This window comes from Podarcis gaigeae (assembly GCF_964106915.1).
Source record: "Podarcis gaigeae genome assembly, chromosome: 5".
In the NCBI taxonomy this organism is placed as follows: Eukaryota; Metazoa; Chordata; class Lepidosauria; order Squamata; family Lacertidae; genus Podarcis; species Podarcis gaigeae.
The window spans coordinates 4,799,424-4,869,133 of NC_139681.1; the positions used below are offsets into that span (position 1 = coordinate 4,799,424).

The 69,710-nt window shown below is 45.2% G+C and overlaps 5 protein-coding genes and 1 long non-coding RNA gene across 11 annotated transcripts in view; 3 read left to right on the forward strand and 3 right to left on the reverse strand.

Moving 5' to 3' along the window:
• Window positions 1-5,916, forward strand: part of TTLL12 (tubulin tyrosine ligase like 12) — a 20,576-nt gene extending 14,660 nt beyond the window's left edge. For both annotated transcript variants that reach the window (XM_083738763.1, XM_083738764.1), the window contains exons 9-14: window positions 1,094-1,205; window positions 2,538-2,689; window positions 2,793-2,874; window positions 3,943-4,011; window positions 4,512-4,650; window positions 5,229-5,916. In XM_083738763.1, the coding sequence (XP_083594889.1) occupies window positions 1,094-1,205; window positions 2,538-2,689; window positions 2,793-2,874; window positions 3,943-4,011; window positions 4,512-4,650; window positions 5,229-5,380 (706 nt within the window). In that variant the 3' untranslated portion in view covers window positions 5,381-5,916. The remainder of the gene's footprint in view (window positions 1-1,093; window positions 1,206-2,537; window positions 2,690-2,792; window positions 2,875-3,942; window positions 4,012-4,511; window positions 4,651-5,228) is intronic.
• Window positions 5,917-7,303: 1,387 nt separating this feature from the next.
• Window positions 7,304-11,390, reverse strand: TSPO (translocator protein). Its single transcript, XM_083738989.1, has 3 exons — window positions 11,175-11,390; window positions 8,253-8,391; window positions 7,304-7,614 (listed from the first exon to the last, which is right to left on the reverse strand). The coding sequence occupies exons 1-3, from the start codon at window positions 11,360-11,362 to the stop codon at window positions 7,441-7,443; spliced, it is 501 nt and encodes a 166-aa protein (XP_083595115.1). The 5' UTR covers window positions 11,363-11,390; the 3' UTR covers window positions 7,304-7,440.
• A 6,882-nt stretch (window positions 11,391-18,272) lies between these two features.
• Window positions 18,273-24,684, forward strand: MCAT (malonyl-CoA-acyl carrier protein transacylase). 2 transcript variants are annotated; one of them, XM_083738898.1, is made up of 4 exons: window positions 18,273-18,755; window positions 19,483-19,570; window positions 22,543-22,760; window positions 23,895-24,684. In XM_083738898.1, exons 1-4 carry the CDS (start codon window positions 18,288-18,290, stop codon window positions 24,306-24,308), a joined length of 1,188 nt encoding a protein of 395 aa, XP_083595024.1. In that variant the 5' UTR covers window positions 18,273-18,287; the 3' UTR covers window positions 24,309-24,684. The 2 variants fall into 2 exon arrangements, with proteins under 2 accessions (XP_083595024.1, XP_083595025.1); XM_083738899.1 differs by having other exon boundaries at window positions 18,273-18,590.
• A 3,364-nt stretch (window positions 24,685-28,048) lies between these two features.
• On the reverse strand, window positions 28,049-53,654 carry LOC310844655 (uncharacterized protein). The gene is made up of 6 exons (XM_083738994.1): window positions 53,414-53,654; window positions 53,270-53,317; window positions 38,841-38,983; window positions 34,522-34,623; window positions 30,292-30,406; window positions 28,049-28,563 (listed from the first exon to the last, which is right to left on the reverse strand). Exons 3-6 carry the CDS (start codon window positions 38,960-38,962, stop codon window positions 28,462-28,464), a joined length of 441 nt encoding a protein of 146 aa, XP_083595120.1. The 5' UTR covers window positions 38,963-38,983; window positions 53,270-53,317; window positions 53,414-53,654; the 3' UTR covers window positions 28,049-28,461.
• On the reverse strand, window positions 43,262-44,003 carry LOC310844683. Its single transcript, XR_014564248.1, has 2 exons — window positions 43,944-44,003; window positions 43,262-43,805 (listed from the first exon to the last, which is right to left on the reverse strand). It is a non-coding gene; the product is annotated as an uncharacterized lncRNA (long non-coding RNA).
• Window positions 53,655-62,396: 8,742 nt separating the features above from the next.
• Window positions 62,397-69,710, forward strand: part of TTLL1 (TTL family tubulin polyglutamylase complex subunit L1) — a 19,153-nt gene continuing 11,839 nt past the window's right edge. The window contains exons 1-4 of one of the 4 annotated variants that reach the window (XM_083738830.1): window positions 64,360-64,412; window positions 66,964-67,023; window positions 67,834-67,950; window positions 68,769-68,977. In XM_083738830.1, the coding sequence (XP_083594956.1) occupies window positions 67,838-67,950; window positions 68,769-68,977 (322 nt within the window). In that variant the 5' untranslated portion in view covers window positions 64,360-64,412; window positions 66,964-67,023; window positions 67,834-67,837. Of the gene's footprint in view, window positions 62,596-64,359; window positions 64,413-66,699; window positions 66,812-66,963; window positions 67,024-67,833; window positions 67,951-68,768; window positions 68,978-69,710 lie in introns of those variants that run through there. The other 3 variants (XM_083738829.1, XM_083738828.1, XM_083738831.1) reach the window with 3 other exon arrangements.

The window sequence follows — 69,710 nt, forward strand, 5'->3', positions numbered from 1 at the left end:
TGGCACCAGAAAGGGAAAAGTGACCTTCCCTTCGTACTCCTGAACGAAAGCTTTTAGTACTTAGTTACTTGAGAGGGCCAGTTTTAATTAGGGAGAACAACTTTTAATTGCTGGCTCTAAGAGTAGAGGAGTGTCCTGTAATGGAAAGGTGGATCCCTTTTCCTAACCATGAGTGGCAGCCTTTATGTGTTGCATTGTGATTAATACTTCTTCGGTATCTCTAAAAACAAAACAAAAAAACCTAAGCTGAGAAACACATAAATTTTGGCAATGTGTAGATGTATCTCAGTTCAGCTTGCTTGTTAAAAGGCTGAAAACTTCTAATTGATTTGATCAGTTTTGTTTTTATAGTTACTTACTTTAATGGCCTCACATTCTCTGTATGATGTATAGTAAAAAGCAAGAGGAGTAGGTGGCGCTGTGGTCTAAATCACTGAGCCTCTTGGCTTGCCGATCAGAAGGTTGGCAGTTTGAATCCACGCAACAGGGTGAGCTCCCGTTGCTCTGTCTCAGCTTCTGCCGACCTAGCAGTTCAAAAGCAAACCAGTGCGAGTAGGTAGTGCTGTGGTGGGAAGGTAAAGGGCGTTTCTGTGCGCTCTGGCACTCGTCATGGTCCTCCGTGCGCCAGAAGTGGTTTAGTCATGCTGACCACATGACCCGGAAAGCTGTCTGTGGACCAACAGTAAGAAGTTGAACAGCACTGTTACTTTATTTATTTCTGTGCTCAAATTCACATAACACAGGGAGAACTAAATCAGATGATAGTCTCAGTTTAAACCAATATAATATAATCATTGGGTGTAAAGAGGGCTGCCTAACTTGTGGTCCACACAGCCCACCTGCTATGCCTGTTGCATAGCTTGATGAACCCATTTCTGTTGGGCATCTTTCATCCATTTGTGCTCTGTGCCTCTTCCGTTGGGCATCTCTTGATCAAAGAGGAAATGAGGAGGACTAAGCAGAACATGCATTTGTCTTGGTGAATCACTAGTTGTGCAGCCCAGGGGAGAGTATTCTTGTCTGGGAATGTTTGCATTCAAATATGCAATGGACAAACGCCTGCTCTTTCCTTCCTTCCTTGGGCCCATTGCAGGGAAGAGGACAACCACTGGATATGCAAACCGTGGAACTTGGCCAGGAGCCTGGACACCCACATCACAAAGAGCCTTAACAACATCATCAGGCAGAGAGAGAGCATCCCTAAGGTCAGAGCAAAATGGGTCTTTGTAGCATAGCTTCTTATTCCCTGGAGCATCTCACTGTCGTTTTCCTTTTACATTTAAAAAGGTTCTCGATGTCTTTGCTGTGACGTGATCTTCGTTGTTCATGTTAAACTTGCATACAATGTTTAGCAGTGGTCATTGCATTACAACATTTGAAGTGTTTTTCCAGTGGCTTCTTTCAGCCCATATGTCTGTACATTTTTGACGGTAATAAACATTGGATAATTGCCACTTCATCCCTTAGCTACCACACTGTTTGCTGAGAAGTAAGATACCACTTAGGTATAAACATCAAGAAGTGTTTTGCTCCTTCTTCCTAGACTGGTTATTCAGTTTACAGCATTAAATTTTTAATGCACACCTTTTTCAACTCAAGTATCTAAGTACCCTTTTGCAGCCCAAGGCAACCAGGTAATCTTACATCAAATTGTTTTCATAATTTCTGGTGATACTTGGTGATATGTTCAGTTTGTTCCTTAGAATCGTAAGTTCTTTTTAAGTGCAGTGAGGAAATCACTTTTGAGTCAAAACTACATGAAATTCTAGCATAGAATCATAGAATTGTATAGTTGGAAGGGCCCCCAGGACCATACAATCTCACCCCCTGCAAGGCAGGAATCGTAAGAATCCATGGCAGATGGCCATCCAACCTCTGATTGAAAACCTCCAAGGAAGGAGAGTCTCCCACCTCCTGAGGGAGACTGTTCCACTGTTGAACAGCTCTTGCTGTCAGAAAGTTCTTCCTGATCTTTAGTCAGAATCTCCTTTCTTGTAACTTGAAGCCCTTGGTTCGAGTCCTACCCTCCGGAGCAGGAGAATACAAGTTTTCTCCATCTTCCATTTGACAGCCCTTTGGATATTTGAAGATGGCTATTATATCTCATCTCAGTCTCCTCTCTTCCAGGCTAAACAGACCCATTTCCCTCAACTGTTCCTCATAAGGCTTGGTTTCCAGATGCTTTGCTTGCTTTGATAAAAAGCAGAACAGCAGCTTAAAGGAAAACAAAACTGAATAAAGGAAAGCACATTCTTTTTTTATTTATAAGCCGTCTATGCCTGAAAAGAGGCAGGTCTACATTTGGCAGGTCCATTGTGGGGTGAGGAGATTGGATACTCTCACTGTTGTGTGTGCAGCACCTTCACTTTGCTTTTAGTGGTTGATCTCACAATTATTCTTAATCGTGTTGCAGTTTTTTACACGGCTTGTAATTGCAAGCTGCTTTGAGGGCCCAACATTGGCCAGAAGGATAGGTACAAATATAAGTACAAAGTTGAAATTGTCTGACCTGGGGTTTCTTATTCTTCTGTCTTCAGGTGGTATCCAAGTACATTGAGAACCCAGTCTTGTTCTTTCTTGAAGATGTGGGATTAGTTAAATTTGACATCCGTTACATTGTGTTGTTGCGATCAGTTAAGCCACTCCGACTGTATGTTTATGATGTGTTTTGGCTACGGTTCTCAAATAGGTAAGAAGGCAGCTTCTACCATGCATTGAGAAGGGTTGGACTTGTGGCATTGCTGAATTTCATGAAGAATGAATGTTGTATTTCATCCATTTTTCCTTTTCAGAGCATTTTCACTTGATGACTTGGATGATTATGAGAAGCACTTTACGGTCATGAATTATGCTTCTGGAGTCTCGTTAAAACAGGTGAGTAAATTATACAGGAAAAGGAGAGCTTGGTGGACCAGATGGTGTGATGGGTTGGACTGTGGCCCACCAGCCCCTGACTCCCGTTAGCCCAGTGGCTTGGCTTTGCTGCATGGTTGTTTGGCACCGTGGGCTTCTTGGGGAATTAAGGGTGGGATAGAATTGTAATAAACAACAAATTACAGTCGTACCTTGGATCCAGAACGCCTTAGTACTCATCCGTTTTGGCTTCCGAACGCCGTAACCCCGGAAGTGAGTGTTCCAGTTTGCGAATGTTCTTTGGAAGCTGAACATCTGATGCAGCTTCCGATTCCGTGCAGGAAGCACCTGCAGCCAATCAGAAGCCGCGCCTTGGTTGTCAAACATTTTCGGAAGTTGAATGGACTTCCGGAACGGATTCCATTCAACAACCAAAGTATGACTGTAATGATAAATCTGAGGCCACCTTCTGCAACAACCTTACCAAAGCTAACTAAACGCATATGAATTATTTGGGGGGGGGGGCACCTGGAAACGCCCATAGGCTGCCTGGAGCAAACGCAGGATTATAAATGCAATACCCGGCCACTGCAACTGCACCCATGAGGCAGCAGCGAGGGCTCAGGTGAAGCTGTGGCAAGGCCGGTAGTGGCACAATGACAGGGCGGATCTGGCACCTGGGGCTAATCACTTCGCCCTCCTTCATGCAAGCACCAGCCTTGCTTTTCACCTATTTAATGGAGCCTTATGTGAGCCTCCATATTTCCAGGGAAGGGATTTCCAAATCCCATCAGCCCCAGTTGACAAGAGTGATGGGCCTATATTGTTGGAGTGCAGGTTCCCCATCTCTGGAGTTCACCCTCTGCCTTCTGAGGCTGACAGTTTCCCTTGGAGACTTAAGTTTTATTGGCTCTTACGACAAGAGTATTCAGAATGGGGTGTGGGATAGAAAGCAGCCTTCAAATATGGACGTAAAATTGCAAGAACTGGAGCCTAACCTGTAGAGGTGTTGACAGGAGGACAGAGGTGAAGTTTCGTGATCATGCTTAAAAGAATACCTTGCTAACCAAATGGTCTCTTCTTTTTCAGATCCACTATGATGAATTTATCCCTCTCTTTGAGAAACAGTATCCTGAGTATTCTTGGAAATCTGTGCAAGTAAGGCACCTGTGATTCAGTAATTTATTTATTTTTCTTCTAGTGGTAAAAAATTACCAGAGTTTAATTTTTCTGCCATAGATTACGTTATTATGATGATTATGTCTCTCACACAAAGGTCATTACTCCATAAAATGGGCCACAGGTGGTTCTAATTATATGTACTGAGATTATTTCCCCCCTATGGCTTCAGTAGTGGTTCAAGATTTCACATGGTTGCATCCTGTGTCTAGTGCTAATTTGGCAGGAATAGTCATCAGTAAGGTCGCTTAGACTCAATCACTGCCTCCCTTTCAAATGCTTCTGTTATTATTTGACAAATGTTTGAGTTGAGCAATAGCAAGGAGTCTCAGCTTAGTCCGAGAGCCTAATGCTTTGTGTGAAACGGGTCTGGGTTTCATTCCCCGCCATCTCCAGTCAAATTACCTCAGGAAATAATGTTAAAGTTTGTTGCTCTTACACCTGCATTTATTGTAAATGTGACTTTTTGTTGTTGCCAGGACGATATTTTCAAGGCATTTGCTGAACTCTTCCAAGCTGCTTGTGCAAAGCCTGCACCGTTTGGCATCTGTGATTATCCATCCTCAAGAGCCGTTTATGCCATTGACCTGATGCTTAAGTGGGATACATCCAGCAACGGTAATTTCTTCTTCTGACTTGTCCTTTTTGTCCTCCATATTTTTAGGGCTCTTCTGAAATTTGGGAAACCAGAAAAGAGATTTAATTGCTTTTATTAGTGGCCATTATAGCTTTGGTGGGATTGCCTTTAAAGGGGTCGCTTTTTGGACAAAGGCCTTTTCACTTATAAATGGAAAGATACTGCAGCATTTCAGAGCAGGGAGTCTTCAAACTTTGTGTGCAAAGGGGTGCATACTGAAAAAGTTCTTCACTCCCCGCTGAAAGGGTCTCCTGGAGTGCAAGTGAATAAATTGGGATGTGCAGCAGGTGGGAAGCTTTCCTTCTCTGCCTGGCCCTCCTCTCTGGGCAACCACCCACCACCCCTGCCACTTGGAGAAGTTCCCATCTCTCGGTGCCTTTGGGCCTCCTCCTCTCCCTCCAGCAGGAGGGCTCCTCTTAAGGGTCCTCTGAGAGCTGTCCAAGGTGCTATGCCAAGTGCTAAGGGTAAGAGGAGAAAGTGTGTTCCGTGTTGGGGAAGCCTCTTTGTGTTTTAACATGTGTATCTCAATAAAACTACGTGATCGCTGTCTGTCTTCTAGGCAAACGGTTTATGCAGCCTCAGATTCTGGAGGTGAATTTTAACCCTGACTGCGACAGAGCCTGCAGGTATCACCCGACTTTCTTCAACGATGTCTTCAGTGCCCTCTTCCTGGATGAAGCCAAGGATTGCCATGTGACTGCCATTGTCTAGGGCTTGTCTTGGCTATTTTGCGCTTCCCAGTGAGATGCTTATAATTTCAGTTCTATGAGCTGCTTATGCAAGAATCTTTCCTGTACTAGCAATCAAGACAGAAATCTACTCAATCAGGTGGAACATGCATATAATGTGCTTGTAAGCAGTTGTCTGGGTTGCCTTAAAAAAAACCCTTTTTTTTACTTTCTTGCCTGTCTCAATTACTTTATCGCTAGTTCACTTTCACAAAGTGTATGTTTTTATTGCATTCTGATGCTCACAGAAGTGCAGTATCAATTTATTATTTTTTTCTCAGTAGTTGGTATATTTTGTTGGTTACAAAGAAGTATCCGTACAGCTTTTCCCTATGTCCTTTGTGTTTTTATAACCTGCTGCAGATTTACTGAGGCCATTGTTTTTCTTAAGACCATTGTGCTCCCGCATCTTTAAAGGCTTTGTTTTACAAATGAACATGAAGCAAATTATTTGAAAGCCATAGCTGGCTCCTATGCCTGCAGAATTTCAATAAACTATGTCCCCACAAATACCAGAAACTGCCTTTGAAATAACACAAGAGCATCTGTAATTTTTGTTTCTTGGTGTATCAGGTCTTCACCTTGAGAAGTCACTTCAGCTTCCTGGTTTTGCAACATAAACCTTGCTTGCCTCCAATATTTCCATTCTTTATTCTAGCAAATAAAATGGTTCAGACACTGGCCTTCCCCTCCTGTCTCCTCCTACACCTTAAAAAAAGAAGCAAGCATCATCTTTACATTTTCATTCTTTGCCTGACTGCTGCCCTCCCTTTTAATGAGCTCTTAATGTATTTGAGTTGCAGCACTGCTTTCACCAACAGGGATGGTGGTTCAAAAATAATTGTTAAGAATTCACCTTGTGACAGGAGTACATGTGTTTTAAAGCAGCAAACCAACTTCCATCACTTGCTTAGCACAGCCCATCTTCTGCCAGCTGAACAACTCCAGCCAGATAAAAAGTGTTTCTTCCCTACAGTGGGGTCTCCAGTATGGCAGCAAAGTAAAAAAGTTTTGCTTTGAAACTGAGTCTTGTCTCGCTGGTTTTACATACGGCCAGAATCAGGTTGCCTGTCAGCTCAGCACCTTGACAAATTGCTATGCTCTGGTCTTGCTTGTCCATCTCTAAAAATGAGCAAAATGCCACATCTGGCATGAACGCTTACTGTGGGAACATAAGGGATTGGTTGTTACTGAGCTGCAGGTTTTAAAATGCTGATTTCTGCCAGCACTCTTTTTGCCAGATAAGGTGCCATTAGATCGCTTCATATCCCTGATGGGTAGCTTCTTCCTCCGCTACTGAATACCAGTTGCTAGAAACCGCAGGAGGGGGAAGAGTGCTGTCATGCTCAGATCATGCTTGCAGGCTTCCCAGAATGCTGATCCAGCAGCCGGTCTGTTGTTACATTCATACTCCCATTTCTAATGTTTGGTTGGGCTCCTTCCACCCAAGTCTGGCTGGCCAGTATCTGCTTTGTTTATAGCATCAACAAGTCTCATCAAGAGTTTCTATCCAGCTCTTAGGAAGCCCAAAGGCTGAGAGACTCAAACACACAATATATTTTTCTGTTAAAGGTAAGTTAAAGAAAAGGTCAATAGTTTCGCTATAAAAATCTCAGCAGGAAGAACTTCCAGACCCTTTGAAGCTCAAGAATTCCATGACTTTTTCTACAGCGCTATTATTTGGGCTGGTTCGCCAGTGCGTGTGGCTACCAGAAGGCTGCATCTGCAGGTCAAATGTGCATGTGGCCTCAAACACAGTGCTTTCCGAATGAAGACAGCTCATAATCTGACTGCAGACTCTCTTGTGATGAGCAAGCAATTGGGCATACATGTGTGTTTCCCAAATTAAGGACGTGGACATAAGGACAACCTGGCTACAAATACATTAATAATCACAATTTCTGGGTCCGTTACTGAAGTTTATTAGATTTATTAAGCAATAAATCTGAGACAACATATGGTTTAAGCACTGGGGTGGTGGAATTGGAATCCAACTTAGAAAATGTTTCTTTTTTATAGAAAATAGCCCTGGAAAAATGTGTGTTACGGGTGTTTCTTATTGCGATTGTCTTTCCAGATACGATAGTTCAGCACAGAGGCAAAAGTTAGCCAGGCTAAATAAGGGTACATCAAATATGCTGCTGTTTTGTTGACATGGTACCAGACTGTAGTTGTAGCTGTTGCTGCTCCTGTGGTGAGCAATATAGTCACCAGCCCCTGAAAAAGAAATGAATGACGTTAAAATGAGTGCTTCATGGGATCCTAGAGCAGAGAGGGCTACAAAGAACTGCAACTTCAGCCACACACCCCTTTGCCTTGTTTTTGTGCTGATTACAGGCATTTACCCAATGTAGTACTTGACCCCTTCAACAGCAACATACCCAAATATCCATGGGCTTTTGTAAAGCAAAAAGTCAAATAGCCAAAGCTCCAAGGATTTTGGTTGAGCATGCCAACATGATCTGTCCTCATTATTGCTCACATTCCCAAGACCTTATTGTGGGAACTCTGCACAGTGGATCTCCTTCCCTCTGCCATACATGAAGGATCATCCGTCAGCAACTTCTGAAAGTCAGATTTCTGGCCAGACTTCACATGACTCATAAAATTGGACCCCATTATTGTTGAATTGCTGCTTTTGGGTTGTATTTTTGTATACTGTTTAGCGATTTATAAATATTAAGCAGTTAAAAATGCTTTGAAATTAATAAGCATTCCTCTGACAACTCTACAACACATACAAGTTTCCCAGCAGGTAATTTATTGCTGAAAGAATTCCCTTAAGGCAGAAAGCTGGCAAACCACTGCTCTAAGCCACAAGGGCATGGACTGACACAGAGCATTGCCCCACTTACCCAGCCTGTTTGGTGCTTTCCGAAGAATATGGGGACCCATGACCAATTTAATGCCAGGTTTCCTGCGTACAGCCCAAGGGGAACCAGGGATTTTTCATTGAAGCCTCCCAATTCCCTCCACACGAGGTAAGAACCATATCTGAAAGAATGGGGAAATGCCATTTGTCAGAAAATGGACTGGGTGCGTGAGGATTTTAACAGAAATCCTAAACTCCATACTGAGAATAATGCAAAAGTCATGAGACGCTAATACTTTCATACCTTGCCAGGGTTTCTGACCCATTAGAGATCGCTGAAATCTCCTTATCCTTCTCTACAAAGCCACAAATGCCTATATATTGCACAGTGTTACTGTAACTATTAAGTGTATAAAATTTTACAAACCTGTTAACAATAATCCTAAATAACCCACCCCACCCCAAAATCAGTTGAATACTCATCACAATTGTTAATGTCACCATGTTTTTCATAACTATGTATGTATCCCAAACTTCCATTATTAACCATAACTTGCTACCTTTCCAAAACATTTCAACAAATTGATAAATACAAGAATTAGAACTGGAATAAAACAGTTTATAATCTTAAAAGGTAGATTAAAACTAACTAAAATGAAGTGCAACTATTAAACTTTCGGCCCTTTGCCCAAAGGCCTTTCTGAACAAAATGTCCTGTCACCCAAACCTGCCTCCTAAAGGACAGGAACCATCAGGCCTCTGGCTGTCTCTTTGAGAACAGAAATTCCGTTACTGGGAGTGTCGCAACCAAGGAGGTCTTGCTTATTAGAGTGTGAAGACAGTTGGCATAAATCAGGAGACCAAAGCTCCAATTCCTACTCTGCTCTTAAGTTTGCTCAGTGACATTTGCAGCCAGGCTCCTCTGACAAGGGTAAAAATGAGTTTCTTAGAGCAAGGGTGGAATATATTGCATATGTGAGAAGTACGAAATAAATGTGAATACATTAAAAGATGATGTGGTTCAAGCAGCAGGGCTGTTCCTTTACATTTAAGTGTAGTGTGCAATTACATGCGACATTTGGCGCATGATTCTTTAACATCAACTTCGTTGGACTGGTCATGTTGTGCAGATGCCTGATGATCGTTTTCCAAAGCAACCACTCTATTCTGAACTTAAAAATGGAAAGCGTAATGCTGGTGGTCAACAAAAGAGGTTTAAAGACTGTCTTAAAGCAAAATTTTTAAAATGTAGTATAAACACCAACAATTTGGAAACACTTGTCTGTGAGCGCTCCAGTTGGAGAACAGCCTTTACCAAAGGAGTCATGGACTTTGAAGACACTTGAACTCAGGACACAAGGGAGAAACATGCTAGGAGGAAGGCACGCTTGGCAAATCCACACCATGATCAACTCCTGCCCCGAAACCAATGTCCCCACTGTGGAAGGACACGTGGATCCAGAATTGGCCTCCACAGTCACTTACGGACTCATTGTTAAAACCATGTTTATGGAAGACAATCTTACTCAGCTATGAGTGATTGCCAAAGAAGATGATGTGTAAACTTAGCTTGTGAAAACTAGCTTTTGCATTCTCTTCCACCAGGTGGCACTGAACAATGTGGAAAACACTTTGCGGAAACAACCTGTTCAAAACAGATGGGATCCCTGCCCTGCTAGCTAGGTTCCAGTGGCAGGGTTTCAAATCCCTGCTTTTAATAGGCAACCCAGTCAGATGGGCAGGGTGCAAAAAATAACATGGTTATCATGATTGCTTGGGTTTGCAAATACCAAGCAGCAAGGCTACCTAACTTCCTGTACAGCCATTCCCTAAGCAAGTTCTCAGCTGCAAACCACACTATAGCTGCAGCTCTGAAGGAAGCTGTTTCTTGCAAGCAAATGTCAGGGTTGCTGTCAGAAGGTGAAGCAGTGATGCCACACTAAGTTATCTTACGACTGTCATGTGGCATTGGAGGAAGGGCCCATCTGTCAGAAGGAGAGCACATGTTTTGCATGCAAAAGGACCCAAGTTTGATCCCTGGCATTTCCAAGTATTGCTGGAAAAGACCTGTTTGAAAGCAGTCAGTGAACACAAATACTGATGCACCTGGAGCAATGGCCGCACTCTGCCTAAGGCAGCGTCATACAGGGCTACTGCACCTACCCCAGCATTTGTACTAGCAAATGTGCATGCTCCACTATTATTTGTAGGTACGTATATTTATATTTATTTATTATATATATATTTATATGCGGGTGGCGCTGTGGGTAAAACCTCAGCGCCTAGGACTTGCTGATCGTCAGGTCGGCTGTTCGAATCCCCGCAGCGGGGTGCGCTCCCGTTGCTGTCCCAGAGCCTGCCAACCTAGCAGTTCGAAAGCACCCCCGGGTGCAGGTAGATAAACAGGGACCGCTTACTAGCGGGAAGGTAAACGGCATTTCCGTGTGCTGCGCTGGCTCGCCAGATGCAGCTTGTCACGCTGGCCACGTGACCTGGAAGTGTCTTCGGACAGCGCTGGCCCCCGGCCTCTTAAGTGAGATGGGCGCGCAACCCCAGAGTCGGACACGACTGGCCCGTACGGGCAGGGGTACCTTTACCTTTACCTATATTTATAGGCCTAGTACCAAGTGATACATACCTCAGCCTGTGCCCTTAAGTTCTAGACTGCAGACATCAAAACTTTACATCTCTGTTCAAGTGCTAAAAAAAACCTGGAAATGAACTTTTGCCACAATCTTAAGGAGCATGAAAATTCTCAAACTTCATTTCCCTATGAATCTCTACTTTCATTTTCTTTTTAATAAGCAAGTTTTCTAGCCCATAGGGTGAAATATGGGCATAATCCCTTCAGATATCCAAAACCAGAAAAGAGCTTGATGGGATTTACTTAGGCAAGTTCAGATTTCTTAGTGTACATATTTTTAAAGGCCTTAAACAACTATATTGTAAAAATAAGACTACATACCCCATTGACGAATATAATGCTCCCCAGACAGGTGGGAAAACCCAGTTGGGGGGGCGCCAAGAGGGCTTCTCCAGTGATTCATACCACGTAGGCAGTTCTTTCTTGACAATCCTAGCTCCCCAGATGCTACCGGCATTTGGCAAGAGTGTGAAAGCAACAGCAGGAGCCCATGAGGGAAGCGCTTCCATTTCTGAAACAAATATGCAAACTGGGTGAGAGTTGACTTTGCAAAGTGCAGTTTCACAAATACCAGCAAAATATTAGCAGTGCAGAAAAGCTGATCATTGGGCCTATATGCCTTTGCATGCCAGTGGCTGAGGGTTCAAAAGCAAGGAAGGGCTGCTGCCCTGCTGCAGCAACAAACTGGCCGCCTCAACTGGTTTCCAAAGACTGAAGGTGGGGAACTGATTCTATTGAACAGTGCTGCGTGTTTTCAGTTCATACAAAAAACTCTGTAGTGTTTGACTGGTGAGTCCTTACCCAAACATGTAGAATCGTAGAGTTGGACGGGACCTCTAGGGTCATCTAGTCCAACCCCCTCCAATGCAGGAATCTCAACTACAGCACCCATGAACTGGACACAGAATTCCAGGTGTGGCAGAATAGAGCAAGACTATTACTCTCCCCTTGAGCTGCCTGTGGTTACCCAATCTCTGTGTGTGCGTGCGTGTGCAATTCAGCATTTTTAAAAGTGCAAATGGGATTCAATTAGGTTTACCGTATTTTTTGCTCTATAAGACTCACTTTTTCCCTCCTAAAAAATAAGGGGAAATGTGTGGGCGTCTTATGGAGCGAACGCAGGCTGCGCAGCTATACCAGAAGCCAGAACAGCAAGAGGGATTGCTGCTTTCGCTGCGCAGCGATCCCTCTTGCTGTTCTGGCTTCTGAGATTCAGAATATTTTTTTTCTTCTTTTCCTCCTCCAAAAACTAGGTGAGTCTTGTGGTCTGGTGTGTCTTATAGAGCGAAAAATACGGTAGGTGGAAGGAAGAGGGTGAAGTTGGAACTTTCCTAGGAGAAAAGTATTCCAGCAAATACGGTAATGGAAGCATTACCTGCGAGGAGGCCAAGCCTTATAAACAGCATCAGACACAGGAAGGTGTTACAGAAACCCGTATAACTTGTTTCAATTAATTGTTCTAACTGTTGCTTAGCATACTTAGAAAAGTCTCTTTTTGGGTGCAGCAAGGTAAAAGAAGCTCAGAGTTCACATATACTCCACCTGCCTGTTTTATGAACATGAATTTCTGGACATGCTCTATGGCAGCTATCCTAACCCCACTTGCCTGGAAGGAAGCCCCCTTGAATTCAATGGGACATACTTCCTAGTTGACATGGTAACGATTCCACTGTACCTCACTGGGTTATCCTTCCTGCCATAGTCAATAAATTGTTTGTGCAAATAATTAGGATTTTTTTTTTATTACAACACCAGCAGCGGACCAACATGCAAAAGGTAAATGCTTCCCATCATGTTATCTCCATGCCAGGAAAAAATGCTGATTGTTTCATTTCTCTATATCCAGGTTCACTATGAAAGGCCCAGGAACATCAGGGCCAGAGGGTTTTTTTAAAGATATTGACTCTGCCAACCACGGGAATGAGAATTAATTCCCTACTGGAGGCAAATGTGCTAAAGGAAAACGCCCATCCTCCTCTCTTTAGTGTAATTTGAACTCTCTACATAATACATTTGGTAAAACAGGGCAGAGGTTGTGTAAGTTATTACATTGCTTCTACAACAAGCCTAACAGGAAAAAAGTGGCTTCAAAAGTAAGAGACGTGATCAGTTAAACAAGTAGAGACCTTTCCACTCATATCAAGTTGTCCTGTGAAATCGGACTTGTTTCATAATGTTTGCAAAACTTATCACCCTTTTTATGTAATCTCTCCATGTAATGGTTGTGGCTGAACTGCAGCCATTTTACACATTGTAATAGCTAGCTCAAGTGATGCTAGGGAAGAAAATGGGTATAATAAAAAGCCCCCACCCCAAGTAACAGCACCACCCAAAGTTGCTCATTTGCAAAGTGGACCGGCTGAAATCAATTGACAAGCAACCCAAATCCATTTATTTCAGTGAATCTGCTTAATTTGGATAAGAATCACTCACTGGACATAGTAGGGGTTAATTGCTATGCTTTAACCAATCCAGGAGCAAAGAAAATCTATAAAGGTTGGGAAATTCATTCTGGACTAAGAATCCACCCAAAAAGAATGTGCCTTTAACAGCCGCTTGGCAGGCTAGAAATTAGCAAGTGAAGTGCCCCCACCCCCACCCCACCCCCGGCCAGCATGCTGCGATAAGAAGGTCACTGAGACTCGGTGAACTGCCCTGAGACCTCCAGGTATAGGGCAGTATATAAATTCTAACAACAACAACAACTACTGACCTGAGGAAGTGAAAACTGCACGCTCTCCTCTTAGCTCTACTCTGCTGAGTTAGGATAAATTACTTCATTTTCTGGTCCCTTGTGTCCTCACATTTGTTTTTATTCATTTCTGTGTTCTAACTGTTCATCGGATAAGGGAGGATATTTTGGTCTTTGCCCTATTAATCCTTTAGCCCCAGTACTTCTGCAACAACCAACAATTTAACTAGAAGAAAGTTAGGCTAAGGGCTCAAAGGCAAGACCAGAAACAAAAGGAGGCAAGTGAACAGATTTCCTCCTTTTATTTCTGGCCTTTAATAGCAGCTGCACATTTTACATGTGAATTTTTCTCAGCACTTTTTCTGCAGGCCAAGAAAAGCTTTCTCTGCTGAATTCCATGCTGGCCAAGGGACAAGAGGAGGGCCAGGTGTGGTGGCCGAAGAGGGTGACATCCCTAAAAAGCACTTCATGGAGATTTGCCAAAGGATGGTAAAACATGTTGCTACAGAACGATAATCACATTTAATCTCATGTAAATTAAATTCAGGCAGTCATAACTTTCAGTCTCCAATGCAAATCAACAATGAAATCCATGCTACTCCATTCAATTTTTTTAAAACTGCTTCAGGCTAGTGTGGGAGTTAAGCATGTCAGAATCAGCACCTGCTCTACCAGTCAGGTTTCTGCTTTCTTTAGACACTTAACCCCTACAACTCCTGCTTGCAAACTTGCTTTGATATAGCCAAGTGCCGACTCCTAGTTGTGAAGGTAGCTCCTGTCTAACATGTGTCTTTTAAAGCTGAACTGCATGGAGAAATTCAACTGCTGAAACAAAGTGTTGAATGAAATCATCCAGTGAATTAACACTGTCAGGGGTCCCTTTACCTTTTTTATGAAGGCCTCTAGAGCCCTGGCATTAAAAAGGCAGCAACAGAGGCAGATTTATAAAGTTGCTTCTCTCCTGTTGAATGCTCTGAGCCAGTGTGGAATTGTAGAAGAACCCAAAGCAAGGTTAACTTTTCAAGAAAAGGCACACATCACCAAACAGCCCTAATATGCAATTGATTCAACCCCAATGACCGTAGCTCATTTAAATCATGGGTGCTAGGCAGTTAGTTTTGGATGAACTGGCTGGTGATGGGGAGGCTGTTTTGCTGCAACTGCCCCCACCCCCTAAAAAAACTCTGAACAAGTTATAAATACAGCTCTTTATTCAATTGCTGTGGTTTATCAAGGCATTGGGCAAATTGTTCCAAGTCTCCAGGAGGGGATGGAAGAGATCTATCTAGACAATACAGAGGGCTAGAGGACCCCCTGCTCTTTTGGAGAAGCCTGGAAAGGGGGAGCTGGGGTAGCACCCCAACCCAGCCTCTGCAGCAAGTGGTGGGGTTTGCTTTCTCCTATTTAGTTTCTATGCTGGCAGCTGAGGAGGCCAGGCGGCATCTCTCCAGGCTTCCGTTTTCAGTCGCTGACTTCTACAAACTTGCTGGCCTGCGGAGGTGGGGGTCGCCCAGATGGGCCGCGGGAGATGCGCTGCCGGGATTTCACGCCGCCCTTTCGGGGTTACTACGGTACCTGCTCAGGGCAGCCAGGTAACAATATCTCTGGCAACGGGAGGACCATCGGGAATACGCGTCCGACTCGGCGGAGCCCCTGCCTTCCTTGCAAGCTGTGGGTAACGCCCTTCCCAAGTTAGGCACAACCTCCTCGTGCCTTTGCCTCTACTATATATGGACTCCCCCCCCCCTTTCCTTTCCTTTCCTTTCCTTTGCTATGATCCTGTAGGTTTTTAAGCAGAGGTTCGGGACGGCTCAGTCGGGAGACCTTGAAACTCTTAAATCTCAAGGTCGCGGGTTCGAACCCCACGTGGCAGGTTCGTGCATTGCAGGGGGGGTTGGACTAGATGACCGGGGGATCCCTTCCAGCTCTACAGGTCCTAGGAAGCTGCCCACGCTGCTAGTCCTCAGTGCGCATCTGCTGGAGCAAGCGCTTGCAAAGGCGTTAGAACCCGTACCTGCGTCGGCTGCTGCTGCTGCTGCTGCTGTTTCCTCCGCCGACCTCGCTGCTCGGAGAAAGCGAAAGGGTTGTGGGAAAGGAAGCGAGGGAGCGGCCCACTGGGCGGGCGAGAGGGAGGCGGAGAAGGGAGCAAGGGGCGCGCCCATCTCGATGCCGGGGAGAGAGAGGAAGAGGCGCTTTGGAAATGCCTTGGGAAACAGGGAAAAAAGCCACTCCTAGCAGCGCCTGATTTATAACACAGAACGCAACCATTTCATCATGGGACCACGGAGCATCAGAAAGTATAACACAATGCATTTGCAAGAGAACCGGAATCAACCGCAGCAGAATGCAGTTATGCACGAGCCTCTTACACAGGTGCCTTAATCGAAATAAAATGAAATAAAAATATTTCCAGTAGCACCTTAGAGACCAGCTAAGTTTGTTATTGGTATGAGCTTTCGTGTACATGCACACTTCTTCAGATACTTCTTCAGATACAGGTGCCTTGAGTATGGCTGACAACTTCATTGAGAGGCCTGAGTTTGCTTTTGCCAGGTCATCTCATTGACATTAGGTCTACTTTGAGACAAAGAGAGTCATTTCCTTTTTCTCTTCAGATCTTTCATATTTGAAAATCCCTTCTTGAAACAATGTGTCGTGAACTGTAGCCAATGCTCTTAAAAAGAGGTGTGGATACGGTTTCTGGTTGTGTGCCCACAAAAACTATTTTGATGGCATAGTATACAAGACTAAGGGACGCTGGTGGCGCTGTGGGTTAAACCAGAGAGCCTAGGGCTTGCCCATCAGGTCGGCGGTTCGAATCCCACGACGGGGTGAGCTCCCGTTGCTCGGTCCCTGTTCCTGCCAACCTAGCAGTTTGAAAGCATGTCAAAGTGCAAGTAGATAAGTAGGTACTGCTCCGGCGGGAAGGTAAACGGCGTTTCCATGCACTGCTCTGGTTCGCCAGAAGCGGCTTAGTCCTGCTGGCCACATGACCCAGAAGCTGTACGCCGGCTCCCTCGGCCAATAAAGGGAGATGAGCGCCGCAACCCCAGAGTCGGCCACGACTGGTCAGGGGTCCCTTTACCTTTACAAGACTAGGCTAAAATGTCTAGATGTTTCTTTGATTGTCCTTGAATCTTCCTGCCACACTTGCCATTCTCTCCTGCAACACCCTTGGAGAACCACTGCTTCAAAACCTGGTCCTTTGGCGGAAACGGCCTTTTCCCTTCTCTCTCAGCCACATCACAGCTGAGCCAATGCGTGCTTTTTATTTTATTTTGGGAACTTCAAGAAAGCCCTCCAAGAAATTCTGAAGGTTTAAGGCAAATGCAGGAGACAGAGGTAGCAGAAAAGAGATAGGCTCCCAGGTGAGAGCCTATGGCTTTAAGCAATGCATATTTTCCTTTGCTGTAAGTCACTTGGAAAGGGACGCGGGTGGCACTGTGGGTAAAACCTCAGCGCCTAGGACTTGCTGATTGTATGGCTGGCGGTTCGAATCCCCGCGGCGGGGTGAGCTCACGTCGTTCGGTCCCAGCTCCTGCCCACCTAGCAGTTCGAAAGCACCCTTAAGTACAAGTAGATAAATAGGTACTGCTTTATAGCAGGAAGGTAAACGGCGTTTCCGTGTGCTGCGCTGGTGCTGGCTCGCCAGAGCAGCTTCATCACGCTGGTCACGTGACCCGGAAGTGTCTCCGGACAGTGTTGGCCCCCGGCCTCTTAAGCGAGATGGGCGCGCAACCCCAGAGTCGGTCACGACTGGCCCATATGGGCAGGGGTACCTTTACCTTTTTAAGTCACTTGGAGACCTTCAGGTGACAGCTGGGGGGGGGCAAGGTGCTCGAGAAGATGGTGGCAATTCAGCTGCAGGCATGTTTGGAGGAAATCCGTTATCTGGACCCATAACTCCTCCCTCTTGATCCCACCATTTAAGCTAAAACTAATTTTGAACACTATGGTCATGAAAGAAAAACACAACCTTTCCTGTTTTATAGTTGCCCTTTTTTTTATTGTCAGCAGTATAAAGGTAACTTCAACACACAGACTAAGCTCATCAGGCCTTAACTTCTAAGCAGAGATGTATATCTAATTGCATTTTTAGATGTGAAATTTAAGAGAACTTAAGAAGTAAATAAATGCACACATCAAAAGTTAACCACTAGAATGTCTATGGGGATTAAAATTTCTATGTTGCAACAAAGAAAAAAAGTTGTGGAACCTTAAAGACTATCAGATTGGATTAAGATTCAGGGAGCCATGTTGGTCTGATGCAGTCGAAATATATATATATATATATATATATAATTAAAAATTCCCAGTAGCACCTTAGAGACCAAATTTGTTCTTGGTATAAGCTTCCGTATGCATGTACACTTTTCAGCTACCACAGATTGGATTAAGGTGTATTTATCTCCCTTAACATCTTCACACTTTAAACATATACGAATCTAGAAAAGTCTGTGTCTCTTTAATTCTGTGACTCACAACACACACACGCAACAACCTGGCACATATCTGCTCGTCAGAGCCATACGTGCCAGTGGATTTGTGCCTCTGTGTTTTTGTGGTAGATACGCGTCTACCACACGAGTACGTGTAGAGAGAGGGGGGACCTTGGGTGCGGTGGAACCCTCTTTTCTACGGCTCGGGTTTCCAGGCCGCGGAGGGGGAAGCTTTTTGCTAACGGACCGGGCCTTGCATTTCTGGCTTTCCGGCCTCACACGCGGAAGGAGGCTCCCGTTGCCATGGCGACCTCCGCCGCGCCGCACCTGCTGCCGCCGGGCCTCTCGGCAGGCCGCGCTCTCCCCTTCCCGGCCCTGCGGCGATGGCTCAGCCGAGGCGGAGCCCCGAGGCCCCCCGGCGCGGGGGAGGCGGCGAGCGCGGCGGGGCTGTTGCGGGACGCAGCGGCGGCGGAGGAGGACGAGGCGCCGGGGCCGGGGCCTGGCGTGAAGGCGCGCCGGGCTCCCGAGGAGGCTTCGGTGCTGCTCTTCCCCGGCCAGGGCAGCCAGTTCGTGGGGATGGGCCGCGGGCTCCTGCGCTACCCGAACGTGCGGGAGCTGTACCGCGTGGCCGAGGGCGTCCTGGGCTACGACCTGCTCGGCCTCTGCTGCCAAGGGCCCGGCGCCCAGCTGGAGCGCACCGTGCACAGCCAGCCCGCCGTCTTCGTCAGCTCCCTGGCCGCCGTGGAGAAGCTGCACCAGGAGCAGCCCAGGGTGAGGGGGCACCGCGGGGTCATCTAGTCCAGCCCCCGGGGCCAGGCAGGAGTCTCAGCTAGAGCAGCCGCCTCCCCGAGAGAGGGGTGGGAAGGCAGGGGGCAGAGCAGGAGCATCTCCCACCTACGGGGCTTTCAGCAACTGGCATTCAGAAGCACTGACTGGGTTGCCCTCTCCTCACCTCCATTTGTCTAATCCAGGGGTGTCCAGACTTTTTTCAAAGAGGGCCAAATTTGATGAAGTGAACATGCCTGAGGGCCCACCAAAGTTATTGACCTTTTTAAAGGATTGATGTTGTGCTTTTTCTTAGATTTCGCCCCCCCCCCAGGAAATAAACTGCCAGAGGCCGGATTAAACCAACCGGCAGGCCGGATTAGGCCCCCAGGGCCAGACTTTGGACATGCCAATACTCTTAAAGGCTGCCACCTCCTGTGGGAGGGAGTGCCGTAGTTTGACTATGTGAAGCACTTGGGTTTTGTCTGCCCCAGCCTCCCAATGTTCAGCTTCCTGGGATGCTTCACTAGAGTTCTGTGTTAGGCGAAAGGGAGGGAGACTTTCCTCTGCCCACTTTCTATGTGCCAAGGAGAAAGAAGCAGGCTGCGGCACAATTGACAGTGCACACGGGGATGGGGTGCCGTTCCTGCGTTTCTCACACTTTGTGAACAGGTAGGGTGTTTCTGCATCATTTCCACTTGTTGCTTACTGGAGACTTTTTAAATTTCTACAGGTAGTGGAGAGCTGTGTGGCAGCTGCTGGATTCAGCATTGGAGAATATGCAGCCCTTGTTTTTGCAGGAGCCATAGACTATGCAGAAGGTATCAAGAAAGTACCCTTGCCCTTTCATATTAAATGTTTATCTAAAATCTTTGCAATGCAAGGATAGCATGTAGCCGGGGGGCACGGCAGGGGGGGGTGTAGCCCCAGGTGCACAATTTGGGGGTGGGGCACAAACCAAGAACCCCCCTGGGATCCCCATCCTGCCCTGTCTGCTGCTGGGGGTCTCTGGGCCCTGGAGCCCAGCCTCACTGCTGCATCTCCAGCCCCCTTGCTGAATGGCTGCCTGGCCAGCATTGGGGGAGTGGGATTCACATGCCAAGGCTCTTTCGCTGGGCTCCTCCTTTTGCAAGTGGGGAGGCAGAGCAGCATGGCCCTGCTTGGTTCCAGTGGTGATGGCTGCCCACGTGCACATGCACCCCAGGTGCCAGCAGACAACTTGTGTTGCTGACTGTGGCGCATTAGTCTTGGCACACAATTCTTTGTGGTCCTCTGCTAGTGAAGGCAATGGCCGAGCTTCATGCTCTGCCACCAGGAGGGAGGCGGAGAGCAGGCAGGGGTGGGGCACACCGCCTGCAGGGGCATGGTGCCCAGCACGGGCAGGGAGGCAGCCACGATGGAACCCCACCAGGATCGCGCTGCCGGGGGCGGTGCGCTCCCCTCACACTCCTCTTCCTCCGCGACTGAGTGAAGGGTATCTTAAAGGTAAAGGTAAAGGTACCCCTGCCCGTACGGGCCAGTCTTGACAGACTCTGGGGTTGTGTGCCCATCTCACTCAAGAGGCCAGGGGCCAGCGCTGTCCGGAGACACTTCCGGGTCACGTGGCCAGCGTGACATCGCTGCTCTGGCGAGCCAGAGCCGCACACGGAAATGCCGTTTACCTTCCCGCTGGTAAGCGGTCCCTATTTATCTACTTGCACCCAGGGGTGCTTTCGAACTGCTAGGTTGGCAGGCGCTGGGACCGAACGACGGGAGCGCACCCCGCCGCAGGGATTCGAACCGCCGACCTTTCGATCGGCAAGTCCTAGGCGCTGAGGCTTTAACCCACAGCGCCACCTGCGTCCCGAAGGGTATCTTAGTGTCCAGCTATTTTATTTCTTCCTCAACTTTATGTGTTACATCTTTGTGCTATTTAAGTAATAAGTAAGTAAAATTGAAATCCAGATCAAGTCCATATAATGTGTACAAAAGTATAAAGTATAACCAACTTTGCAGTGGATAAAATGTGAGGATTTCTTGTATTAATATCTTCATAGACATATTGGGAACCGCCCAGAGTGGCTGGGGAGGCCCAGCCAGATAGGCGGGGTATAAATAATAAATTATTATTATTATTATTATTGGGAACAAGTTGTAAGATTCTGAATTTAAATATCATTGCTTGCAGGAAAGTTGCTTCAGCTAGTCTGAAGCCAGCTTCTGTTGACATAAATACAGTTTGGGGCAGACAGTAGCTTAGTTGAGCATTATGCGAAATCATGACTTGTATGAACTCTATTAACTGAAACCATGGTTTGAGTTTCCAAACACCCAAAAGGCTTACTAAGCCATGGATGACAAATTCACTTCAAACTGTAGTTTCTGTTTGTTGGTTTGTTAATTCAGATGTGCAAAAGCATAGACTACATTGGACATCACACTGAACTATGTTTTAGCATAGCGTGCATGAGCCCAGCTTCTCTGGCTTTTGTGCCTCTCCTTTCCCAGCTCTGGTGACATGGGAAGCAACATTTACAGGTGAAACTCGAAAAATTAGAATATCGTGGAAAAGTTCATTTATTTCAGTAATTCAACTTAAAAGGTGAAACTAATATATGAGATAGACTCATGCCAAGAGAAAGATGAGAGACATGAGACCGAGCAATGCAGAAGAGCTGAAGGCTGCCATTGAAGCATCCTGGTCTTCCATAACACCTCAGCAGTGCTGTAGGCTGATAGCATCCATGCCACGCCGCATTGAGGCATTAATTGATGCACAAGGGGCCCAAACCAAGTACTGAGTACATATGCATGCTTCTACTTCTCAGAGGTCCAATATTGCTCTATTTGCAATCCTTGTTTTGCTGATTTTATTTAATATGCTAATTTTCTGAGATTGTTAATTTGGGGTTTTCATCAGCTGTATGCCATAATCATCACAATTATAACAAATAAAGGCTTGACATATCTCGCTTTGCATGTCATGAGTCTATCTCATATATTAGTTTCACCTTTTAAGTTGAATTACTGAAATAAATGAAATTTCCCACGATATTCTTATTTTTCGAGTTTCACCTCTAAATAAAAGCAGAAGTGAACACTTCAGTACTCTCCTCAGCTGTGGGACTGTACAAGCCTAGGAGGCTAGACTTGTTTATGCCATGCTAAATGAGAGTTTGGTGTGATGTCCAAATTACTACATTTCCTTAGGCATGGCTTGGCATGTTATGTGAATGTAGCCTATCTATGTTAACCAGAGTGAAAGCATGAAAAAATATACATATGGGTCCCTGTTGCAAGAATCCAAATTGCCAGCCCTTCATGCTTAATTTTCCTGGATACTTAGGTTCTGGTCATCTTGAATCTACATTAGTGGTATTTTAGGGAACCCCTGAAATCTGTGGATGTGTATCAGATGTTCTTCAGTTGTGGACAAGGACCACACAGCTGCATGGGTGTGTTCCGTGGTGCGCTTTCTGTTCATGGCAGACAGCAGCCTAGCCAGTGTTCTTTATAACTGACTGTGCACTCTGGAACAGGTCCCAGAATCTTCTGCACCGCATGCAAGTACTGTGGTGGTCAGTTTGATATGGAAAGGGTTCCCTGCAAGTAAAAAAGTTTGAAAGCTGCTACTCTACATCACAGAATACAATATTGTGTAATTAAACATTTCAGAGTTTTCACCTCTCTCTCTATGAAATCATTACATGGAAACATGCATTTAAGTTTGTAAAATCACAGCCAATTTTCTTTGTAGCTTCCATTTATCTTATGCTGAAGTTAAGTCCTCTTAGAGTTTCTTTCTTTTCTCTAGCCTTATATGCAGTGAAGGTGCGTGCTGAAGCCATGCAGGAGGCATCGGAAGCTGTCCCAAGTGGAATGCTATCTGTTATTGGCCGGCATAATTCAAATTATGCCACTGCTTGCTTGGAAGCTCGTGAATATTGCAAGTCATTGGGCATTGAAAATCCTGTATGTGAAGTTTCAAACTACTTGTTTCCAGGCAGCAGAGTCATTGCAGGACATTTGCAGGTATTATTTCAAAATAATGGTTCTGAATATCTGGAAATTGGTGGGGTTTTCAGTAGCACTGCTGACAGCCAAGAGAACAGTAGTCCTTAGTCATATTCTGTATTTTGAGGGGAGAAGTTTGCTTGCTTGTTATATGAATTGTATTTTTATCCTGCTTTTTTTTTACATGCAAAGTACCTATACTAATAGCCATCAATTGATATATTTAATTTTTTAAAATAATAATAAACACATTTAAAACCATTTCACAATAATAACAATAGTAATGAGAATAGCAGAAGAACAGCATTAAAAATAAGTTAATGTTTGAAATCAAAGGAGCAATGAAAAGATTTTCACTGATTTCTAAAGGGCGGGGAGTACAATAGATTTAGGCAAACAGGTCTTACAGACAAGCACATTTGCAGTGGGAAAAGGGCTGCCCTCCTCAGACAGAGATGATATCAGGGCCAGATGACCTCATAGTGAAAGGGGCTCCTTGGTTTATCCGACTAAATTTTTCTAGCTTTAAAGTTAAGCATCTTGTTAAGTACCTTGAATTGAACATAGGCACTGACTGGTGGAGCTCCTTAATATTCCCAATGCATGCTGTTCTGCTAACCCTGGTCACCAGCTGTGCAGCTACATTCTGAGGTTTCTGAACAATATTCAAAGGCAGCCGCTTGTAATTGGGATTAGAATTGAAGCCTGTCACCTGGCAACAGGATCTAACTGACATGCAGTGATGATGTAAAGCACATGTAGCAACCTAGTGCTCCTCTCCAAATGTTTTTGAACAAAGCTCTCCTCATCCCCAGATGTATTCCAACAACATATGGAGAGCACCACATTGGCTACCCTTGGTATAAAACAAAAATGGAAATGCAACAAATGCAATTCAGGTATAAAAGCCACCCGCCAACATTTGGGTAGCAAAGTCTAAGCCAGTACGTTTCCCTATAAAGTTTTAAGTCTCTGTTGTATGCTTTTTATGTCCTTTATTTTCTTTCTCTTGGAGGCATGCGTCCTCTGACTTGTAGGCCACAATGAATTTATAGGGTTTTCCTAAGAGCCAAATGGCATTAACAGCAGTTCTAGATTGAAGGCAGTAACTCTGTTTTTGTGGTTCAGTGTTCTGTTTCGTTTTTATTTCAGGCTTTGGAGTTTTTGCAGCAAAATTCGAAAAAATACTCATTTGTGAGAGTGAAAATGCTGCCAGTCAGTGGTGCTTTTCATACGCAACTTATGGAACCAGCAGTGGGACCTTTGTCTGAAGCCCTCAACTCAATTAATATTCAGAAGCCTCTCATCCCTGTCTATTCAAATGTGGAAAACCGGAGATACACTGAACCGAAACAGATCCAGCGCTTGTTAGTGAAGCAGTTGGTTTCACCAGTGAAATGGGAGCAGACGATGCATGCCATCTATGAAAGGAAAAAAGGAGTAGGATTTCCTTATACTTATGAAGTGGGGCCTGGGAAACAGCTAGGAACAATCCTAAAAGGCTGCAATTTGAAGGCCTGGAAGTTCTATAAACATATTGATGTTTCAGAAGATGAAGAAGCATAGAGATGTCTGTAGGAAAAGTTTTCATTTTAAATGGATTTATTGTTAGGTAAAAATGAAATCATGCAAGCCCTGGAGGAAGACACAACATAGTCTTTTGGAGAGGGAGCTGTATACTGTTGTGCCATTGCTATTTCCCTACACAACTAGCACAGAAGAATTGCTTGTTACCTCAGAGGCCACTCTGCGTCTCACTTCTTCAGACAAACAGATTTGACCATGAGTCATCAATTACTTTGCTACAAACTTTTTAAAGAATTGTTTTTTAGAAGCCTGATCAATAGTACCTGCATTGGCCAAAGAATCGTGGTGACTTATGCTCAGTGTCTTGCTTTAACTTTTAAGAATCAGTGAAATAATAATAAAGTTAAAATGCTTTCTTTGTTTTACGTATCATTTATTGTGTGTGAGAGATCTGCATTTGGTGTTTATAATTGGCAACTGTAACTCGCCCCACTGAGGCGAGTTACAGTGATTGTATTGGATGCAGTGATTGTGTTACCCATTGTATGCTATCTATGCATAATGTACCATTAGTTTTTTTAGAATACTCACACTATTAAGGTCCCCATTTTGCAAAGTACCTCATCAGTTTTCCTTCTGGACATGAGTAAAATTATAAATCGGGCACCACAGAAGAAGAAGAAGAAGAGTTTGGACTTGATATCCCGCCTTTCACTCCCCTTAAGGAGTCTCAAAGTGGCTAACATTCTCCTTTCCCTTCCTCCCCCACAACAAACACTCTGTGAGGTGAGTGGGGCTGAGAGACTTCAGAGAAGTGTGACTGGCCCAAGGTCACCCAGCAGCTGCAGGTGGAGGAGCGGAGACGCGAACCCGGTTCCCCAGATTACGAGACTACCGCTCTTAACCACTACACCACACTGGCTTTTTGAAGAGTTGGGTCTTACTGACTGGACGCAGAAAAGGCTCTTCTAAAGACCATGTGCTGTAGACAACTGAGTGGTACTCAGAATAGACCCATTGAAATTAATGGGCTGAAGTTAGCCGTGCCTTTTAATATCAGTGGATTTTGTCGGAACATGAGCTCCTTCTGTGTAGCTGGTAACAGCATTGGTGTTTAAGCGTCAGGAGTTTTTCTTGAGACGCTTCCATCTGTTCAGAAGATGTCCAGAAAGAAAAGCTGGGAAACGTTACATAGCATCCCAGGCCACTCTCAACTTATATGGGGATTGTGTTCCATGGAGAATACCTATAGCCAAAAACACATATAGTCAAAGCACATTAGGTTCAACAGCATGTGGATTGCCAAAGTTTTCCCCCTCAGATGCCCATCACCTTTTTAAATCCCCCCCCCCAAGCGCATAAAGCTGATTGTGCAAAGTTAAGTGTGTAAATTGCAAGTTACCTGTATTCTTGCTAACAGCCTTCCACTATATGTTTGCTTTTCAGTCAAAAGTATAAGGGTAGTGCAGCACTGTGTTGTGTTAAGTGGCTTACAGTGCAATCTTCTGCCAGTCTGAGAAAAGACAGGACTTAAGGGAAAACACAGGATATTGGTCCCATGATTATATCATGAGGATGCTGCACAAAAAGCGAGTGAAGAAAACGTTACCATCCCACACTGAACACTTGCTGTGGAAGCACTCCTAACAGTGGATGCATTTTAGATATTCTTTCTAGAATCATCTCAGGTAGTCTTCTGCCAGAGGATGGCAGCAGTGTATAAATCATTTCTTACAGCTGAGATAGGTTAAAAAATTGCTTTTTTTTTTTTGGTAGCAAATACAAAATGTAAGCATGCTTTTTGTTTGTACGACACCTGTGGGTTGAAATAAATCTCAGTGTCCAAAAGCATTGAATTGCAATAAAAAAACAGTTCCTGGATCTTCCTCAAGTCACAAGTCAGTGAGTTACAAACTGAAAGATATACATCTTTCAGAGCAAATTATATTTTTTGAAACGTCGGGATTTCAGTTCTAATAAAACCAGTGCATTATGTCAATGTAGTTTCTTGTTTCTTGGCTATTCAACAACTACAAAATACTTCTAGATGTGAAAATCCACTCTTAGAGCTGAGCTCTGCTGCCATGATTTGCAGACATGGTATATTTCGGGCAGGATCTTATTGCTGGATATGAGCCAGCAGTAGAAGGTTTAGGTAAGCTGGCACAGGAATATAACCAGCATTCAGTGTTATCTACAATAGCAGCACCTTTCTGAAAGAAATAGAGGTACAGTTTCTATGAAGAAAAAGTTTCTATGAAGAAATTGTTCATCGTAAATCTGAAACTGATTTCCTTCTAGCCTGTCAGGACAAATTCCACTCTTGATGTGTGTAAACATTAACTACAATAAAGCTCAGAGGAGGCCTCTGTATACTTTAGCATAAGGGTGTGGCATATTGTCAGCTCAATGTTCAAATTCCTGTTTTGAAGCTAATTCTTGTTTTTGATGCAAGAGTGTGTCCTACAAAGAAACACTGATTCTTTGCTTTTAGAATCTGATTGCTAAAAAGGGCCTTGCAAGAGCCCCAGCAGCAGCAAACTGGTGGAGGAGGCCTGAAAGGTGTCTTCTAAAAGTTCTGTGTCTTTCTGAATGTTTTCCTGGCAAACTTTTGTCAGTGTTGTCATTATTAGCACATATATTAATAGCAATTCCCATCATCCAAGTGCTGGTGCATAGGTAGCCAAAACCCACATATAAGAGATTGGTATTTGCAGAGTTGGGGAAGCCATGAGGTGGCAGAAATACAAAACAAAACAAAACAAAACCCTTTTAGGGGGGAAAGGCTCAGGGAAGACTGACGATCCCTGCAGCCTAAGATGGCCTAAGGATGCCAGTCCCAGCTCCTGCATCTTTTAAGTGGGGCTTGGAGATTCTTTTCCATAGCTTTCAGTGTGAAGTCATAAATAGTGGCTGTTAGTTGAGTTATGACCAAGTTTCCTTAATGTCTCTTTTAATTTTCTTGTAATTAATTACATGTTAAAGTTTTTTATCAGTCAAATTTATATTTTTTAAAAAAATAGTACGCCACTTTATAATCCAGAAATTCCTTAAGTACATAATCTTTATGAACTACAAGCTTTCTGTCTACCCATGCTAATTTATGTGTTTCCTATCTTCCTCCAAGGAGCTTAAGGGAAAACATACAGGTTTTTAGGTATTTTATTTTTGTCAAACATGCAAGCCCCCTATATGCAAGCCCCCTCTGAACTGGTAAATATAGGTCACTGGAACATACTACTGTATTGTGTTGACAACAGCATTTTCAAGTTTTGTCCTGATAAACTTTATTGAATACAGGTGGCGACCAGAGCCCATGTGCACATTGGCCAAGCACATATTGCCCCCATTCCATTCTCAGAGTCCACTATATCTTATGACCAGCATCAGAAAGTAAAAGTACCCCCCCACACACTAATTTAAGTCTGTATTTTTTCAAGCAGAGGACCATACCTCATGAGGACCTTCAGAGGCTTCATGCAACCAAAGACAATGGTACACTGTAAGAATCAGTATGTATGCCATTAAGACATTGTCAAAAGCTACCAGCCAAAAGAGCTCAAGAGTGTTATCAACTTCAGATGCCAATTCTACCATATAGCTTGAAAGAATGACACTAGGGAGAAAAGAACCAACTGTAAATGGGCCTAATACTAATATCAGCAGTCTCTGATGTACGTGGATGAACGTAGAGGAGAGAGATGGCTGGATCCGTAAATGGGATGTGTGCAGAATGGATCACGCTCAAACATACATTGAAGGAAATAATGTTTTGGCAATTAGATTTGGAACATCAGTTTTATTTTTCAAGTCTTTTAAGATCTCCAATTTTCATTAGATATTTTACAGTGCAAGTGTTAAAAAGGATGGCCAGCATACCCTTCTGTCAACTTTCCAAATTCCCTTTTACAAAACAAAAAACCTCTCTCTTAGTATAAAAGTCAGACTTGAATCACTTGAACATACGTATTTCAAAACAAGCAATTCAGGTAGTTATCCAGCAACAACCCCATATCAATATTTATTTTAAAAGTATGAAAACAGCAGTGACCCAGCACTAGCCTACATTTTAAATAGAAAAAAGTTATCCACAGCCAACTTCTTAAAAAACAAACAAAGCAAATGCCACCTCCTGGGTGAGTTGAAGATTGGTCAGAGTCCAGCAGTGACCTTCAATTGGCAACTCTTTCGACTAGTCCTGCAGTCCATAAGTGACCAGACCCCACATCAAAATAGCAAGCAGCACGGCTGGCCACCATTTCTGGCACACGCAGTTCAGAGGGACCCAAATAATCTGTAGGAAAAGAATAAACTGATTAAAAACCACAAGAATTAGAGAATGAGAGCAGGGGAAAAAATCACCTGCAGTAGTTCCAGGGTGGCTGACCTGCAACTCTGGTTTTGGACTCCAGTTCCCCTCAGCCTCATAACAAAGGCATTTTTGTTTAAGAAGGCTTCCCCGGGATGTGTGTCCCAGTCATTTACAAAATATTAATTGCACAACTATAGGGATGCTTTTATGGCTTGTAGGAATGCTTTCAATGCTTTTTTGAATCTGCTTGTTTTGCACATTATCTTCTCAACACTGCACTGCTTTGATTCCCTCAGGCTGTGGAGTGGTTTATCAATTTGTAAAATAAATGATGGGAGTTGGAGTCCAGCAACGTGGGCACCATGTACTTCCTCAGCTGCACCAGTTCAGAATTCAGGAGCAGCAAAATGTTTGTTCTTCACATCTTGGGATTCTCTCCCACATGAAAAGCTCCCTGTTTGCGCAATGCTAGTGCTGCTTTAAAAAATAATAATAATAATAATAATAGGAAATGCCTTTGTTAGGACCAACCAATCTACCAAGTGTAGTTTTGATGGAAGCGTTCCCAAGCTTAATCGAAAGATAAAGCCTTTGCTCTTCTTCACTGCTGGGGGCAAGGGCACAAAGTGAAGAGTGAGGAAATTCTCAGGAACAATTCACACCCCGGCCAGCACCTCTTTAATCTTCTACTCTCGGGCAGGAGATATAGAAGTATAATCAGTCGTACCAACAGGCTAAAAAACAGTTTCTGTCCGTGGGCTGTTAGGCTGCTGAACAGAAAATACTATAGTGCAAATGACTTTTGGGGTTGGTGTGTTGTGCGACAAGCACACAGAGTGCAATGAGATTGTTTGTAGGGGGGGAGGGAGGCTCAGTTAATTTCATTGTACAGAGGTTCTACATTGACAAGAAAGGTATTATGATGATGATGATGGGCTTAGGCAGTGCTGCGATGGAAACCACCCATAACCCCTTCAAGAACTTTTCTAAAAAGGTAAATATAGAAAGCCTACAATCATTATTTTTTGCTCCCTTGGAAATTTAGGGAAAACGGAGGAGGAAAGAGTAATTAGTTAATGCAGGATCTGCCAGCACAAAGCATAACACATTAGCTTGGATTTTGTACCCATTGAGACTGATGTGAAAAGATAGCCATGACTTAAGTCCAGTTATTTTAATGAGAATTTGAGCGCAAGATTGTACCCCTATCTGACAGGAGATCTCATTGAACTCAGTGGGGCTTACTTCTCAGTAAGCATATCAGAACAGACTGCCTCTCTGGATCCAACCCATAAATCCTGTTTTGCACTAATTTGGGGGTTACAGGGAAGCACACTTTTTTCTGGCATTCACTGGCAACGGTCTATGCATTTATATGGAGGTCATCCTGATTTGCTATTACTGTAATAGTTCTCAAGGAAACACAAGCAAAATTGGGCAGGAACCTAATAGTAGTATAAGCCACAAACCTTTATAGTTCAGTTCTATGAAAACCATCAGGCCAAAGCACAAAAGTGGGCTGAACTGCATGCTGACAATGCAATTCTATTTAACTTGGGAGTGAGCTCCATTGAACTAAATGGAGTTCAGCTTACAAGGAGACAAGCATAGGACTGACTGCAAGATTCCAAATCCCCTTTTACTGCATTTTCTTCTTCTTTCCAGCCCCTCAGTCGAAAAATTGCAAATGCAAAATAATATGAAATTTACCCAGTTACAGTCGAGAATCTTCTTTCTCCAGCCACTGTTCAAAAAACTCCCAAAGGCTTTCATAATACTTCTAAAATTACTCCAGATGCAAGTGTGAAAAACGTTGGCTGCTATCCTATTGAGAAACAAAATGGTTGGGAGAATTAGAATTTAGTTTAAAATTAAACAGGCATTATGGAAATGAATCCTGAGCTGCAAATCAAATATTAAATGCTTCTAATCAAACAAGCAGGCGGGTGGCGCTGTGGTCTAAACAGAGCCTAGGGCTTGCCGATCAGAAGGTTGGCAGTTCGAATCCCTGCAACAGAGTGAGCTCCCGTTGCTCAGTCCCTGCTCCTGCCAACCTAGCAGTTCGAAAGCACCTCAAAGTGCAAGTAGATAAATAGGTACCGCTCCAGTGGGAAGGTAAACGGCGTTTCCGTGCGCTGCTCTGGTTTGCCAGAAGTCATGCTGGCCACATGACCAGCTGTACGCCGGCTCCCTTGGCCAATAAAGCGAGATGAGCGCCGCAACCCCAGAGTCGGCCACGACTGGACCTAATGGTCAGGGGCCCCTTTACCTTTACCTAATCAAACAAGCCAATCGGAAACTGACTTTGGAAAGTGTGACTTCCCATTTCTTCCCTCTCTGAAGCAAATGACTTTTTGAAGCTGTTTTATTTGTGAAGGCTGCCTCTCAGTTCACTTTGCAGAGTGAATCTTGGATTGTTTCTTGATTGTAAACTAGACTACAAAGGAATAATGGGAGCTGGCCAAACTAGAAGTCACATAACATTAAATACATCCTTGGTGGTCTCAGCACGTAAAAATAAGAATTTAATCCTTTTCCCCTTCTGCAATCCTGAGCAAAATCAAAATCCCTCCTCTGAAGGTGCTACTGGCATTGTGAGGAACACACACACACACAAACAAACAAACAAACAAACACACACAAACACACACACACACACACACACAAACACAAACACACACACACACACACCCCTCGGTGCAAAGAGAAGGGATTTTCCTCAGGACTTCTGCAGGGACAGAAAGGCTTAAACACCCTCCCTGTCTTCTATGACTCCATAATGATCCCTTATAATGATCTTTCCCAGGTTGGTACTATTAGCCATTGAAAACAGAATTGCACATTAAATGCAGTTACATTTAATGTCACACATAGTTTGGCCATAGATATGTAGCATAGACAATACAAATATTACATATAAATCCAGTTTCTTACAAGTCAAACCTGTGCCAAATGTGAGCACATGGATGATTCAGCTTTGCAGATGATCAAACAAAAATTGGGGCCAGGAATTGCAGTTGTCTACAATGTCTATAAGCCACCTGGTGGCTTCAATGTGAATGTAACAGCTGCGCTTTATCAGATGAAAAGGACTCTCTAGCCCAGCATCCTGATCTCGCAAAGGCCAACCAGATGCCTATTAGAAGCCTATCTAGAAGCAGGACTCTCCCCTTCGTGACACACACGGCCTCCGTTTCTGCAGGTGTCATAGTTATAATGACAAGCAGCCATTCATAGCTGTCAGGGGTTCAGGAGCAGAGACACAGGAGGGGGAGCAAATGGAGAGCGAGGAGGAGGAATCCGAGTGGGGTGGAGGCAGTGACAGTGGCCAGAGTCATTCCACGAGCCTCTCCAGCGAATCGGAAGATTCACAGAAGGGAGCGCCGATGGCCAGGGCAAGGGGGGCTCCAGGGGGCAAACCCCAAGAGGAAGGGGCCAGTGGGGACTCCCTGAGCAGCAGTTGGAAATCAGGACCAGCTTCCCCACCAGAGCGCAGTAGGGAGGGGGAGTCCCAGGAATCGGGACCAGTGTTCTCACCACCAGCGAGAGGAGATGAGTCAGGTTTGACCACGGCCACATCGGAGAGCGGGGAAACGGTCAGGAGGAAGGTTACCGGCTGGGTGCGCGCGCCAAGTTCAAATGTACAGGCGAGCGGCACAGCAGGTAGCCCGGATAGGGAGCCAGGTCCTAAAGCCCGCCGGAAGGAAGGGCAAGACTCAGGGGGGTCAGCATCAGAAGAGTCCAGGAAGGAGGAAACCCCAGGGGGCAGAAGGACCCAGAGGAGGAAGGAACAGCGCAGGAGGTGGAGCCGGGCTAGGATCTTAAACTGGTGCGGAAGGGATAGTGACTCAGAGGGGACTTCGCCGATCTAGAGTCAAGACGTAGGGCTGCGCGCTCTGGGGTTTGAAATGGAAACTAAACTTCAATAAAGACTTTTGTACATTACATCAACCGGGCGTTGGTCCTCTGTGAGCTGGGACCTAGAGGCAGCTCTGACAGTAGCTTTATCTTCCATGAATTTCTTCAGTTACCTTTTAAAGCCATGCTAGCTTCTGGTAGGGTTGTGGGTGGCGCTGTGGTCTAAACCACAGAGCCTAGGGCTTGCTGATCAGAAGATCGGCAGTTCGGATCCCCGCGACAGGGTGAGCTCCCGTTGCTCGGTCCCTGCTCCTGCCAACCTAGCAGTTCAAAAGCACGTCAAAGTGCAAGTAGATAAATAGGCACCGCTCCTGCGGGAAGGTAAACGCCGTTTCTGTGCGCTGCTCTGGTTCGCCAGAAGCGGCTTAGTCCTGCTGGCCACATGACCCAGAAGCTGTCTGCAGACAAACGCCAGCTCCCTTGGCCAGTAAAGCGAGATGAGCGCACAACCACAGAGTCGTCCGTGACTGGACTTAACAGTCTGGGGTACCTTTACGTAGCTTCTGGTAACTAATTCCATAGATGAACAATGCTCTGCACAAAGAAGTACTCCCTTTTTGTGTGCCCTCAATTTTTCAACATTCAGCTTTATTGGACAAACCCAGGTCTAGTATTATTAGGGAGGGATAAAAACTATGCTCACTTTCTCCACACCAGGGATGCATAATGTTCTTTGATGTCCTCCCTTTACTCCTTGACCTTTTTTGAAGCTTAAGAGCCCCACCACTGCAGCATCTGCTCCTATGGGAATGCATGCAGCATTCCAAATGCTTTCAAGCCACATATAAAAGCATTGTGATATTGGCAGTTTTATTTTCAACCCCTTTTCTAATTATCCCTTACATGGCATCCACATTTTTCACAGCAGACGCACACTGGATCAGGCATGGGCAAACTCGGCCCTCCAGATGTTTTGGGACTACAACTTCCATCTTCCCTAGCTAACAGGACCAGTGGTCAGGGATGATGGGAATTGTAGTCCCAAAACATCTGGAGGGCCGAGTTTACCTATGCCTGCACTGGATGAACATTTTCACTGTGATCCACCAGAATCCAAAGATCACTTTCCAGCTCAGACCCCGTTAGTATTTTTTGCCTCAATGTGCACTAATTTACACTTGCTTACACGGAATCACACTTGCCATTTTAATACCTAGTTTGCAGAGATCCCTCTGAAATTTCCCTCAATTCATTTAGTTTTTACAGCCCTAAGCAACTGGGTATTATAAGCAAACTGCAGATCATTTATGAACAAGTTAAAAGCACATTAAATAATGGGCATGACAGGAACTCACAGAATAATGATTTGTTCTGCACTCTGGTCAAGTGGCCAGCTGCAATCCTGCAAACAAGTGGGCACCTTGGCACCATGAGGACTCTTCTAGGCAATGAGGCAAAGAGGCAATTTATTCCCTTTTGAGGGAATAAAGGTGGTAGGATGGAATTTCAAGTGGTAGGATGCAATTTCAGGTTGGGCAGGTTATTTTTTATGTTCCTCTACATTTAAAGATGAAACACACAATGCAAATAAAAAGTAGCAACACTTACAAATAAAGTTTATTGCCTTGTCCACGCCTTGCCATGCGCATTTTCTATTTGCAGAGAGGTTTTGTTTGTTTGTACAGTGGTGCCCCGCAAGACGGAAAACCCGCTAGACGAAAGGGTTTTCCGTTTTTGAGGTGCTTCACAAAACGAATTTCCTATGGGCTTGCTTCGCAAGACGAAAATGTCTTGCGAGTTCCTGCGGGTTTTTTTCCTTTCCCCCCCTTTTTCTAAGCCGCTTATCTGCTTATCCGCTAAACCGATAAGCCGCTAAAAGCCGCTAATAGCGCTAATCTGCTAAGCCGTCAATGGGCTTGCTTCGCAAGACGAAAAAACCGCTAGACGAAGAGACTCGTGGAACGGATTAATTTTGTCTTGCGAGGCACCACTGTACGAACTGGTGAGCATTTTAAAAGCACTTGCTATTGAAATAGGCATTTCAGAATTAGAATACAGAAACCCCCCCTAGGCGGACCTTACCCCTTTGCAAGATGAAGCAGTGAATCCTCCCGTTTCCCAGTGTACATCCTGTTACACTCGTCCCCTATCATTGCAAGCTGATGTCCAACTTGGGTTGCAGCCCTGGAAATGTTGAACACACATGAAGATGATCCTTCATTATAGATCTGTCCCAATGCTGAACAAATTAACAGGCAAACAGACAACTTAACTGATAAATGACTGAACATAGATAATGCATAAGCAGCTTGCGGTTACCCTCTCAAAAATGATATAAGAATTAAAATGGTCAAAAGGTTGGAGCAGCTTCCCTATGAGGAACAGCTAAATGTTGGGACTTTATCGTTTTTTTGAAAAAGGAACAGCGATGGGAGACATATAATTAACTGATGGAACTCATTACCATCTGATGGGATGATGGCCGCTAGCTTAGATGGCTTTAAGTGGCTATACTCACTATATGAAATGTTCACATACTGAGGCTAGATGCCTCCAAGTACTGTACCAGATTCTGGAGTTAAGTAACAAGTGTATTCATGCTCTGGTTGCTGCCTGGAACTGAATGCTGGATCAAATGGACCTGATCCAGCAAGACAGTTCTTGAGAGCAATTCTTCAAAATAATAATACTAAATAAATAAATGGTTTTTAAAAATCTCTATGTTGCTGTGATTCTTCCACCCCTTGAAGTCCAATAAGCCACCATTAGGCTATTCTATGTACGGGCAACTCCCCACTTAGGCAGGGGTTATGTTCCAGGCCCCCCCCCATGCATAATAATAATAATAATTAATAATAATAATAATATTTTATTATTTATACCCTGCCCATGTGGCTGACTTTCCCCAGCCACTCTGGGAGGCTTCCAATAGAATATTCAGATACAATAGTCTATTAGACAATAAAAGCTTCCCTAAACAGGGCTGCCTTCAGATGTCTGGTAGTTGTTTTTCTCTTTGACATCTGGTGGGAGGGTGTTCCACAGGGACATGAAATGTGTGTAACTGGGGAGCTCTGTTTTCTGTCCCCCTCCCCACTTTTGTTTGGGTGATCTAAGGGGCAAGAGAGGCCCCCCTTCCTTCCCTCCTTGCCTGCAATCTTGCCAGGAAGAGCAGGGGAGCCACGCAGCAGAGCCTCCGGCCAGGAGCGGCTTACCGCCCATCCGCTGTTGAGCAGAGAGCTCCCGCGTGTCATTTTGGAAGCGGCAGCTCTTTTAAAGCATTCTAAATCTTCTCTTTACCTTGAACATTCTCCTTCATCTGGTAGATATAGAAGGGGTTCTTCCCAGGGGAGATGCCACCCCTCAGAGCACCATGACCCCAGAGAGGCTGGAGATGCCACACAGTGGGGGGGGGGTGGCAGTGTGCAAGCCAACACCAGAGTCCTAAACTACAGAAAAAAACCATCTTTGGCTTCTCCATGAGGACTCTCCAGCTCTCTCCTGCCATTTCCAGATTTGAATAGATTTATTTCTCGGTGTAAGTGGGTGGGTGCCTGTATTTATCTAGAAGATTTACATATCCTCCCTTTCAGCAACACGGTCTCCAAGATAAATAAAAACGTATACAATAAAATATAGCAACATCACAATTAAATACAGAACAACCGCCTCTAACTGTCCGACCCCTTGAAACATCATTACAACATTGCCCCCATGTAAGGCTTTCACAAAACACTGGCGGGGCCAAACCATGCTGATTTCAGCAGAGATGTGTCTATCCTCTGATACTGTGGTAGAAAAACTGGCACATAATGTGGAAACCAGCCTCCTGAGAATTTTTTGTTTTTAAAAAACTTTCTAGTCTGTATTTACTACTCTGTGAAGCTAGGTTTGAAAATGTGCAGGCAACAGCTACTAAAATCTAAACAGCCACCGGGATGGCTGAGACACAATGGCTGAGGTAGGGCTGAGGTACCTTATGACAAATTCTGCATACGGCCTTAATTTGCATAATTAAGGGATAATTAAGGGATACAAAGTTTGGATTGTCAGGTCAGGATTTGATCCCCCCCCCCCAAAAAAAAACCCCATACAAATCCAATTCTGCTGTAGATCAGAATTCTCTTGCGGGAGGGGAAAGCAGTGTGCTAATTAGATTAGGTCTTATCAATCATGTAACCTAAAAAGCTTCTTTTGATGCTTGCTGAAGATAACATTGTGAATTATTATGGGTTTGCTGTTATTTCTAAAGGGAAAGCTTAACAGAAGCAGTGCCTTCGTGTCCTTATTGCAGAGCAGTCAATGTGACTGTCTGTTGCCGCTAACACATGTCCTACAGTAGATGGGCATATGATGTGGCCTGACCCTGTGTCAGATCACCATCACATCTTGCTCACAATTGCTTCCTCTGACTGATAACAATTCGCCAGGGTCTCAAGAAAAATTATTTCAACTGTGAATTCTAAGAGTTGAATCTGGGACTAGAGGTGGGTCTTCCTCACCATAAAGACTAAATGAATTTATTGCAGTATTTTGTTGTACTAGAGCAAAGTATTTGATAGGTGCCCAATAAGCATTTGGATTCGCACAGAATTTGTCTGATAATGGGGACAGGAGCCCAGCAAAGCTTATGCCACTAAACATTTGTCAGACTGCAATCCGAAACTGAATATAAGCCCTATTTACAGTCACGGGAAAAAGAAAGTGCACCCTCTTTGAATTCTGTGGTTTTACATATGATTTGTTGCTTAGCAGGTCTTAAAATTAAGTCAATACAACCTCAGATGAACAACAACACATGACATATTACGCTGTGTCATGATTTATTTAACAGCAAGTTAAATGTTAAAGTTCATGACAGTACAATTAGAAAAAGATTGAACAAGTACAGTGGTACCTCGGGTTACAGACATTTCAGGTTACAGATACTTCAGGTTACAGACTCTGCTAACCCAGAAAGAGTACCTTGGGTTAAGAACTTTGCTTCAGGATGAGAACAGAAATTGTGCAGCGGGAGGCCCCATTAGCTAAAGTGGTACCTCAGGTTAAGAACAGTTTCAGGTTAAGAACGGACGTCTGGAACGAATTAAGTTCTTAACCCAAGGTGCCACTGTATGGTTTGTTTGGAAGGGTTTCCAGGAGAAAGCCTCTTCTCTCTAAAAAGAACATGGCAGCACGGCTTTGGTTTTCAAAGTTGTATCTGAACAAACCATGAGACTTCTGGAGCAATGTCCTTTGGACAGATGAGACCAAAGTGGAGATGTTTGGCCATAATGCACAGTGCCATGTTTGGTGAAAACCAAACACGACATATCAGCACAAACACCTCATACCAACTGTCAAGCAGTGGTGGAAGAGTGATGATTTGGCCTTGTTTTGCAGCCACAGGACCTGGGAACCTTGCAGTCACTGAGTCGATCATGAACTCCTCTGTATACCAAAGTATCCTACAGCCAAATGTGTGACCATCTGCTCAACAGCTGAAGCTTGGCTGAAATTGGGTCATGCAACAGGACAATGATCCCAAGCACACCAGCAAATCTACAACAGAATGGCTGAAAAAGAAAAGAATCAAGGGGTTGCAATGGCCCAGTCAAAGTCCAGACCTCAACCCAATTGAAATGGTGCGCGGGACCTTAAGATCGCGATGCATAAACAAATGCCAGCAAACTTCAATGAACTGAAGCAATGCTGTAAAGAAGAGTGGGCCAAAATTCTCCCAAGGTAACATGCATTGGATTCCACCGTTAGTCTTTAAGACAGGCTAGTAAATGACCACTTGCCCATGGCAAGAATTGCCTACGAGTACGCAAGTTTTTTGTAAATTGGAGAACAGTGTTGCTTTCCTCTTTGTTCTGTGTCATGTGGGCAGATCAACTAGAAACATTTTGGGGAACTCAACTGCAAGGCTACATCTTTGGTGTGTCACGGGGTTCTGTAGACTTTATATTCTTATGTCAAGGTGTGGTAAAATTTAACAGGCAGCCGCTAGAAAAATAAGGGGCACGTTTTTGAAATAAGTGTGTTTTGCTGTTGAGTTATTCCAAGCTTCCAAGCAAAAATACAGTTTTAATGAGAGAGAGAGAGTTTTATGCACTGATCAGTAGGTTAAGTAGCTTTAAAATACAAGGTATCTAGAGAACGCAGTGAAGATGACTTTGTCAGCTGCTCTTTGCAACAGCTGGGCTTCTTATGAATGTCTGTTATTTGTGACCTGGAGACAGGAAAGACTGCTAAATAATTCATGATGAGGTCTAGATAACGCAGATCATCAGAAATGATAACACTGGATTTTCGCTCTACTTACTCATCTAACATATATTGTAAGAACTGACCTCATACGAGCTTAAAAACCAAACAGTTACCAGAAGGAAAAACAGAGTGTTAATACCATGTGATACCTGATATTCATCTCCATTTGCTCTGCGATGTCTACAGATCTGTTGTGACTGTTCTCTTCTGCATTGACATTGTTGTGGCTGGATAGAAGGAAGTGTCTGGAGTTTTCTCCCATTTGAGCCATGGCTTCTTCTAGCTGTAGAAGCTGTAATAAAATTAAGCATATTCTTTTCATATTGGTTAACAATGCCTTTGGCACACAGCTACAGCTAAAATGAACAAACATTTTTGTCTGAATACAAGGCAGGTATCTCGCATTTAAAGTTAGACTCTGCAGCAGAACCCAAAGAATGTGTTAATGATAGTGGTTAGTTTCTTTGGGCTGGATTCAACTAACTACTTGCGCTCATGGGAGCCAGAGTGAGTCCTACTAGTGAATGGTGCTCCCCTCCCCTTTCCTACCCCTGCACCTTCCCCAAGTTGGCTGGGGGGCTTGGAAGAACCCCACAAACAGTGGATAGGGGCGGTCGCTCCATCAGGCAAGCAGAAATGCCTGCACTTGGAGAGTGATCTCCTTAGCGCTATTGCTAATTCCACCCATTAACTGCATATCTCAGTTTTGCAAAACGAATAATCTTTTCAGGCATCCTTAGCTGTTGCTTGGCAGTTACCATTGACAGAGTGAGTGTTCTGTGGGTCTCTGGTAAGACACTGTTTGCTTGTCGCTTTAACTTCTTTTCCAGAGGCTAAATTCAGCCCCCTTCTTGACACTTTTGTCTTTTCGTTGCTAAAGTTTTTTGTTGACAGAATGGCTGACCTGAATAACACCCTCTATGAGGAACCATCTGAGATGCATCTGTGCTGTTGGCAACACATAACCAACAGGTCATTCATCTCACGCAGCTGAAATCAGCTTGTTGACAATTGTGCCCTTTGACTCCATTGCTTCTTGTCTGCTACAGTAGACCAAAGGAGAGGAGGTCCGAATCTTCTTGGGATCAGCCTCAGTGATCAAATGCTTCTATTTTCAAAGTTCAAGGCCAGGATAAAAAGGTGCATCTTCAGCAACCTATGGAAGCTAGATGCTTGCCATCACCATTAAGGCCTTCTCACAAGCCACCCGCCTCAAATCTCTGGGATCACTGGGTCACCAGGCAGGCCTTCATATTAACAGAGCGGTGGCATGTTTTATCGTTTCTGATATCAATTTAGATTTAACTTAGGCCTCTAATTTTCTACAAGGCAAAGAGCCATTTTTGCCGCCTTGTTCCCATGTCACATTGGCTCCTACTTTGCAATGTGGTCAAAAAGCTCAGCTCAAAACAATGAGCCCCACTACACTCCAGCTTTGTTAGACACTAGTTTGCTCATAGCAGCTGTCAGGGACGCAGCGGGAGCGCAGGGAGGGGAGGCGATGGAGAGCGAGGGGGAGCAATCCGAGGGCAGCGCAGGAGAAGATGACAGTAGCCCGAGAGATTCCATGAGCCTCTCCAGCGAATCGGAAGATTCACAGAAGGGGGCGCCGGTGGCCAGGGCAAGGGGGGCCCCAAGGGGGACACCCCAGAAGCAAGGGGCCAGCGGGGACTCCCAGAGCAGCAGTTGGAAATCAGGACCAGCTTCCCCACCAGAGCATAGTGGGGGGGAAGAGTCCCAGGTATCGGGGCCAGCGGATTCACCACCAGTGAGAGAAGATGAGTCAGGATTGACCACGCCTCCATCGGAGAGCGAGGGAACGGTCAAGAGGAAGGTTGCCGGTTGGGCGCGCGCGCCAAGTTCAAACGTACAGGCAAGCGGCACAGCAGGTAGCCTGGATAGGGAGCCAGGTCCTAAAGCCCGCCGGAAGGAGGGACAAGAATCAGGGGGGTCAGCGTCAGAAGAGTCCAGAAAAGATGAAACCCCAGCAGGCAGGAGGGCCCAGAGGAGGAAGGAGCTAAGGAAGAGGTGGAGCGAGGCTAGAGTCTTAAACTGGTGTGGAAGGGGAGGAGATTCAGACGGAGCTTCGCCGGCCTAGGGTTTAAGACGTAGAGCTGCACGCTGCGGCTTTGAAATGGAAACTGAACGTCAATAAAGACTTTTGTATATACCGTATTTTTCCTTCTATAACACGCAGATTTTTTCTTCTAAAAAGGAAGGGGAAATGTCTGTGCGTGTTATAGAGTGAATGTGTGGTCCCTGGAGCCAAATGGTGCGAGGGGAGGCAAAAAAAATGCAGGCAAAAATCGCGCGTCTCCTAGAAGGGAAAGCTGAAAACAGGAAGTGGCTGCTTTCCTGCATTCTGCCTCAGGGTCTTACTGCCCACACACCTCTGTTTCCTTGCTGTGTTTGCTCAAACGGAACAAAGAGCAGGGAAAGCCCCTCCCCTCCAGACATGCAGAGGGGAAAACATGCAGGAGGGAGAGAGAGAGAGAGAGAGCGCGTGCGAGCTGGCTGGCTTGGGTGGGTAGGTGAGGGAAAACTTTTGCCTTCCTTTCCTCCCTCCCGTTATACCCCTCTCCTGCATTCTTAGCCAGCTGCTTCTCTGCACACCCCTCTCGTGCTCCTTGTCCGTTCTGTGTTTTTCCTTCCCTCCCCACTTAAAATGTGGTTAAAAAGCATGGATCCACATGGATCCTCAGGATCTTTGCATTGGGTCACCCCAAATTCACCATAAGATCACATAGCATGTCCATGGCTACAGCCTGCCCCCCAAAAATCACGCACCCACTGTTGCCTGGGGCTGCAATGGTGCAGAAATGTGGTTAAAAAGCATGGATCCACATGGATCCTCAGGGATCTTTGCATTGGGTCACCCCAAATTCACCATAAGATCACATAGCATGTCCATGGCTACAGCCTGCCCCCCAAAAATCACGCACCCACTGTTGCCTGGGGCTGCAATGGTGCAAAAATGTGGTTAAAAAGCATGGATCCACATGGATCCTCAGGATCTTTGCATTGGGTCAGCCCAAATTCACCATCAGATCACATAGCATGTCCATGGCTACAGCCTGCCCCCCCAAAATCACGCACCCACTGTTGCCTGGGGCTGCAATGGTGCAAAAACGTGGTTAAAAAGCATGGATCTACATGGATCCTCAGGATCTTTGCATTAGGTCACCCCAAATTCACCATCAGATCACATAGCATGTCCATGGCTACAGCCTGCCCCCCCAAAATCACGCACCCACTTTTGCCTGGGGCTGCAATGGTGCAAAAACGTGGTTAAAAAGCATGGATCCACATGGATCCTCAGGATCTTTGCATTGGGTCAGCCCAAATTCACCATCAGAGCACATAGCATGTCCATGGCTACAGCCTGCCCCCCCCCCAAAATCACGCACCCACTGTTGCCTGGGGCTGCAATGGTGCAAAAACGTGGTTAAAAAGCATGGATCTACATGGATCCTCAGGATCTTTGCATTAGGTCACCCCAAATTCCCCATCAGATCACATAGCATGTCCATGGCTACAGCCTGCCCCCAAAAAATCACACACCCACTGTTGCCTGGGGCTGCAATGGTGCAAAAACGTGGTTACAAACCATGGATGCACAGGGATTCTCAGGATTTTTGCATTGGGTCACCCCAAATTCACCATCAGATCACATGTCTGTGGCCACAGCATGAAGCACAAAAATGATACATCCACTGTTTCATTCAGAATGTTTTTTCCCTTGTTTTCCTCCTCTAAAAACGATGTGCGTGTTATGGTCAGGTGCGTGTTATAGAGCGAAAAATACGGTAACTACAGCCGGGCGTTGGTCCTCTGTGAGCTGGGACATAGGGGCGGCTTTGACAGCAGCAAACCAACTTTTTGGTTTGTTTCCTCCCAGACACACTGAAGAAAGGAAAGGGGAAGCAGCAGGCAGCTCTACGTTGCTCATTCACATTAACTCACTTCAAACTATGGTTTAACATGTTCTGCAAAACGGGCCAGTTAGAGTGTTGGCCTAGCATCTGAGAGACCAGGGTTCAAATTTTCACTCACCCATTCTCCCATGCCATTCCTTTTCATAGTGATTTTTTATAATTCCCTTAAGTGTGTTATTTATTTATTTATGATGTGCCGGTGAGAATATTCTGAGACTCTTGCGGGAACATTTTAAAAACGTGTTTAAAATGTCTGTATTTGTACAAAGCCAAAACTGTTTTCTGAAAAGGACTGAGAATAAGCCCACGTGCCTCAGAAATCAGACATGCAAACAAGTCCTACAACATCAGGGCAAAACTGCAAAGGGCAACATATGCCAGCTCACACCTGTTATGGTAATATAACCCTCCCTTTGGCTAATAAACCAACACAGATATTTGCTTAGGCAGTCCAGAATTCAGCTGCAAGTTAGCATGCCGTTTTTCCAGCCAACTTGTTTAAAATGATAAAGCAAGGATCAAAAATGCAGATTTATGATTCCAAGGTGGCCAGGTGCCCCGGTTTAAATGAATGCTGATAGCGTGGAAGATAAATGCTTTATTTGATTCTGGAATTAAGTCAAACCATGTCCGTCTCCCCCCCCCCCCCCGCGCACATTTTTGGAAGGAGGCCTAAACTGGTGCCCCATGATCAATGAGGGTGGAACAGTTTAGCATGCAGAGAAGTGACACAGCTCAGTGGTTCTGTGTAATCGAGACAGCCCCCAGTTCTGATCTCACCTCAGCCGGCAACTGAAAAAGAGGACCTTAGAAACACCACTATTTTCTCAGCTGCAAGAAGCGGCTAATAAAACTGCTCAAATATATTGGGTGGCTGTAAGGACTATGGAGATAATATACATTACGGGCTTCAAGCACTTTAAATGCATATATCCTATCAGTAAGTATATGATTCTTAGGTTCGGTAACAGTAAAGCTATAGAACAAGAACTAATATTGACCATGGTGAAGGCCCAGCCTCTCGTGGAACCAAGCCAGGCATGGCGGAAAAACGACTTGCATGCTTGAAAATGGATTAATTCTTCTCTTACTAAAGACACCCTGCAGAGTGAGAGCGCCGTAAGTCCAGGCTCGTCGAGCACAACTGAATTCCACTTGTCTACATCACTTTTCAGATAACTGTCTGGTGAGATCACTTCTGTATTTAGCGGGTGCTATCAAAATATTCAGCACAGCATCTGTTCCGAAATTGCTATGACTTGACAATTGTCCTGAAAAATTGGCTTCTTGTTGGTTCACAATGCCGCATTTGGCAACGCCTCGCAGTTCTTTTGAAGCTTTCCTCCGCCCCGACATTAGGCACAATGCCTCGCTATTACCCAAAGCCCCATTAAGGAACAGAAGATCTTTCAGAGGAGCAGTGCTGTTCACAGCGAAGGAAGCAGAACGGGGAACCCACTGACAGAATCAGCTGGAAGATGTCCCCTTGCAGCAGAAGCATGGTACAGTCTGCCGTGACCCAAGGATACAGCAGCACTATGAGAGAGTATCTTGGAAGGAAACAGAACCAAGGGTGCAGAAAGGCATAATCTAGTGCATTCTTCACACACACTGTGGTAAAAGCTTATCTTCCTCACCGTATCTAAATCTGCATGATGGATGTATACACCAGAAAATCAAAGGCTTTTCCTTTTTTCAGTTTGGAGTGCCACAGATAAGTGTACCCACTTATATTGTCATCACTAGCATTGTTTTCAAAGGGGCTGCAGAGCTGCTCTGGAGGTGGGAGCTGTGGGTTCAGAAGCATCAATTAACAGGCATATTCCACAGGTAGTCCTATACAAGCTTGGAAGCCTGAACTGTTTGTATTTAAGAACTTTCCTCCCATGCTCTTGCTCAAAATAGGGAACTCCCAGAAGGGGATTCCCCATTGCAGACCCCTGCATCACACACCCCCAGACACACACCGAAAATCTTCTCCTGAGGGTTGGGAGAACCAGATGAAGGTAGCTTTTCTCTCACAATGCAGTCTCCATCCAATCCTCCCCATGCAATTACCTCTCCTTCTGCAGCTTGCCCATGCCACATTGCAGACCTCTTCCTGAAAGTCCTGTGCAGTGGAGAGGAGGGGGAGAAAATTCCCCTTGTGTAGTAAACATCATCAAAGGACTGCCGCATTGGATATTGACTGACTTATTTATGTGGCATGCTTTTTGTACTAAAATGGTCCCTGCTCCCAGATTTGCAACGTAGAAATGCATGACATAAGAGGAAAGAGGAAGAGGAGGGAGGAGGAAAAGCAAGCTCAACTTACAGTTCTTATTGCACAGTTATATAGGTCCCGGTTGCCTTGTGCTTGATAAAGTGCAAATCCTCCCTAGAAGCACTCCCCAGCCCTACCCAGCATCCATCAGATCCAGGAGTAGAGCAGGTGACAACATACAAGCCGAAGGACATTCCTTCACTCAAGACAGGTGACTTGATGGCAGTCAGAGACCAACTTAAGTTTCCTAGCATCCCAGAGTCATTTCTTTTTTCCAAAAAGGCATAGTTTGAAAGTCATTCCTCTAATACTAGGTACATCTGAATCCCGAAACAGATGCTGAACCCTGCAGAGACTGGGCTGCTTTGTGTCCTCATGTCCTGGAGGTGCGAAGCTGGCCTTCTCTGGATGGGATTGCTCTCCCCCGGAAGGAGCAGGTCCACAGTCTGGAACTGCTCCTGGATTCATCACTGTTGCTGGAGGCTCAGTTAGCCTCAGTGGCTAGGAATGCCTGATCCCTGCTCCGGATGGTCTGCCAGCTATGGCCCCGCTGGGCAGCGATGGCTTGGCCATTGCATCCCATGCTCTGCTAACTTCCAGGAGGGATGGACTGCAATGCAGACGACTCAGCAATTTCAATTCCTCCAAATTTTATTTGTTTATTAAATTCATATGCCGCCCTTCATTTGAGGGCAGTTTACAGTACAGTTGTACCTTGGCTCCCGAATGCCTTGGGAGTCGAACGTTCTGGCTCCCAAACGATCAAAAACCAGAGGCAAGTGTTCCAGTTTTCAAATGTTCTTTTCAAAGCTGAATGTCTGAGGGGGCTTCCGACTGGCTGCAGGAGCTTCCTGCAGCCAATCAGAAGCCGCACTTTGGAAGTTGAAATTTTCGAAAGTCGAACAGACTTCCGGAACGGATTCTGTTCAACTTCCGAGGTACGACTGTATTAAAATAACAAAAATACACAAGAACAAATGGAACATTCACCCACACCCCCCACACAAGCAGGAAGCCAGCACAGAAAAGGCCTGTTTGTTCTCATGTTGCCACCCTTCCTACAGAGGTGCGTCAGCTTTTGGAGAAAGCTGAAGATGCTCCTGCTCACCCTGGCTTTGGACACTTCAGGTGTATATTTTTAGGACCCACCTTATTTTTGTAGTTTTAAGTTGTGTTAAACTGTTTTTTTATATTGTTAATTAATAATCCAACCTCTCATCCAGGTTTGTCCAGAAAAAATACAAATTCAAACAGTGCTTAATTTACTGGCCTCCCCCCCCCCCCGCCCTACAAAACCAAACATACCTGAGCTATTAACTGACATTTAGCAAGTTTTAAGTAATGACAGAAAGGTATTTCCGTTTTGCCCTTTTGACCGAGTGAGTATTATTTGGGAAATTTTAATGGGAAACAAACTGAGTGGCTGTTTGCATACGTGGTCCAGGGCATATGCTGCCATTCCAAAAACATGATACCATCACCAGTTTAGCAAATACAATCCCATTTCATTTCAGAAGGATCCCTTTTTTGAATAAATGCGGTGGGAAATGTATGGAGCTTCATGTTAAAAGCACATAACACTTGCTCCACATTTCTAAGCAATCGCTGTGTTAGTGCCGCACCAACCACTCTTGAAACTCCATGGCTGCTGAAAACATGTTTGTCCAGGCAAGCCTACCCAGACATATAGAAGGCTGACATGGGCTTTAACCTAGTTTTCAGCTTGTCATTGATTTTAATTATTTTTAAATGCTTTAAATAGTTGCTTTTAATTGTTTTTCACTGTTAATGTTACTCTATTCTGTTTGCATGCCACTTTGTGAGACTTTATTACAATGAAGCAGTATATAAATCTTGTGAGATTAAACATAATTAAATATTCCAAATATTATTATTCTCTAGGTACTTTCTGTACAACAGCAAAACCATAAAATCTCAGTTGGGGGGGGCACATGATCTTCTCCCCCACCCTCAGTTAGCTCCCTATAGGGTCACAAACTGTAATCGTCTCATCCCTTCCTTATGCCATTTCCTGTGACAAATCAACCTCAGTGACCTTGAAACACTGTTTATATTTAAAACAATTCCTAACACAGCTTGAATAACTCTCAGGCAGATTTTCTTCTGCAATGAACATTCATGCATTCCCTCATATTTTTTTTATCTCATCCTTGCTCTGCAATACTACTCTGGCTGACACAGGAAATTGATTCCTGCCTGCTTATTATGTGTAGTCCATTCCAATGCATATTTCATTCAGACGTTTCACTGTGCTATTTTGAAGTTCCATGGGACTGCAGCTTTAGGCTGCAATCCTGTGCACACTTGCCAGTAAATAAGCACCACTGAACTCAGCAGGACATATCTCTGAATAGATGACACAAGACTGCACTAACAGAGGGTTGCAATTGACATGTGAAGTGCCCCTCACTTCTGTCTACAGCAGGGGTCGGCAACTTGTGGCCCATGGGGGTCGTTTAACCGGCCCATGGACCCCCACCGCCCGCTCGCTCGGCTCCTGTGCGCCAAGCTAAACCTGCACAGAGCAGAACGGGGACTGCCTTCCGCAACGCTGGCCAGCTTCCCATTGGCTGCAGGAAGCTCCTGCAGCCAATGGGAAGCTGTGCACGCCTCCTCTGCGCCAGAAGGGGTGCCATAAATAGTGTTTGTGCATGCATGCGCATGACTCTGGCCCACCGCGTCGTCTGCGGGACCGTGAATCGGCCCAAGCCACAAAAACTTTGCTGACCCCTGGTCTACAGCTTGGGCAGAAACCGCCTTCTTGACCTCTGGACCCCACTGTCGGTCTCACCTGCTTGGTCCTCCAGAGCCTGACTTGGCATACAGAGGCAGTCCCTGACTCCCCAAGGGTCTGAGACCCACTACTCTTATGCATTTGTTGAATTGATACCCGCAGCTCTCAGGGTGGTTCACAGAATAAAATCAGAATATAAAACCACAAAATACAGAATCAAAATAAAAAAACAACCCACATCACACACCCATTTCAAAAGGGCATAGGATGTGGCTGCACATGGCTACCCCTTGCTTGGTTTAGCTGGCCACTCCAAGCCGTTTCCCGGGATTGTGGCTGCTGTCGCCTGCTGGCATCTTCTAGGAGCCACAGGAGAGAGCTGAGTGCAGGGTGGGGACCAAAGGTGAACAAACTACCCCCAAAGGAGCATGGCGTGTCCCCCACCAGAGGTACTACCCCTCCTCTAACATCCCATACACTGCCTCAAGGCACTATTTAGAGGGGAGGGAGGTCCCTGCCCCCATGTTTCCCGTCCTGACTGCTATGCAGCATCCATATTTCCAGATATCTCCTTGGTTTTACACACAGTGTAAAGCATATTCTTATAAACAGTTACACTGGCCTGTGTAACAGGCACGCATGCTGAAATGCACAAATTCTTGCATTCAGAAAGAAAGTTGCATGACCTGACATGGGAGGAGAAACAAAGGCAAGTGAAACAAGGTGTATGAAACCACCTTCTGAACTGTTATTTGCAAGGCTGGTCTAATCTATTTACTGAGCTTCACTAAGAGTGACTTCCACCCAACTATGGTGAAGTGCTATTTACTCTTAAGTCACGTGAATATATTCATTTTTATTTCCTGGTTGACTAACACTGGAAGCAAGTAAACATATTTCCCTCAGCAGAAAACATTTTCAGATTGGGACCAACCAATTTCTGTATTTTCTGGAACTATTCTATTCTATAGGAAAGGGGCCAAAGATAAGCTCAGCGATAGAGTGTGCTGCTTACGGAAGGTCCCAGATTCCAACTGGCGAGATCTCTGGCAGCAGAAAAGGATCTCTTCCTGAGAACTTACAAATTATACCTTTGAAGCCCATTTGAAGCCCATTTCCCCCTTCAAAGAATGCTGGACACTGTAGTTTGTAAAGAGTTGCTGGGAATTGTATCTAGGAAGGGTTAACTACAGCAATCAGAATTCTCTGAGGGCCTTTAAATGTGCTTTAAAGGTACCGTGTGTACACAGCCTAGATGGACCAACTGCCCTACTCAGCATGAGACAACTCTTTATAAACTTCTACGCCTTCTTAGAAGTTTCAGAATTCTGAGAAGATGTGCTACAACACTTAACACAGACCTAATACTTCAGAGCAGGCGGTCTCTTATACAGAGAGTTTTTGACAATAACTTTCATTTCCATGATTTCCCCCCTAATTCATAAATGCAATGACTAAACTCATTAAAAGTCTCACTAAAAGAACACTACTAACAGCACCTCAGTCTTATCTGGATTAAGCTTCAGTTTGTTGGCTCTCATCCAGTCCATTACTGAGGCAAGACACTGGTTCAGCACTTCCACTGTCTTACTTGCAGATGTAAAGGAGAAATAGAGCTGAGTGCCATCACAATATTCCTGGCAATGGACTTCAAAACTGTGGATGACCCCACTCAGTAATTTCATGTAGATGTTAAACAGCACAAGGGATAAAACCGAACCCTGAGGACCCCCACATTAAAGGCTCCACGGGGCTGAAAAACACTCCCTTAAGAATCACCTTCTGGGAACGACCATTCCACTGCAAAGTGGAGCTACTGATCCCTAACTTAGAGAGCCACTCCAGAATGATACCATGGTTGATGGTGTCAAAAGCCACTAAAAGGAATTAATAAGGACCCATTTCCCCTGTCTCTCTCCTCACAGAGGAATCATACAAAACAGTTTCTATGCCAAAACCAAGCCTAAACCCTGATTGAAATGGATCTAGAAAATCAGTTTCCTTCAAGAGCGCATGGATCTGGTCAGCAGTGGAGGAAGCCTCTTGGGCACCTGGGGCGGCGGGGGCAGGGCGGGGTGCCCATAGGGACAGCATGGAGCACAGGGCGCCCTTAGGGAGGGACGGGACTTGTGGGGCCTCAGCCGCCCTACAGCTGGGGGGGCAGCAGGCGGACAGCACAGAGCCTGTGGGTGCCAAGACGCGTGGCTTGTGCACGCTGCAGGCCCCGCTGTGTGCCACCCGCCATTTTGTCACACACACCCCGTCAGGGCGGCAGACCGCACCCCCCTTCTTACGCCCCTGGATCTGGTCCACAACCACCCAGTCAAGTACATTGTCCAAGAAGGGGAGACTGGCAACTGGCTGGGAGTTAAGATTTTCCAAATCCAGGGATGGTTTCTTGAGGAGTAGTTTTAGCACTGCCTCCTTCAAGCACCACCACTCCTGTTTCAAGGAGGCATAATTTCCCTTACAAACGCTTAAGTCTGACTCCTATTTGTTCTTTCAGTAGCTTGATGTTTCTGCTTTGATGCTGGCGCAAATACTAATTATACTTTATAATCAAATGCCATGCCCTAATTAACAAGTTGGGTTTGTTCTTTTTATTTCTGTTATCTCCGTTCTCAACTTGCTAAATGTGTCTCGTCTTCCGTTCTTTCTTATTCCAACTGTACACGTGCTTCACTGTTTCACTCCAGTTCCTAATCAGATGAAACAGGTGGTTGTGTTTGAAGCCTCATGCTATAATGAAAACAGAAGCCCCGGTCGGTTCAGCCCAAAGTCCATCTAAGGCAAGCATAGCATTGCTAACAGTGGCAACTTAGATTCCGTCCCTGCAGAAACTCATAGGCATAGGAACACAGGTTAGCTAGCTCCTATGTACCAGGTTATGTCATTGGTCCATTGAGCTTAGTATTGTCTACACCAGGAACCTCTGAACCTTTGGGGTCTGGGGGCATAGCAAAATACCCATTCCACACAAGAAAATCTGGCAATGCTCACTACTCCTCCCCCCCCCCAAAAAAACTTCTCAATTTTGAAAAATCAGGAAGGGCAGGGAACTTGACGGGCACCAAAGGGTCAGTGACAGGGGCTTTCCAGGATTTCAGACCCTGTGGTCTTCAAATACAGTCTTCCCTCAAACTATACAGGAAGGCAACATCCCTTCCGCATTGATTGTCCCCAGAATACCAACCATGGTGATTCAGGTGACATAGAACTTTGGGTCTGGGGCTTCCTCTGGAGTATTCAGCAATGGGGAATTATCTAGGAGTGTTCTGAAAATTGGAATTGAGCCACACATTTCAGTCGCAATTTAACTCTTAGGAACCTGCTGGGGAGTCCTGGTCTCGTGCACCTCCTCCCTCCACTGCACACAGAATGTACAGAAGAAATGCCTCCCTAAATCAGGTTCCAAGTAGCCCAGCCTTGCTTATCCTGAAAGTAACCAGAGAGAAGGTTGGATGTTTGCAGCCAATTATGAAGACAACATGCAACCTTGTCGTTTTCACCAGTATCTGGTGGTAGCCTATGGAGGTTTCATTCATGGCCTGCTAATCACTGCTAAGAAATCCATCCTTCATTAGTATTGTCTAATCCACTGGTCTTCAGTTGGTGGATCAAGGCCCACTAGTGCATTGTGGCCTGATCCAAGATGGGTTGCAACAGGGAAAATGCCATTATGTAAAGAAGATTTAAGAAATGGGTCCCCAAATGCATGTTTGGGTTAAAAGTGGGTCCTGGGCCTGAAAAGGTTGAAGATACCTGGTCTAAACCTTCTAAAATGTCATTTAAGCTAATGGCCATAATCACATCTGTAGAAGTATCTCCCACTTTAGGTATTGTTTTGTACAACAGTACATGGACTAGAAGATGGCAGGAGAAGAAGTGCAGAAGCTTGAGACCACCTCTCAATCTTGCTAACTGCCCTGTCCCAAGATGAGAGCATTCTGAAGGGAAGTGCTTTAAGAACTCCTGCTTTAAGAATTCATCTTGAGAAGGAGAGATTGCAATCTGCATTTTGCATTCTGGAAAGGGCCTGAAGATATACATACTCTACCCTCAGAACACACTCGTCATTTCCCTCAAAGAATTCTCGGCACAGTAAATTATCCCTCACGGAGTTACCAGTTTCAGCAACCCTCACAAACTACAGTGCCCAAAATTATTTGGGGGAAAGAATGTGCTTGGAATGTACTTTAAAGGTCGAGTGTGTACACAGCCTATATATACATTTTCTAATTCTACAAATATGGAAAAGAAGTGGGAGGATGGGAGAGGACTAGACTAGTGGTGAGGCTTGATATAGCAATTACAACTGATCTTTGGAGACAAGGAAAATACAGATGACCCAAGACTTTCTGGTGCCTGAGGAATAAAATCCAAGTAGTGCCCCAATGATGGTTAAAAATATTACAGTACTATTATAAATGGCAATTGTCACCCTTTAATAGTTCTGCAATAATATGCTATCTGAGGCAGGCTGTCTGATTCTGCATAAGGATAACGCTGCACTAGCCATGGAAGAGTTTGCCTTCGTTTTTTAAGCTTTCAAAATTTAGAGATGCTGCAAACTGAACATTCATCTTAATATGCTGATTTGCTTAGTTCCAAATCTTCTTTACATTAAAAGAAAAGGGTTTGCTTCTGGAAAACCTGCTACCCTGGTTTTCTTTTCACAACAGCAAAACACAAACTGCTAGCTGAAATAGGAACAAATACGTTGTTATCAGACTCCAAGACAAAAGCAGACCAAAATAAGAAGAAGAGCAGGTGAAATTGCAGGAGGTTTCACTATTAGAGGGAGTCAACATGCAGCATTCTCACAAGAGTATTCTTCTTCCTGTTTTTCATCCAACAAGTGCAAGTGTAATCCAGGAAATAAGAACAGGGCCTGCACGCCACAATTTACCTCCAGGGCAGACTATCGTGTTTTGCTATTCTCTCTAGGCCAAATGGCGTCCGACTGGAGCCGAGCAAAGCTCCTCCACAGCCAGTAAGAGACTGCTTGCCTTTGAAGCATGTAACATTTGTAGAACTATCACACTAACAAACAGGCCTTGCATTGTTAATTGTATACATTTTGATCTATCTGATCTTATTATTTATACGTAAATTTGAATATTAACCAAGAAAAGGCATTTTGCTTTAATGACACCTGGCACAGCAGACCTGAGTGTGCAAGAGGCATTCCCTCCTTTCGTGAGGCAGAAAGAAGAATTCCTCTTCTAAGATGGCACCTGCCAGCAATGTTGTCATTGTTTTAGAAAGAATCACCATCTTTTACAAACTCTGCCGGCCAATTAATCAGGATGCCCTCTTAGTTGAAAAAGAGGAAATAATTCATATTAGGGATGAAGTCTGAATTTGCTTTTTGTTTAATTTAGTGGTGACCTTTCTGTGTAACATTAAATAAAGTTACGCTCCAAGAAAGCTCTGAGTTGGAGCCCAAACTGAGCAGGTTAATCCAGTTTAGGTGTTCAATTAATCCATCTGAACTATTACCACTCGCTGATCCCCTTTGCAAACCATTCCTAGGAAATGCAATCATTTCCTGCAGAGGACCCCGGGATCGAAGCAGAAGAGGGATCTGCCCGGATGGGCGCCCCCGAGTCTTGTTCAGCCTACCTCGCTTTCCCCTCGCGCACCTTTCCTCCAGCCGAAGCGACAGCTGCCCTGCAGACGGACGAGAAGAGACGTGAGAAAAGGATCGAGGCCATGGCGGGCGGGAGCAGCGGGGAAAGGAAGAAAGCGCCCCAAGGGCTCACTTACCGCAGCGTCACTTGCGCGCACTGGATCCTCCGCTCCAGCCCAGGCGCTTCCCCACCTCCTCGCCCCGGAGAGCCGCCCTGCCCGGCCTCCCGGGGGCGGAGGGAAGCTCTCCTGTCCCGCCCAGCCTCGGCTCCAGAGGCTCGTGGAACGGGAGGAGGCGCCGCCGCCAAGTGCCCCGAAGTTGGGTCTCCCGGGAGCGGAGCAAGAAACTTGCCACGCGCCATGCCTTGCCCTCCAAAACGGAGGAGCCACACAAAGGGGGGGGGGGAACGACCCTCATTAACTACAAACCCCGAAATATGGGGGGCCCTCGAAACGGGTGCCCAAGTTTTGCCGGCGCTTGCAGAGTGAACTCCACGTTTTGTAGCAGCCGCTCCCAAACTGAGTAGCTGATGCATCAAACCCGGTTAACACCCCGAAATCCAACATTGGGAGTAGATCCCAAATCTCGGGGTTCATAGTTTGTGAGGCTGGAAAAATGGAAAGGAAAAGAAGGGGGACGTGTGTTCAGCGCAGAAGAAAGGTATTCAGAGTCAGATGGTTGAAAATAGGGGGGTTTTTTGGAGGGGAGGGTTCTCTTCAACCCCTTCATTCCAGTAGCTTGGTTTTTTGTTAAGTAGCCTTAACGAACTACCATTCCCAGGATCATTGTTAGCCACCCTCAAACTGCAGTGCCCAGGATTGTTTTAAGCACTCTTACATAGCTGTCAACTTACAGAGTTGAAAATAAGGGACCAGCAGCCAAAATAAGGGATCTTAGTCAACCAGTTAAAAGGGACCAGATAATTTTGGAGAGCAGCACTGGATTTTAGCCCTTCGTTTCCAGAGGTTGCTGCTCAAGACACCAGCCGATGAAACACTGCAATTAAATACAGTGGCGTAGCGTGGGGGGTGCAGGGGGGCCGGCCGCACCGGGCGCAACATCGGGGGGTTAGGGGGCGCAAATCCACTGGTTAGGGGGCGCAAATCCACGGGTTAGGGGGTGCAAATTACTTGCCTTGCCCCAGGTGCTGACAACCCACGCTACGCCACTGATTAAATAACTACAAGCAGCAACCACGTTTCGTGCAAAACGAAGTCCAAGCTACGAAGATGCTGCTGCAGTTCTGTATCTTTTCTCTCCTGCTCCATCTGCAGCTCTCAGTTCCATCAGGTGGGGCGGGAGGGGGAGGGAAATAGCGCCTGAAGTAAACCTGCAGATCAGACCATCTATGCTAGTCTACCACTACAAATCTATGGGAGAAGCACTTGTGGTCCTTATAGCCCTTGGAACACCTGCCCACGCCTCCGCCTCTTCCTCCTCTCTCTGAACTGCTTTCTCTATGGTTGCCCTCGCTCTCCTCTCAAGGCTCCTCATCAATTCATAGACCATGCCAGGCTGCCCATCTCATTTGGGTTCTTCGGCGGCACAGCCACAGTACAGCCTAGCAGGAGCGGAAGCGGCGGTGACGGGCAGAGGGGAGGCCCCAGGCAGAGACGCTCAGTTTGGCGGCCACGAGAATGGCGGCAGAAGGGCCCAAGGCTCCTTCCAGTCCCGGCGGGGAGGGGTTCCTGGGGGCCGAGGCTGGTGAGAGGAGGCCAGAGGAGGGCAGGCCAGGCAGCCAAGCAACACAGTTGGAGCCTCCCTCCTCCCTGGCTGGCAGGCAGGGAGGGAGAGGAGCTGCTTCCTTTGAAACCCGGGAAATTTAAGGGACATCCATCAATAAGGGACAGCAGTGGGACACGGCGCTGGGATAAGGGACTGTCCCTCCAAATCAGGGACGCTTGCCAGCTATGCTCTTAACAAGCTACAGTTCCCAGGGTTTTTTCTGGTTTGCCTCAGGCAGCAAAATGTCTTGGACGGGCTCTACCTCCAACATTTCAGACAAAACTAAGAGACGGGGGGGCACCAATCAAAGTGTTTTAGGGGCTGATGTGGTCCCAAACCTTCTCAAAGTATATGGTGGGCTCTCCTTCATTTGAGGTTGGATGGCCACCTGTCAGAGATGCTCTAGTTGAGATTTCTGCCTATTGCAGGGGCTTGGACTAGATGACCCTCAGGGTCCCTTCCAATTCTGCAGTGAGACTCCTGAACATGCATACAGCACCATTAGATAAATGGAGTAACAAATGTTGTATCTTCACACAACAATAGTACTGCTAATGACAGCAGTTTGATGACAGCCTATTGCTTTGTTCATTTGGTCCATGGTCCATGGTGATCTTTATTCCATGCCTTGTTCCCCTTTTTTCTTGGATGTCATTTGTGGTTTGCCTCAGGTGCCAAGATGTACTCTTGTGTCTGCTGCCATCAGGTCTAATTTTGTCCTAAAGCACTGCTTCATTTCTAGAGAGAGATGGTGTATCTCAGGCCTGCCACCTGTTGCTATCAAAGGGTTAAAAGGTAGCAGAAACGCTCTAATCACTGAGCAGCTGGAGGTCATTAGGCTTCCAGGAACATGAGTTTGTATAAATAGTCTCCTGTGTGTTTGTTCTTCCCTTCCTTTCTCCTCCTTTTTTGGGCGTGTTTGCTGAGATGTGTGGTTCTTCGCCAGGGTTGTTTTTGTTTTTGTAAATAAACCTTATCTTTGAGTTACAAACCGCATGCTCCAAGACTCCTCTTTGAAAAGATACTGCCTCTCCTGCTCTTCAACTGCTGTGCGAAATACTCTGCTGTAGTGGGACTTGTGACGATGGAAGCGCACTGGGCATTTACATTAAACTAATTAAAGTTTAATGGGACAGGTTATGGATGTTTGTACGTCAAGAAGGAGCTAAGGAGTGCAGTTCAGAGTGATTTATGAAAGGACTGGAGCGAAGTCAGAAGCGGTTGCCGACAACGAAAGCCTTCAAAGCAGCTTGAGTCCTGCAACGTGCCTAGAAAAGTTTTAAACAGGCACTGAGCAGTTTGTACTCGCTGGAAGACGTCTTATTCCTCAAGGAGCCACCTCAGCAGCTGGGAGACGGTCTACAGGTGTGTGAGTATCGTTCCTAAGCCCCAGGGAGGATGGCAGAGTCCCAGGAAAGTTTTTCTGTCCCGTTTACGCGACTCAATGGGAAAAATTGGCAAGATTGGAAGGCTAGAGTGAGGGTTTGGTTGCAAGCAAAAGAGTTGTGGAGTTGTACTGAAGCACCGCCTTTACAGGCAGCTGCAGACGCGTCTGCAGAAGACAAAGCAGCAGCAGCAGCTTCACAGAAACGTGACAGGAAAGCCCAAGGTCTACTAGTTTTGGCAGTGGGACCAGAGCAAATGCCTTACGTTTCTGAGTTAAAGAACACGCATGAGGTCTGGACGGTTCTGCAGCGGCTAAATTCCAGAAACACTGCGGGGGCCAAGATCCATGCTACAAGATGTTTGTTTGATTTACGTCTCCAACCAGGAGCGTGTGTAAAAGAACATATTGCCAAAATGGTGTCTGCCTTTAATCAACTAAGAGAGCTGGGCATTCCTTTCTCAATGGAGCAGCAGTCATACATATTGTTGTCTTCTCTTGATAAAAGCTATGAGACTCTAGCTCTAACTTTGGAAGCTATGCCTTCAACTGAATTAACCCTTGAATACATTTCATCTCGGCTTGCAGATGAACAGGATAAAAGGCAAAGAGAAAGAGGTTTGTCTTTAAAGGGGAGTTATGCTGTGCCTAAGAGTGTTGATGCTGAGTTTGAGCACACAGTAAATGCTTTTGCAGCTAGACACTGTTTTCGCTGTGGTTCCCCTTCCCATTTAATTAGGAATTGCACACGTGAACCTGGTCAAGACAGCACCAAGGCCGTTACCCCTAGTTACCAGACAAGGAGTTCCAGAGGACGTCGGAGAAGAGGAGGAGGTCGTGGCTACTCCCACAGCACACAGCACATGGCTTCAGCAATGGCATTGATGCAAGGGCGTGGCCAAGGCAGCAATCTACGCTGGTTGATCGACAGTGGTGCATCTCACCACCTGGTGGCGCCATCTAGTGTCCGTTTGCAGAATTGCAGACATTTGCAAACCCTTAAAGTTGTGACAATGGCAGATTCAACTAAACGTTCCTTAGAGACCGTAGGCACAGTGTTCTTGAAATGTTTGCAAACAGAAATTGATGCCTACGTCCTAAAGGGATTGAAGGGGTGTATTTTGTCTGTGTCAGAACTTGATAGAAATGGGTTTAAAACTGTGTTTGAAAATGGGGTTTGCACTATTTCAAAGAATAACGTATCTCTTTTGCAGGTGGAATGCAGAGATGGGTTATATTATTTTGAGACAAGTCCAGATGAAGTTGAACAGGTTCATGCTGGTTGTGTGAACACGCCTACCCATAATTCTTGTGTCCATTTATGGCACCGCCGTCTGGGACATATTAATTTTCAGTATGTTAAAAGGCAACCTGAATTATCAGAAGGGTGCAAAATGAACAAATGTACTAAGTATTTGGATTGTACTGCATGCAAAAGGGCGAAGGTTCATAGATGCAGCTATCCCAGTTCAGATAGGAAATCTGACAAAGTATTCCAACTTGTGCATATGGACCTATGTGGCCCAATGCCTGTTGCTAGCATGGGAGGTTCGAGGTATGCACTGTGTCTCTCGGATGACAAAACAAAGGTTACATGGTTTTTTCCTCTCAAAACAAAAGCAGATACTGCAGAAACAGTTAAAAATTGGGTTCATGCAGTGGAACTTGAATTCGGTACTAGAGTACTTGCTTTTCAGACAGACAGAGGGTCAGAATTTACCGGGTCTGTGTTGCAGAATTTCTTTAAGAAAAAGGGAATTAAGCATCGTCTGTCTACACCTTATTCCCCCCAAGAAGGAGGCGTGGCCGAACGTAAAAACAGGGTTCTGCAAGAGTTGGCAAACTCTATGTTGTTTGATGCTAAACTCCCTCAAAGTTACTGGGCGGAAGCTTGGCAGGCGGCTACTCATATTCTGAACCGAGTATATAATTCGGTAATTGCAACTACCCCATATTTTGCTTTATATGGGAAGAAGCCCAAAATTAATTACTTTCGGGTGTTTGGATGTCCAGCCTATGTACTTATCCCAAAAGCGTTAAGGAAAAAGGGAGGTCCAAGGGCTAGGAAACTCATCTTTTGTGGGTACGAACCACACGCCAAATCTTGGAGGTTCGTGAACCCAAATGGGGATACTACAAGAGTGGTCCTCAGTAGGAGCGCTGAATTTTGTGAGCAATCCGGATGGACTCACTTACATGCTAACCCTGACATTTTGAGAGATGATTTAGGCATTTATGCTGAGAATGAAAGTCCAGAGAGTAGTGAGCCAGAAGAGGATGGTGCACATGGATCAGATGCAGATTCTGACCAGGCACAAGGTTCTTCTCCTAAGGTAGAAAAGCCAGAATCTAGGAGTGTTCCAACATCGCCAGCCAGTAGGCCTAGCAGACAGCAAAAGCGAAGCAGGTCGCCTGCAACACCAAGCCCAAGGGAGGTATCTAAACGGAGGTCTTTATCCCTAGGGGCGCGTCCAGGTATAAAGTCTGAGACAGATTCTGACAGCCAACGGTCAGAGGGGGCACAAGAGGAACAATTGCGCAGGTCAAATCGTGCCACAAAGGGCAAGCCGCCAGAGCGGTTTAAGGTGACAAGTGTATACGTAAATATGGCACAGTGTGAGCCAGATAGCTATATGGAGGTACAACAGCTTCCAAGCTCAGAAGCCGTTAAGTGGCAGGAAGCAATGGAAAAAGAGATGGCTTCAATGAAGTCTCTTGGTGTGTTTACAAGTACAGAGCTTCCGAAAGGGCAACAAGCTGTAGGGTGTCGATGGGTATATCGTTTAAAGCCCACAACTACTGAAGAGTTGCAATATAAAGCCCGACTAGTTGCAAAAGGGTTTTCGCAGCGCAAAGGTGTTCACTATTCTCAAATCTATGCACCTACTTCAAGATCGGAGTCATTAAGAATGCTTTTAGCCTCTTCAGCTAAGAAGGGAAATAAGCTGTTTCATTTTGATGTCAATGTGGCTTATTTAAATGCAGACTTACAGGAGGAAGTCTATATGACACCACCACCAGGTTTTGAAGGAGACAAGCCAAACCAGGTCTGGCGCCTACACAAATCCATTTATGGGTTGAAACAGTCCGCCCGTAATTGGAATTCCTGCTTAAACGATGCTCTAGAGAGCATGGGGTTCAGAAAGAGCGCAGCAGATGCGTGTCTTTATCTAAAAGGCTCGGGATGTGAACAAGAAGCAGTTTTGATATTTGTTGACGATTTATTATACAGTGGAAAGGATGATAAACTTGCACAACAATTTGCCACAAAGCTTGGAGAAAGGTTTCAGATAAAATCACTAGGCAATGTATCTGTTTATCTAGGAGTTAAAATTCAGCAAGATGAAAATGGGAACTATTGGCTCAGCCAAGAAGCTAAGATCCAGCAGTTGCTGGAAAGGTTTAAAATGGACAACTGTGCTGGTGTTAAAACCCCAATGGAGCTAAGTTACATAAAGGATGCTCAAGCCGAGCAACAGACAGAGTTCAGTAATCCCGGGGTTTACCAGTCAGCGATAGGCAGTCTAGTCCACATTGCACAGTGGACTCGGCCCGATATAACATATGCTGTCAACATGCTGTGTAGACAAGCTGAAAAACCATCAATGCATGCTTGGCAAGGAGTAAAAAGAGTTTTAAGGTATCTCCAAACTACCAAAAGGTTTCGCTTAAAACTATCAGCAGAGGGCAGCACACAACTTGAATGTTGGGCCGACAGTAGTTGGGCAGATGCTGGACCAGATAGAAAATCAGTGTCAGGAATGGCGATAAAATTTGGAAATGCACTAATTGGTTGGAGATCAAGAAAGCAGTCACTTATAGCTTTAAGTTCAACTGAATCTGAGTTCAATGCATTATCAGATGTATGCAGAGAACTGGAATTTTATAAGCAACTGGTACAAGAATTGTTTGGAGAATGTTCCCTACCTATCAGAGTGTGGGAAGACAACCAACCTTGTATTAAACTAGCTAAATCAGGTCAATTCAAGGCACACACAAAACACTTGGATATCCGTTATCAAAATGTATGCCAAAGTGTAAAACAAGGTTTAATTGAACTAAAGTATTGTCCAAGCCAAGAAAATCTCGCAGACGGTTTTACGAAAGCTTTGGGTCCGCAATCTCATAAATGTTTCTGTTCAGGTTTAAATTTGAATTAAGGTTGGTACAGCTCAGTGTTACGAGCGAGAGGGGGTGTTGCTATCAAAGGGTTAAAAGGTAGCAGAAACGCTCTAATCACTGAGCAGCTGGAGGTCATTAGGCTTCCAGGAACATGAGTTTGTATAAATAGTCTCCTGTGTGTTTGTTCTTCCCTTCCTTTCTCCTCCTTTTTTGGGCGTGTTTGCTGAGATGTGTGGTTCTTCGCCAGGGTTGTTTTTGTTTTTGTAAATAAACCTTATCTTTGAGTTACAAACCGCATGCTCCAAGACTCCTCTTTGAAAAGATACTGCCTCTCCTGCTCTTCAACTGCTGTGCGAAATACTCTGCTGTAGTGGGACTTGTGACGATGGAAGCGCACTGGGCATTTACATTAAACTAATTAAAGTTTAATGGGACACCATCTACTCTGGAGAAAAGCCCTGCTTCTTAATTTTAAAAACTGGGCATAGGCCCCATTTGCTCAGTGAGGAATAAAATGAGCTCCATACTGGTTCAGAGGTTTTAGTAAAAAAAAAAAAAAAAAAAAGGGAGTAGGAATGTTAAATGACATCACTGAGTAGACTGCAAGTTCACACATCATGACTTGTTTCATACAGCTTTGTTGGCATGTAAGGGACAAGGGACAAAGTTGCAGAATAAGAAATCCCTGATGGATGCATTAGAAACTATGTCCTAGAATTTGCATCCACTGCCTGTTTAATCAGGATATAGGCAATGCACCCTTTGATACCGGTGTTCCAGTACCCTTCTTCTGGCAGACGGTCTGGGTTTGCACAACAGCATCATTAACACGGAGACTTGGGAAGGAGGGGGAAGAAATAAGGAAGCTAACGATGACCCCCTACCTGCCAGTAATAAATAATAAAAATAGTATAAAAAATTGAGCATTTTATATGTTATTTTTAGGGAACAAGTCTGAGAATTGTGTCATACACCTGAACTGCAAATTCGATGCTTCATGTGCTGTTTTTTTTAACATAAAAAACCACTTCTGTATATGTACAAAATAACATGCAACCAATGTGTATGTTGTAGCATTTGATATTCGATACATGTTCTTTTGACATGTACACACTACATTGTTCATACGTGTGAAATAATTGCATGGGAGGAGCTAGATGGTGATTTTACTCTGTTCTGACATGGAAGTACGAAATGTGTAAGACCTTGTGTCATTATGTTTGCTTTTCCAACGCATAATCATATACTGTGGAGGAAAGGAAAGTATGAAGTCCCAAGTGTCTTACCTATATTTAAATTAACACAGCACCATGCCTTACTTTCCTTACATAAATTAATTTCCCTATGGGGCGGGATATACTTTGCAATGTTGAAGCAAGTATATATATATTTAAATCAATTACATAGATGTGAAAGTTTAGCATGTGTCAGCATCATTGGCCCTTCCCACCCAGTCGCCTTTGACTGGACTTAACCGTCCAGGGGTCCTTTACCTTTACCTTACACCTGTGCTACTTTGGGGTTTTGCTACAACTGAATGCAAGAATAGTGTGGAGCACAGACATTGCACCCCAGAGACCCTGCAGTGGACTTGGGCCAGGGAGGGGGGCTCCTTGCATATCTTGTCATGGGGGGCGGGGGAAGGCAGGGAATAAATAAATAGACGATGATGGTGACAAACGTTAGATGCAGAAGACATTGGGCTGCTCTGGGGGGGGGGGAGGTGGATAAATAGATCTAGAACAGTCATATATATATATAGGAGAAAGGCGCTTAAGAGCCCCCTGCCGCGCAGTAGCTACGCCTTTATCTAGCCGCCCTCCAATGATGGGGATGAGGAGGGGGGCAGACCTCCGCCTCCTCCTCCCGCCTCTCGGCCTCCTTCTCCTCCTCCTCCTCCTCCTCCCTTCCCTGGCGTCCCTCGGTTACCAGGCAGCGGCTGGCGAAGCGCTCGGAGGGGAGCGGCCCGCCGGCCTCCTCCTCCTCCTCCTCCTCTGCCGGCTTCTCGGGGGAGAGAAGGCCGAGGCGCCGGGCGAGGAGGATCCTGGGCGGCGGGAAAGGCCTCCGGCGCCGCCGCTTCTGGGGCAGGTAAAGAGCTTCCCTCCCCGCCCCTCCCCGTCTCGAGGCCGGGCAGCTGAGCGCAGAACGGAGCAGGGCTCCAGGGGGGCATCGAGTCGAGCCCACGGCCACGAGGGGCCTGGGGCGAAAGGAAAGACCCAAGAAAGCCAGGCGGCCCCTTCCAGCAGGCCTTCCCCCAGGGGCCCCTCAAATTGCGCCCCCCGGCGCCGCATGGAAGCAGTCTTAGGAGTATTGCATCTAGATCAAGGGAAGTAATAGTGCCACTGTATTCTGCTCTGGTCAGACCTCACCTGGAGTACTGGACACAGTACTGGACACGTGTCCAGAGGAGGGCAACCAAAATGGTCAAAGGCCTGGAAACGATGCCTTATGAGGAACGGCTAAGGGAGCTGGGCATGTTTAGCCTGGAGAAGAGGAGGTTAAGGGGTGATATGATAGCCATGTTCAAATATATAAAAGGATGTCACATAGAGGAGGGAGAAAGGTTGTTTTCTGCTGCTCCAGAGAAGCGGACATGGAGCAATGGATTCAAACTACAAGAAAGAAGATTCCGCCTAAACATTAGGAAGAACTTCCTGACAGTGAGAGCTGTTCGACAGTGGAATTTGCTGCCAAGGAGTGTGGTGGAGTCTCCTTCTTTGGAGGTCTTTAAGCAGAGGCTTGACAACCATATGTCAGGAGTGCTCTGATGGTGTTTCCTGCTTGGCAGGGGGTTGGACTCGATGGCCCTTGGGGTCTCCTCCACCTCTATGATTCTATGATTCCTTGCACAACAATTCATTTGGGTGCAGTTGCTCTTTACTCCTCAAGCAACAGAATCATGGATCATTTTAATCGCAACAATACACAAATAAGTCCTTCTTAGCCCTCAGGCAGGGAGCCGGCTCAGCTTCTTTCCCAGGTGTCCCCTGCAGCTCCTGTGCTCCATTTCTAAAGAAAAACCCCCCAGGGGAGCCAGATGCCAAAGGAGGGGCAAGGGCCTTCAGGGGGTGATTTGGCAGGAGCAGGTGGCCGTGCAAAGGGAAGAAAAGCTGCCCCTTCCGAAATGCCCAAGTTGGAAGAGGCACAAAGCGTCCTCTAGTCTAGTCTAGTCCCCCTGGGTAGGCAGTCAAAATGTCAATTAAACATCAACTGTTGAAAAACTATTATACTAAGCCCATAAGGTACACACTTTTAACTTGTGCACAGCCAGCTTAATGTGTGAGGCAAAATTATTATTATTATTAATTAAAAGGATTATATTGGTGAGAGGACTCTTAGTATCTGTTTACAGATGAACAATTGTCATTTAATGCATGTGGCTGCTGCATCCTTGTATTCAGAGTAACCGTTTTCCTTTTAGTCCCATCCTTATTTTTCTCCTTTTTTTAATTATTTCCTCAGATCAGGGGTAGGCAACCTAAGGCCCATGGGCCAGGTGCAGCCCAATCGCCTTCTCAATCCGGCCCGCGGACAGTCCAGGATTCAGCGTGTTTTTACATGAGTAGAATGTGTGCATTGATTGAAAATGCATCTCTGGGTTATTTGTGGAGCATAGGAATTTGTTCCTATATTTTCCCCCAAAATATAGTCTGGCCCACCACATGGTCTGAGGGACGGTGGACCAGCCCACGACCTGTTTTTTTATTGCAGCAGAAATAAAATCTATTGAATGTTTTTGAACCACTGAGGTTTCTTGGGATGCCTATTCCTTTTAGTAGCATGGTACAATAGAATTCTACTGTCCACAATCAAATCCCTCAATCTATAAAGCCCATTCCTCTTCCAGCATCTACGTTTATCGAAGCCGTGAAAAAGTGTTTCCTTCAGTTCTATTTTCTTGATAGGTAAGTGCTCTTTAAGACCTTGCAGAATGCCTCAATCTCTTTTCCAGTATCTGATGTCAGTCACGGACTGGATGAGGCTGAACGAGTTGAGGCTTAATCCAGACAAAACATTGGCGCTCCTGGTCAGTTGGGAGAAGGCTCAGGGAATAAGTATTCAACCTGGGTTGGATGGGGTTTCACTCCCCTTGAAGAGTCGGGCTCACGGTTTGGGTGTACTCCTGGATTCGGTCCTGAACTTGGATCTCCACGTTCTCCATAATTATGGCTAATGTGCCAACTGTGCCCACTGGGACACATGCCAGTTGAACTACTGTAACGTGTTGTGTGTGGGCTGCCCCTGTTAAAACAACTTCCCTGGTTGCTGGTCCGTTTCTGAGCACAATTCCAAGTGTTGGTTATATGGCTTTGGCCCAGGCCACATGAAATATATTTCGCTGGTACTAAGATCCTTGGGTGAGCGACTTCTCTCAGTGCCACCAGCATCAAAGGCATGGCAAGGGAGAATGTTTTTCTGTGGCTGCTCAGTGTGGCGTTCGTATGGCGCCCCCGGTCGTCTCACGGACTATTGACCCGTACACCACTAACCCAAGTCAGTGACTATTTCACTGGCAAAGCCCAATCTACTCATATAGTTAATTAAAGCAGTTGCCACCGTTTCTATTTCAGTGTTTCACAACGGTATGGCTTCTGGATATTTGGTTGCATAATCCACTATGGTGTGGATGTATCGGTTTCTCTGCCTGCTGGCTCTAGGCAATGGCCCTATCAGGTCCAGCCCTAACCGTTGAAAAGGGGTTGATATGATAGGCAAGGGGCACAATTTGGCTTTTGTTTTGTCTTGACCGGTGCCTCTTCTCTGACATATGTCACAGGCTTGACAGTATTGTTTTATTTGTTTCCCCATGCCTGGCCAATAAAAATGTTGAGCCACTCTCCGTTTTGTACTGTTGTGAGCGTGCTGCAGGATTTTGTCTTGGTATTCATGTGGGAATACTAACTGTCTTCTCACTTCTTCACCCCCCCCCCCCCGCATGGTGGGTCAAGGACTTCACGATATAAAAGGTCCTTGCTCAAACAAAACTGTTCTGGGCACTCAGGAGTTAACAGCCTCTCCGACTCAGTTGCTTCAAAGTACATTTGTGACTCAGTATCTTCTTTTTGCTTTTTGGCAAAACTTGGAGTTTGACTTTTAGTCAAAGGAAACAAAAAGGTGTTTTTTCTTTCCTCACACTGATCACCCCCTTGCTGTCCTTCAGAACTGTATGCAGATTTCATTATTTTTATTTTATGTATTTATATCCCGCCTTTCTCCCAAACTGGGCTTCAAGGCAGTATACAACCTTTCAAAACATAATTATAGAACAAAAGTAAAGGGACCCCCGATGGTTAGGTCCAGTTGCGGACGACTCTGAGGTTGCAGCGCTCATCTCGCTTTACTGGCCGAGGGAGCCGGCGTTTGTCCACAAATTGGGTCACGTGGCCAGCATGACTAAGCCGCTTCTGGTGAACCAGAGCAGCGCACATAAAAGCCGTATACCTTCCTGCCGGAGCGATACCTATTTATCTACTTGCACTTTGACGTGCTTTTGAGCTGCTAGGTTGGCAGGAGCAACGGGAGCTCACCCCGTCGTGGGGATTCAAACTGCCGACCTTCTGATCGGCAAGCCCTAGGCTCAGTGGTTTAGACCCGCATCCCAATTCTAGAATGCAAAGTAACAAAAACCAAATAGTTAACAACAACAGTTAAAATGCAACGACACACACATTGAAAACCAGCATCAAAATTAAGTTTGCCCTGATAGCAGCTCCGTGGTCAGCATCATCTGCCCCTTCGGTTCCAAATGCCTGTCTGAGTAAGAAGGTCTTAGCCTGTCAGCAGAAAGAGAACAAAGGGGAAGCCAATCTAACTTCTTCTGGGAGGGAATTCCACAATATGTGAGTGTGATGTTAACATATATGAGAGAGTGCTGGAGGGGAAAGAGTTAAATAGGTTGCACAGACGGGATCCAGGGGGCTGGAGTCAGTGGGTTTATAAAATCAGTTCTGGGAGGAGCTGGTTGGGAGTTGTTGGTGGGCAGTTGGTTGGCTTTTGTGAGTTGGCTGGTTGGGAAAGGCAGTTGGTAATAGAGAGACACTTAGGGCCGTGAAAGTAAAGAGCAACAACGTTTGGAATGCTGTAAAAGTTTTGTTTGTGTCTGAAATAAAATACACTCTTCTTTATTAATTGAAAAGCTGACTGAGACTGATTAGCAGTATTTATTCCATAGGGACATGTGGGGAAAACCCAGCTTCAGGGACCTGCTGAGAGATTTCTCAATATCCTTTCCCGCTCACCAAACTGACATTGTGATTCTTACATTTGTATTATGGGTAACTTGAAATATTTCATTATCCTGCTTGTAAGTCCCTCGATAAATTCAATTTGATGTAGGGTGCTCCCCACAATAGGTTTGTCTAGAATTGCCATGCCTCATTGACTTCGTGGGGCTATCCACATCATATCATCAAAGTAGTGTTCTTTTATGACTTTTGGAGCTTATTCTTTTTTCAGGATGCAGAAATCTGGCATATTTAGAAGGGGGTAAATGGAGGAGGAGTACAATCCCTGACGGTATGGAACTGTTATTCTTCCTTCCTTCCAAGGGGTATAGTTTTGTGACTTGGCACACAGTCGGCACATCATTAAATTTTGTAATTTTTTCAATTCGTGCAGAATGCATCTTGCCTATTTATTATTATTATTATTATTATTATTATTATTATTATTATTATTCTAACACTGGTAGAGTGAAACTTTAAAAAATGAAAAAGGATTATAGCACTACTTAAAATAAATTATTAAAACACCACTTCTTTTCCAGCCGCTAGCATTTTACTAATTCCCCCTCCCCAACTAAACTTTCAATCTCAAAACATGTCTTAAAAGCTGTGAGAGAAATTGGGCAGTCATACTTTAATAAATAAGCACTATAGAGCAAATTAAATATCTTTTAAAAAAAGGCTGCATTGGTGAGTTGTACCTTCTATGCCCAGAGTGCCATGTTCTATCCCTGCTGGGCTAAATATAGCAGGATTAAAATGTTCTAATATTTTATTCCTTTTCTTCCCATTAAATGCTATTTATTTGTGGAAATTATTTCACATACTGGCAGCCCCCCATTTAGGCGTGTTCAATATGTATGTGACCATGTATATGTGGATTGTTCTGCACAGGAAGTGACCCGGAAATGTCATAAAGATGTTACAGAAATGTCACTGAAAGGGGGGGGGGTTGTTGCAGGCTTTTCCAATGGGTTTCAATTATACATGATTTCATCAATGCACTTGGAACGTAACCCCCACGTAAATGAGGGACTGCCTGTATTCACTTGTATCAGTTTTCCCCATTTAAATTAAGATGATTTTTTTTTTTTACTTTTAGGATAATGGCAGGAAAAGTCAAATGGGTTACTGACATAGAGAAATCTGTGCTTATAAACAACTTTGAGAAGAGGGGATGGGTCCAAGTGTCAGAAAATGAAGACTGGAATTTTTACTGGTAAGCAGTGTGTGTGTGTGTGTGTGTGTGTGTGTTGTGGAACATGTTGCATACATAATTACACTTATTTGGGAGTAAGCCCCATTGAACTCAGTACCTCCCAATACAAATTAACCTGGACCCTGAGGCCCTTCTTCATGTGCCCCCTCCATGAGAGGGCTGGAGGGTAGCAACACGAGAGCGGGCCTTTTCTGTGGTGACTCCCTCCTTGTGGGATGCTCTCTGGGGAGGTTCACCTAGTGCCTTCACTACGTATATTTAGGCACTAGGCAAAACATTCCTCTTCTCCTAGGCCTTGGGCTAATTAAACAATCTTTAATAAACGGGGGGGGGGTATAGTTTTTCTTTGTTATAATGGTATATATTTTTGTGTTTTTAAATATATGGTCATCTAATTCCTGTGTATGAGAAGAGCATCTTGTTAGGGTTCAGTTCATCAGTGGTCTATATTCATGCAGTTTTCAGAAACTGCTCGCTCCACTTATACCATAATTTGGAGAGGCAGCAGGTACGTGCGAACCCCCTCCTGTTGTAATGATTCCTGGGGAAAAGCAGAGCTTGGAATGCAGAATAACAAGATAATTTGTAGGGTACAACAACAATTTATAGAATGCCTGCTCCACCTTCAAGAATGACTGCCTTTTAGAAATTCTCTGGAGAAGAGGTGGTAAGAAGAGTGAAGTAGATTTCTTATTAGATGTCTTCAAGTTGTCTGGTGATTTCTTCTGATCATATTTAATGCAAAGGCCAGCCTGATTCCTATCAGGTTGTGAGTTGCATATTTTGGGGGAAGCCCAGTGACAATTTTCTCTTCACAGGATGAGTGTGCAAACTATTCGAAATGTTTTCAGTGTGGAGACTGGTTACCGCCTCTCTGATGACCAGATTGTCAACCATTTCCCAAATCACTATGAGCTCACCCGAAAGGACTTGATGGTCAAAAATATTAAGAGGTACAGGAAGGAATTAGAAAAAGAAGGTAGCCCTCTTGCAGAGAAAGATGAAAATGGAAAATACCTTTACTTAGGTGAGTTGTCCTGGCCAATTCTACTATTTGTATGTGCATTTTAAGCACAAGACATCCCTCAGTAGCATATAATAGATATTCAGAAATTTGGGTCTTTGCCATCCGGTTCACACATCACATTAAATCATTGTTTAACTTACTGTGGAGCAGGGTGTCTGGTGCAGCTGCTCAAAAAGACCATGGTTCGTTCTCCTTCCCTCCTTTCTGATGGTGAGGAAACAAATCAGAGGCGGGCTAGCTGTTTTGTGGAAAGCAGTCCTTGTGGTTTGTTTGTCTCCTAACAAATCATGATGGGGTTAGTTCTTGGCTTACCATTGTGGTTTGGTAGGCGACAAGGTCTGCTCTTGGCTTACCATAATAGTTTGTTGGGAAACATGTGCGAACCGGCACATGCTGTTTGTATAACGGCAAGCCAACCTCTGGTTTGATTTCTCGCTGGTGGACTGAAGGGACGAACAAAGTGTGCATTTCCTTTAAGCCATACTGAATCTTATACTGTGATTTAAAGTGGCGTCTGAACCAGGCCTGTGGTTTTCCAGGGAATTCTGCAGCTTACTCATCTCTCCGTGTGTCTTGCTCTGCTCAAGGTCAGTGACCACATACACAACAGTTCAGGGGAAATGTAAGCACTTCAAAAGCTCTTAATTGTGTAGAGCACATCTGCTCAGGTAGTAGGTAGTAGGATAGCTTCAGTGTGAGGGTCTGAGGAACAAATTTATTTCATGAAAGATCC

Coding starts and splice junctions, on each gene's coding strand:
- LOC310844655 (XM_083738994.1), bottom strand. CDS start 38,962: ATGGCTCAAATGGGAGAAAACTCCAGACACTTCCTTCTATCCAGCCAC. Junction 30,407..34,521: donor CTGCTTCATCTTGCAAAGGG/GTAAGGTCCGCC, acceptor GTTTCTCAATAG/GATAGCAGCCAACGTTTTTC. Junction 28,564..30,291: donor AGATTCTCGACTGTAACTGG/GTAAATTTCATA, acceptor CTTTTCCTACAG/ATTATTTGGGTCCCTCTGAA.
- MCAT (XM_083738898.1), top strand. CDS start 18,288: ATGGCGACCTCCGCCGCGCCGCACCTGCTGCCGCCGGGCCTCTCGGCA. Junction 18,756..19,482: donor TGCACCAGGAGCAGCCCAGG/GTGAGGGGGCAC, acceptor AAATTTCTACAG/GTAGTGGAGAGCTGTGTGGC. Junction 19,571..22,542: donor AGCCATAGACTATGCAGAAG/GTATCAAGAAAG, acceptor TCTTTTCTCTAG/CCTTATATGCAGTGAAGGTG.
- TSPO (XM_083738989.1), bottom strand. CDS start 11,362: ATGGAAGCGCTTCCCTCATGGGCTCCTGCTGTTGCTTTCACACTCTTG. Junction 8,392..11,174: donor GCATTATATTCGTCAATGGG/GTATGTAGTCTT, acceptor CCATTCTTTCAG/ATATGGTTCTTACCTCGTGT. Junction 7,615..8,252: donor GAAAGCACCAAACAGGCTGG/GTAAGTGGGGCA, acceptor TTTCTTTTTCAG/GGGCTGGTGACTATATTGCT.